This window comes from Phalacrocorax aristotelis, chromosome 4, assembly GCF_949628215.1.
Source record: "Phalacrocorax aristotelis chromosome 4, bGulAri2.1, whole genome shotgun sequence".
NCBI lineage: Eukaryota > Metazoa > Chordata > Aves > Suliformes > Phalacrocoracidae > Phalacrocorax > Phalacrocorax aristotelis.
In genome coordinates this window covers 60671391-60743479 of record NC_134279.1, presented here as the reverse complement: position 1 = coordinate 60743479, position 72089 = coordinate 60671391, and positions in this window count along the sequence as shown.

Here is a 72089-nt window from a genome sequence, read left to right as displayed (position 1 = left end):
CCTTACCCATCCATCCTCTAGAACAGAATCTGTATAGTAAGACACAAGGACACTCTTGGCACTACCAGGTCAGATCACAAGTATTCACAGATGGTACTAGCGAACCCCGACAGAAGCAAAACGCCAAAATGGCTTGACCTTGCCCATACAACTCACTGGAAATAATCCCTGGACTATGGATTGTCTTTTCTCTCCCCACCTCCCCAGTTATGCCTAAGGCAGGTTGAATAGTACATATCCAACATCCAATACAGGGCATAGGCAAAAAGCATTCTGTGAATTAATTTACAAATTTGGCAGTACTGATACTCATTCAGGCTATGTTCTTCCATCACTGAGTTTACAAGAATGCAAATATCCCGCCATTTAGCCACAACCAGAATAACTGTGTATGCTGACCAAGCAAATCTGAGTGTTTTGGGTTTTTTTCCCTGGGATATTAACTTTGTTATGGCAATAATCAAGGGATGATTAAAAAAAAGTGTGATGACATTTTACAGTGTGTACAGTAAGGAGAAGTAAGGAGATCTTAACAAAATATGAAACTAAAAGTTATTCTGTTGGGCTTGTATGCAAACAATATCAAAAGCACAGATACAAACCATAGAAGATTTTTGTTTCTTAGTGGAAACATATTAAAGTTGTGAGTGCTTCTTCCCTGCACTGGAAGTAGAGCATCTTAACACTTCTAATCAGAAAAGCACTTCACTTCTTATCAGGATATCTGAGTGTTTGATTAACTGTCTAGTTCAAATTGAATGGCTCTGGTAGCATTTTAAAGTTCTCTGTATCTTTAAGTGATGGAATGAAACAAACTAAGAAACAAATATAAGTGTTTCCTCCCATCTGCCTCATAGCAGGTGATTTATTTTCTCTTGAGGAGACTGTATGGCTTATTTGGTATAGTTAATGGTTTAGCATTCCCAAAACAACCCTCTTAAATCTCAGCAGCTATTTCTTGGCTGTAGAGGATGTAGCTATGTGCTCAAAATAATATTGAACCAAACTTAAGTAAAGAGTTAAAAATCTTTCCAGATCAGTCCAAAGTCTGTGCAATGCCAAATACAGGATACCATAAGGCTCAAAAACTTGATTTTTGAGCCTCTTTGAACTATTGTGTAAATAATACCAAGACACATTTAGAGACTGTACATATTTCCATGTATATGAGTTGCAAACATAAATATCCTAGCTTCATCACAGCAAATGGTACCACTTATTTTTGATATCTGCATACATACACACACACAAAAGCCATGCTCTGTTACATATACTTTTATCTGCTTTCTGTGATCTGCATAGCTGTCAAGAGAAACTATACTGTCTGAATTTTTTTCATAATGTTGTATATATGCTTTCTGCACATTTTTGCAACATACATCCTAACCAACTTATAAAAACCCCCATGTTTCCACATTGGTTAATCTGTCTTTTTTCTGGCAAAACTTAAAGTTGTTTGAGCTATATTTTTTTTCTTTTGTATTAACCCACTGCGCTTATTCTTCTTGAATAGAATCATTAGAAAAAGTAGAGAAATTATCATATGCACACCCCCAAACTCCACTGAGAATTGTTTAACCTTCAACATTCTAGATCTTCAATTGTGTCAAGGGAAATTCTAGAATATTAATAATTTCTTCTTGAAGTTGAATGTGCTTCAAATGTTTTATCTTTGCTGTGTTAAGAAAGTTGTCTGAAATCACCAGTTTTCACTTCAAGATCCATATTTGAAAAATACCTTTACTTTCACAAAAGTGAATTCAAGGGGACATAAGATGTTCACAATACATACACTACCTTTGTCAGTTTCATTAGTTCTGAGGCTGTATTTGCCAAAACTAGGATATCTGAAGTAGACTCAAAATGCAAATGACAGGTTGTGAAGAGAAGTGAAAAAGGAAGGAAAATAGATTGGAACTTGTTTTATAGCATCAGTTCAAATGCTCTGATATCTCCTTGACTGATAGAGAAAAAATGTTCATGGAATGAAAACAGGTTACAGAATCTCTTCCAGAAGACAGTACAAATTTGAAAGTACAGCTTTAAATGTGGTTCTGTGAATTCTAAAATTTTTAATTTTGTTCCTCCACTGACTGTCTTCCCTAAAACTCCTAAACTTAAAATGTTAAATATGTCAGAAAAGAAAGAAAAGACTTGTTGTGTTGAGTGGCTCACCCTGATCCTTATGTGTCTGTTCTATGAACTACCAGTCAAATGGTATGCCATGTTAAAAACCAAAACCATCTGATTGCTGTTGTTGCAGTGGATAATTATGGTATTTTTGGAAGACTAACCACTCTGGTAAATCCTGTATAACAAGCCATGGAGCTGTGATGGAATAGGTAAGATATAAAATATTTAATTGAAAATTGTAGCTTTCAAAACAACCACTTACATGCAGAATTGTCTCCATAGTAACAATTTACTCATTTAGATGAAACTTTAGCTCCTTAAATTCATAAAATTAAGTCTATATTAATACACTATTTAACTATATTATTTATGTATTTATGCATATATTTACATAAATATTACTTTTTAATCCATGGAAGGACCAGCATATTTTAAATAGGTTAGAATTTGTTTTTAAAAAGTCTCCTGAATGACAGGATATTTTACAAAGAAATTTAGTGATTATTGAATTAAATGATTAAAACTTATCTTGCTATTTTTTGCAAATAATCCTCACTCATGATTCCTGACCACAATAATACTACTATAACTAATGAAATTAAAACATTAATGCTCTATTAAACAGCCTTAGAAATTATGTCCAGCTTCTAGAACATAACACGCAACTATTATATTTTCACGTTTGCAAAAACACTTGTTGATTGACATTTTGAACTGGATAATGTTAAATATAATCCTGTCAGCTGAAAAACAGTGATTCTTTTGATGTATGTGTTATAATGTATATATATTTTGCAATGTAACATTTTTTTCACAATTTGTGTCTTTTGAGGGGAAAGTCATTTATTTGGTATGTAAAATAATCTTTTTCCAGATATATTTTATTCTTAGTTTCATCAAACTTTACCTAAATTATAGATTTTGCACAGAAAATATTAATATTTAAAATTATGTAAATGGAGAGAAATGGAAAAGTAAATCTTGAAAATGTGTCAAGTTGTCATGATGCTACTGTAACCCTATAAATTAAAATGTATATTCCTCAACAATATACATTACTTGTTGTATGGATGTATCCTGGATGCAGTGTGACTCAGAGCTCTAAAGAATAAACTGCTTCATGGGGATCTACTGAATGCATGGTTCCTCAAATGATAAAAGTACTGATGGAGATTCTACAGGACACCTCCTGTTCTGTTTCTTGATAATCTTTTTCAATGATCCCAAATCCTGTGTAGTGCTTGCAGTAGCCATCAAGAATGCAACTAAATACAAATAATAAATTGCATACTATATAAATCTTGGACTTCTACATATCTAAAAACTATTTTCAATTATTCCTACTAAATATCAAGGCATGACAAAATGTGACGCAATATGATAGAACTGATTTCAATACTTGAAATAACACATATTCAAAATTTGGCCCTCTGTGTCTGATGGCTTATTTTCTAGAAACCAAGCATCTGTTCCAATTTAGCTTCTAAGATTAGAAAAACAAAACAAAACACCCTTTTACAGTAATTGGGCAGATTAGAGAGAACAGAATTTGAAATCACAATACAGAAATTGATTAGGATTGTAATGATGTTAATTCCAATTAAAAGAACACTGACAAGACAAACACTCATTTGAAATCAATATCATGGTAATGAGCTGTCTATCATTGCTGATTTATTTCCACAAGCAGTGACTTTTCAGACTGAGCTTACCTGTCGAGAGAACTGCTCAGAATAAACGATGATGCAGATAGATAGATAGATAGATAATTGAAAGAATTTTGGAGGACAATTATAGTCGATCACAGGAATGGCACGACTGAAGACAACAAAATATCTGTTTTCTTTGTAGTTGTGACTTTACAGCTATGCAAAATACAATGTTTCAATTTCAAAATAATAATGAAAATTAAAAATAAAATTGAATAGTTCTTCCCCCAAGTAAGGTAATCTTCTATACTAGTTAATATTAGGTACCCAGTGATTATCATGTTGAATTTATTAAAAAGTTTGAAAATTTAAGAATATATTTCTTTTGCTTTCCTAAAGGATGTCCCATATTTATATATAAAAGCAGCCGTCATACTGCTGTGCTTTGTAGCTAGGACAGTGTTGCTAACACACCAGTGTTTTAGCTACTGCTGAGCAGTGTCTGCACAGCATCAAGGCTGTCCCTCCAGTGCTCCGTGCAGATCCTCCTCCAAAGGCTAGTAGTCTGGGAGTGGGCAAGAGCTTAGGAGAAGACATAGCCATAGTTGACTGAAACTGACCAAAGGGATATTCCATACCATATGATGTTATGCTCAGCAATAATAGCTAAGAGAAAGGAGAAGGAAGAGGGTACTTGTTATTAAGCTATTTGTCTCCTGAAGTAACCGCTATACGTACTGAGGCCCTACTTCCCAGAAAGTGGCTGGACACCACCTACTGATGGGAAGTAGAGAATAAATCTTTTTGTTTTCTTTTGCTTCTCTGTGTGGCCTTTACTTTTCTATATTTAACTGCCTTTATCTCAACCCATGAGTTTTCAATCTTATTTTCTACTCCTGTCCTGTTGAGGAGGGGGAGGGGGAGAGCAGCTTAGTGGGCACCTGGATGCCAGCCAAGGTCAACCCACCACAGTCCTATTACTAATGTATGTATTTCAATAATTTTAGATACAAAATGGAAAATTTATATATGAGTCTAGAAAGAAAACATGAGTAGACTATCAGCAGCATCCTGTACTATGTCCAGGTAAGAATGAATATACTATTGTAAAAGATAAGTGCCGTATACTACTAACATACAGTAACTATGTATGCTGTAAAATATTTTATGCCACAAAGTTAACCTCCTACATTTCAGCCATTTTTCATACAAAGTATTTCACAGTTCCTTGTGCAATAATTCTTAATTATTGCTGACAACTGGTGCATTAAATATGACTATGTTTTCTGGACCTTAAAAGTCCATTTCTGTTGCTAGGTACATACAGTAACAGTTCATCGCACATTTACAGTTAGTAGTTTGTAAGTTTCAAATTCTCAAAGGGTATGATTTTTAATTTTGAGAACTAGATCATGCATAATAAATAAATACACCTCCCATTCTCTCTTGAATTCACTTTCTTTGCAAAATAAGCAAATGCTTATCCATAACTTAATTTGGTTTGAAGTGATTGTGTTCAAATGCCATTGCAGCCTAATTAGCAGAAACATGCCAAGATGTATGTCAGGAAATGTAGTAGGGGGCTGGAATTTTTTATTCAGGTATTGTGGTACACTGCCAACAGACATTTAGAAGCAGCATCATTGATATTTGGTGTCATACCAAGATTAAATGTAGGACAAAGTAGCATATCAGCCCTTTGAACAACAGGATTCTTAAATTTAGATTTTAGGGCAAGAGTAAATTGCCTCTCTGCCCAATATATTTGTCTACATAGCTCTTTCCAGAATCAATCTGCAGTGAATTTCACATACAAAGTCTGTATTACTGCTGGGGGTCTTTTCCTGTCATTCTAATGGAATGTTGAAGCAGCTAAATATCGGAAAGTGTGAAAGACAGACATTTGAAACAATCCTGTTCCTCATTGGACAGGTAACACAAATCTAATACCAAGATTTTCTCATGATTTAAGGAGGACAAATCTAGGGTTTACTCATGCTTCGGGAATTGACAGCTACTTTCATAGCTAGATTGATAAATGTTTTATGATTTGTAAGAGTATGAAGCATGATTTTAATATTATACATATTAATATTTATTCCTTTTATATATGCAAATTACAGGCCCACAAAGCATCTTTGTGATGATATAGCCTGACCTCCTGCAAAAATCACAAGTTTCTTAGAAGTTAATGAATTTATAATTCCTAATTCTTATTAAATCAACGAGATTTTGTAAAGAAAAAAAAATTCATCCCTGAACCTTCCAGCTTTTACAATAAAATTACACATTTTGGGTTATTTCTTTCACTCATTAACTAACTTCAATGCTTAAAAAGTATCTCATAGAATCATAGAATATCTCAGATTGGAAGGGACCCATAAGAATCATCAAGTCCAACTCCATGCTCGTCACAGGACAAATATCTTGTACAAAGTCAGAATTTCTCCAATACCAAGCACTACCAAGCTTTCTTGTATACTGTTGAATTCCTGTTTGTCCACATGAATATGCAGGTGGATAGCTATGCTCTGTGTAAGAATTTCTTAAATAAACTGTACAGGTGGAGCTCATTATGTTTCTTAATGAAAGGTAAGACCTTAATTCATTCAGTTTGTTATAGTTCTCAACCCTCTGCTCTTCAACTGTTGACTGAATAACAGGAGGAAGTGTCATGGGAGCTAACAGACTGGTGTAAATAATGCAATTACTCTATTGCAACTTTTGTGTATTGGTTTCTGTTCACTCACAGTAACTACCTGTAGTTTCATCTTTAGTATTTTATCCACTGTATAGAAGAAAATCTCCTAGTTCATCAAAACATAAAACCATTTTCCAAGTATGGCCTGTACTCTTACTCACTAGTATCTAAGGAATGTAAAACAGAAATTTGCCATGTATTAGAAGTTACCATGTGTTCATCTGCCTATGATAACTCCATTGAACAGTATTGACACATATTTATAAATGTAAAGTTTATACTTTCAAAGATAGAAGAACATACTATTTCAAATTACTTTTTAATTACACAGAGAGTACCACACTGGAAAAGCATGCATACAAACTGCCAGTGAGAACCTGACAATGTGGCAATGTATTATCTTGCAATGATATGTTTATGTGTACAAGTCCTGATTTTACTCTTATTGCAAGGCATATTATTAACTTGCAGACATGTATCAACGACCAGATGAACCTGCACCTGTATCTTGTCTTCTCAGTATGTTATCCCCCTAAACTTTTTGTCATCTTTGTATCTTAATAGTAATTATACATATTGATTCTGAATAATCAGTAAAAGACATTCAACTGTTCAGACTGAAGTAATTTCTAGGAAATACCACTATTAGTAGTACACATCTATTCAGAATCATACTTTGAAGCTTGTTTATTATTTTTTTAAAGCACTGGATATGTGTCATAAATCAGACCTACTAAAGGAATCATCTGCACTGCAGCACCTAAGGTCTGAGGTCTGCTTTGTTTTAGCTGAGAGTGATGAAGCTTCTTCCTTTGCTGTTCCTCTTTTTAGAGGTAAAATTTAATTCTTGTCTTCATCAAGGTTCAACTTAACAAAGCTAATTTTTTTTCAGTCAAAGAGCAGCTTGGCTCTTTATGTCATGGAAAGATTCTTGCAAGGGTACCATAACATCTCAAATAAAAAAGCTAGCTTTTTTCTGGATTTTCTTCTTGAATTTGTTTGCTTAAGCCCTCCCACAGAGCACCTTCCTTACGTATTAAGAGTTTCCTGGCCTCACCTTGACTTAATATTGTCATAGGATCATGTTCAAAACATTGTTGACACCACTATCTTGCAAAATTTATCTAAACCACACATTATAATTCAGAAAATGAAGTACTTATCTAGTTATTGGTTTTAGGCCAATTTTTGAATTATTTATATCACTTTATGCATATAATTACCCAGCATGTCCCATTCCCCACATATGAGCAGAATATCTCAAATATAAGTAGCATGTAGAAAGTGCTTATAAACAGTCAAGACAGAAAAAATAACTATTAAGAAAGTGTGAGGAAGCAGTGTTCTTTCATAGAAAGAATAGCATTTTTTCATTACATAAAGAAAATGCTAGTACTTTTGTGATCATGCAAATACTGTAGCTCAAATGCTGTAACTTTTGCTACCAAAAAGAGCCTAAGCACACTAACCTTAACAAAATTCCATGAATACATCTAATTATGGCCAGATTTCCAGATTGGGAATAGGAAGAAAAACATTTTTGCCAAACAGGCAAAGTACCTCTTTAAAGAATTCTGAAGTCCCAGCTGATTAGATAGAATTTGATTTTAAAAACTTAACTACGAAATATACACTTTATTGTTCCGATAAAGTTGTAAAATTTACTCTTAATTTTCTTACCCTTTTTTTTCCCCGAATATAAAAATCTTCCAAGTTTTAATGAGGTTTAATCTGGGCTGTATAATATCTTTTTGGTGCTTAGTTGAGTAGTAGGTAAAGAAATTTGCACTCTAACAAAATAATAAATATCCAAGTTGTCTTAATTACTTTTAAGTTTTCAGAATTTGTCCAATAAAGAAGAAGAAAACTAATATAAATTATCAATTTATGAAAACAGAAACTAATTAGAGGCAGATAGTAAAATTTAATGTGCAGTTAAACACCAGGGGAAAATTAGAGATTGACAATTTTGTTCTCATTTAATTTTAATGTAAACCTACTCTTACTTGACAATTTTGATAATTTTTTCTAATTAAAAGTATTGTTACTTTATTACACCACTCTTATTAAGAGTGAGCAATGTGTATATTAATCATCTTGGATTTTATTACTAATGCATAATTTTTCTTATGGAGAACTGTTATTCTGTTTTTCATTGACTTTGCTAATGCTTGTTGGCATCTTAGTTCAGTCCTAGGGCTGTCTTGAGAGGTTGATTATATATTGATACATGATTTGAAACAAGATCTATTTATCAGGCAAAGCACTTTGCTTCACAAATAGAATCCGAATACTTGTTGATTTTTTTTCCTTTTCATGTGGAAAATAAACTTTCCAATTCTTACTTCTTTTTAGTGGTTAATCCATTGCCACTTAGCAACACTAACTTGCTAACAATATGGACATAACTAGGAATATCGAATGTTCGGTCTGCTCAGGCAGTTTTCAAAATCTTACTAAATATTTGTAGGTAATTGTTGCAAAATCTGGTCTAAAATATTGAAAAATACTCTAAACAAAACCCAGCACAATAATGTGGAAATCTCTATATAAACTTTTATGACGTACCATTTTTTTTCAGAATTACATTTTATGGCATTTAATAAGTTTGATAAATCATCAAAATATACCAACTTTATTAAGAATCAAGTACCAACAGCCGAAACAGTTTGTAATGCTGTGAAGCTACTTCAGATTTTTGGCCATGACATAAAATACCTTCTAAAGGAGGAGTGGAGTATAAGGAATCTGGCTAAGAAATTCAGCTACATATTTTATCTGATGAAATTATGGAATGCTGAGTACATTCCAGTTTGAGTTCTCTAGATACATTTATCTAGCAAATTACCAGGATCTTCAGTTGCCAAGGGACTGTCTTAATTTCACTTCTTTAGAGCATAAGGTGGTGATGTGGCCCAGTACAATCCATATTGCTGTGGCTTTATTTAAAATCCTCTTCTCTGGAACCTACCAGGATTCATTTATATATAATGAAACCTGGTGATTTACCATGGTTCCCAATTAATGTATAGGAATTACTCCAATGTTTTTTTCAAGAATCACAGAATCACAGAATCGCAGGTTGGAAGGGACGTCAGGGATCATCTAGTCCAACCTTTCTAGGAAGAGCACAGGCTAGACAAGGTGGCCCAGCTCCCTGTCCAGCTGAATCTTAAAAGTGTCCAACGTGGCTGAGTCAACCACTTCCCTGGGGAGATTATTCCAAGGGTTGACTGTCCTCAGTGTGAAAAATTTTCGTCTCCTGTCCAACCGGAATCTCCCCAAGATCAACTTGTGTCCATTCCCCCTTGTCCTCCCCATGTGACTTCTTGTAAAAAGGGAGTCTCCATCTTCTTTGTAGCTACCCCTTAACTACTGGTACATGGTGATGAGATCCCCTCTAAGCCTCCTTTTCTCAAGGCTGAACAAACCCAGATCTCCCAGCCTGTCCTTGTATGACAGGCTTCCCAATCCTTTGATCATCTTGATGGCCCTTCTCTGGACCCCTTCCAGCCTGTCCACATCCTTTTTGTAGAGCGGGGACCAGAACTGTACACAGTACTCCAGGTGTGGCCTGACAAGCACTGAGTAGAGTGGGATAATGACTTCTTTCTCTCTGCTGGTGATGCCCTTTTTGATGGGACCCAGCATCCTGTTGGCCGCCTTGGCCGCAGCAACACACTGTTCACTCATGTTGAGCTTCCTGTCCACCAGGACCCCCAGGTCCCTTTCCACAGAGCTGCTCTCCAGCCAGGTGCATCCCAGTCTGCGTTGCACTCCCGGATTATGTTTTCCCAGGTGCATGACCTTACACTTGTCCTTGTTGAACTTCATAAGGTTCTTGCTGGCCCACTCTTCCAGCCTATCCAGATCTCCCTGCAGAGCAGCTCTCCTTTCTGGAGTGTCTACTTCCCCACTCAACTTGGTGTCATCAGCAAACATCATCAGGCTACACTTGATCCTGTTATCCAGATCACTTATAAAGATGTTGAATAACATTGGGCCCAATATTGATCCCTGGGGGACTCCACTAGTGACAGATTGCCAGTTTAAGAAAGAGCTATTTACCACCACCCTTTGTGTGCGGCCTGTCAGCCAGTTCCCCACCCACTGCACAGACCATTTGTCTAGGCCATAATGCATTAATTTCTCCAGGAGGAGACTATGGGGGACCATATCAAAGGCCTTGGAGAAGTCCAGGTAAACAATGTCCACTGCCCGCCCCACGTCAACCAGGCAAGTCACTTTGCCATAGAAGGTTGCCAGGTTTTTCAAGCACGATCTGCCCTTAGTGAAGCCATGTTGGCTTTTCCCAATCACGTGCTTCAATTGACTTGTGATGGTCCCCAGGAGGATTCGTTCCATAATTTTCCCAGGTATTGAACCAAGGCTGATGGGCCTATAGTTACCCAGATCCTCCCTCGAGCCTTTCTTGTAGATAGGGGTAACATTTGCCTTCCTCCAGTCCTCTGGGACATCCCCCGTCCTCTGCGACTTGTCAAAGATTATGGAGAGTGGCCTCACGATGACATCAGCCAGCTCTCTCAACACCCTCAAATGGATGTCGACAGGGCCCATTGATTTGTAGGGGTCAATAATTCATGTACCAACTCTTCCTTCGCTGATGGTGGGTCGGTGTTTGGATCAACCGGCAATTTTGTTCCCAAAGCCTGGGACCCAACGGTACTGGTAAAGACAGAGGTGAAGAAGGTGTTGAGGACCTCTCCCTTTTCTGCATCATTGGTGTTTGACTCTCCTTTTCTGTTTAACAGTGGGCCTATGTTTCCCTTCTTTTTCTGCTTGTGCTTGACATGTCTGAAGAACCCTTTCTTGTTATTTTTCATGTCTACAGCTTGTTTCAATTCGAGCTGGGCTTTTGCTTTTCTAACTGCGTCTCTGCACTCTCTGGCTATGCCCTTGTAGTTCTCAACGGGTAATCTTCCACTTCTCCATCTCTGGTATGCTTCCCTTTTGGATTTGAGTAGACCCAGGATGTCATGGTTGAGCCATGGGGGCCTCTTGCTCCGCTTACTTCCCTTTCCTTTGTAGGGGATAAATTGGCTTTGTGCTTCCAATAGAGAGTTCTTGAAGAACTCTCAGCACTCACTAGCTCCTTTGTCTTTCATGGATGCATCCCATGGAATCCCTCCCAAATGAGCCCTGAGTGCACTGAAGTTTGCTTTTCTAAAATCCAGAACCCTTGTCTTAGAGCTGACCTTCAGCACACTCAGCAGGATCCCGAACTCCACTATATTGTGGTCACTGCAGCCAAGGCTATCACTAACCGAGATATTACAAAGCAGGCTTTCTCGGTTTGTGAACAGCAAGTCCAGCAGCGCCTCCTTCCTGGTTGGCACATCTAAAGCTGGTATTTGTAATAAAAAGCACATCAACTGTGGACACAAAAATAGCTCTTCTGTACCTGCAGTAAATTCAGTAGTTCTCTATTTGCCATAGAGGAAGGGAAGTGTCATAGGGAAGGCTATGCTATATACTCTTTTTTCTCCAACTACCTCTAGGATCTGAAGAAAGCAGGCTAAAAGTAATAACTAGCTCTGGGCTTTTTGAACCAAATATTATACATTTGTCATAGAATGCTGAGAATTTTTCCTGTGAGTGACCACTGCATTATAAGGTTATCATCTGTGGAGCCTGAGGTCTTTCCAGTCTTCTGCTTCTGTATACTCATCTGAAACTAGGAACAATTCTCTTTAGATTGTGGGCAGTCAAGTTCTGCACATAATTATTTTTTCCTGTTATTTATTACAGTGTTGTCCTGGTCTTGGTTATTGCCCAAAAAAGCAAACATAATACATTTTTTAAAATGCTGAACAAGTATAGACACTGCAAGAATGCATTTTTTTGCTTCATATTGATGTTGCTTGGCTCAGTTTGGCTTACCTGGGGGAGGTGTGGGGTGGGAGATGGGAGGGTGTTCAAATTCCAGAGGCAAAATCCTAAAAAGGGAGTTTTAAAAGTGTTTATTTGTCAAATAAATAGAAAGAAGAGTATAACCTCAACTCCTAGGACTTTTTGAGATGGCAAAGAAATATAAGGATGTATTTATTCCTCAGAGTACAATGCCATATAGAGATCCCAGGCTAGTACCAGAATGACTAGTACAGATGTTTTAGCGTGGTGCTCAACCTGAGTTAATTAGCCTTGCTAAGAGCTAGTGCTAATTATCCCAAACTCAGAACCATGCTGTTACGCTTTTACGATCCAAGATGGTGCCTCTGAATAACACCTTTTGCCATATTATAGGTGTTATTTGGAAGGTCTAAAATGGTTCTGTACAGACATGTCCAATATGTCTTTACTGTCTAAATAAAATATCTGCAGTGGTGCTGTAGTTACTTCTGTGAATAGAGTTATTAAAATGCTGTCCCAAATTGTCACTGAAAATACTGCAGGTTTCAGCAGATTTGGCCTGGCTGAACAATGGACATAAGGAAATCCAAGCTCAACACATACATTGCACCTCTATCAGCCAAGAAATCTGGTAGTCTGTACTCAGGAACTCAATAACAGAACTGTCATTCAAATTTCCTTTATTCAAGAAAAGTAGCAGGCAGAAAGTGGCACAACACTGGAATGTTGACAATGAGGTAAACCCATGTGGGATTTAACTGTGCAGCAAATAAAATCTCTAGTTTTACACTCTACCTTTTTAAGAAAAATCCAAAATTCACTCCAATACTTTATATTATATGTTTATTCTTTGCTACAAAGTTATCTCTTGCACTTATATTTGCATAGTTACAGAAATCCCTTATGTAGTATCTTGATTGAAGGTTTGGCCAATACATTCTTTCTCTGCCTAGGAGTAGCCTGACTTGAAAGCCATTTTGAACTCAGAGTATAAACAAGGTTATCTACAAGACTAGTTCAATCCCCTTAAACAACAGATCCCCTTTTGTTTCATTACCCTATCAGCATTATTTAGCATTATTAAGATAAGGATAAGACCTCTGTAATGACTGTCAGCCTCCTTTTTTTTTTGCCATTTGTAATACCTATCTTACATATAAAGCCTGTATCATTGTGTTCCCTTCCCCATCACATTGCAAATGCTAGTTCCTGGATACTGGAAAACATACATAACAATTATCATGCCTGATGCACTTAACGCTTTTTCCCCAAATTCCTAAGGTAACCTAGTTTGTAGGTATTACTCCCTTTGCTTTATTAATTTCCTCTGTGAAAGGCTCACTGGTTCAAATGAGTAGAGCACCAGCTGTTTTAACAACAAAATCATCAAAGTTACTCTTTAGGCAACTGAACAACAAAATACTGATATAATTGTGTATAAAGATTTTTTAAAAAGTATTTTGTACTGGTTTTGGCTAGGATAGAGCTAATTTTCTTCATAGTAGCTTGTATGATGTTACAGTTTTAATTTGTGATGAAAATGGTGTTGATAACACACTGATGTTTTAGCTATTGCTGAAGAGTTCTTGCACAGTGTCAACGTCTTCTCTGTTTCTCACACTGCCCTGCAGCAAGTAGACTAGGGGTGGGCTAGAATTTGGGCAGGAACACAGGTGGGACAGCTGGCCTCAACTGACCAAAGGGATATGCTATACCATATCATGTTGCCTCAGCAGTAAAAATAGTGGTGGCATGGATTTTGCTGGGGTTGCCGTTGCTTGGGGACTAGCTGGGCATTGGTTGGCTGGTGGTGAGTAATCGTGGGGTTTTGCATTACCTGTTTTTCTTGGGTTTATCTTCCTTTTATGTTTTTGTTTGTTTATTTTTAAACTTATTAAACTGTCTTTAACTCAGCCCGCAAGTTTTGTCTCTTTTACTCTTCTAATTCTTTCCTCCATCCCACTGCGGGGACAGAGTAAACAAGTGTTGTGTTTAGCTGCTCGCTAGGCTTAAACCATGGCATGTATAAGAATGTGTGTTTAAACGTACGTATAATATATGTATGGATACATATGCATATAAGTACACATATATATAGATATCAGGTATGATAGGTATGTGTTAATATTTATATATTAATATCTCCAGTGTTTCTGGAAGAGATAATATACTGGTAGTGAATTTGGTTCCCTCCATTACCATTACTGGACAAACAAGCTCTGTTAAGTGAAGAAGTTTGGCTGCATCAGACTTGAGTGATAGCCTATAAGCTTAGCTCTCATTTGTTCTATGTTATTATTAAGGCTGAAAGATGTGTCTTGCTCAGTATACCTATTGACGTGCTCAAACTTAGTGACTCTCTGATTGCACTGAATATTGTTGTCATGCCTAAATCTTAAATAGCCCTGCTTTCAGAGTATTACAAAGCAGCAGGCTCGTAAAGAAAGTTATGCAGGATAGGGACTAGGAAAAGAGAAAAAAAAAAAATGTCATGACTCCTATAAGACCAGAAGTGCAGAATTTCTGTGTTTTAGCCTCATGACCATTTCCAACTCAATTTCACAGTGTACTGGGAACTACTAATAACAACGGAACAGTTTGCTTGAAAACTCTCTTGATTTGCAAACAGAAGAAAGAGTAACCGCCTACAATGCAAATGCAGTTAATAGTTGTTTGTATCTGTTCTTGGTGCTGGGAAAGCAATTATACGTTTATGAGTAATTTGTCTTTTTTTCCCAAGAAGCAAGCATTTCCGTGTTGTTTCCTCCTGCATATGACAGCATAATTATACTATTATAACTTAATTTATTTAAAGTGATATTCCTTATTGCTTGGAGAGATTTTGTAGCTCATAGTCTTTTGAATGACTATCAGTTTGCAGCTTTGCAGGAATGCTGGAACACAGATGTTATAGAAAGTAGGAAGTCTGAACAAAAATGTATTTTATGTATCATGAAAGCAAATACAGTATTTTTCAAGTTACACTTAAACAAAAGGATGGGAAACATTTCTTGCAAATAAGCTAGGATGCCTTGGTTTGTGCACTTATAAGGTTTGTTATTTCATTGCAGGAATATGCTTGCGAGCATACTATTTACAGGTAGAAACTGTCCATTCATTTCTGACAAAATAGAAATTTTGTAGGTGTAAATTTCTGGACCTACCATGAAAACATGAGTCTTTAAAGTGTAGGTGCTGGCACAGGCCAAAGAAAAGTACAACAAAATTAGGGTTTTCAATTTCAAAATAGATGTATACTGGGTGAAATTAATACCAGTGGGATTTACTGTTTGGATGACAAAAGAAATTAAATACTATTCTTCCCAGTGGCTATATAGAAAAAGGACAGTACTTCTGAACATGTACACACAAAATCTCTGCATATCAAAGCATTTCCTTTATAGGATAACAGGAAAATTGAGATAGTAGAGTACCTTAGGAGGTCTCTTATCTATCATACTGCTCAAAATAGGCCCAGCTACGAGGTCAAACCAGTTTGCTCAGGACTTGATTCAGTCAGGTCTTGAAAATCCCCAAGGATGTACACTGTACAATTTCTCTGTGCAGCCTATTCTACCACCTGACCATCTTCATGGGGAATAAGTTTTTCTTTGGATCCTCTCTTGTTTCAGCTTATGTCCATTGTCTCTCATCCTCCCACAATGTACCACTGGGAAGAGCCTGGCTCTGTCTTCTCAATGGCATTTCACTTCTCATGGGTGTTGGTGGGCTGCTGGTAGGACCCTCAAAGCTTTCACTTTTCTGGCCTGAACAAGTCCAGCTCCCTCAGCTGCTCTGTATAAAACAAGCGCTCTATCTGCTGGCCAGCTTGATGGCCCTCAGGAACTTGCTCCACTTTATAATTTTTTTTTCTTGAACTGGGGGCTTAAAACTAGACCCATACTCAGCTTCCTGTCTATTAACACCTCCTGCCACCCAGAGAGAGAGCTTCTAAGAAGTAAAAAGAAATGTAGACCTTTTGGCCTATTGTGGGGACACCTGCACAGCCTACCTTTTGTGAATGGCCCTGATAAAAATACCTGTGAAAACAAACATGAGAGTGCAAATTATGAGAATGTATATAAACTACACAGAACTGCTTGGGGAACATTTGCTTAAAACTGATCGTGTTGGTCAGATTAAACAGTAATTGGGAATTATAAAGAGACTTTGAAACAAAGAAGCTTGAAAAAAAGAATAAAAGAAGCATGAAAATTAGTAATAGGGAAGAAAACCTGGAGCCGTCAAAACTTGGTTTGTCAGTGCACTAGTATCATGACTTCTGCCCAGGCCAGAGAGAGTAACCTTCCCATCAGGTTCTCTGAATAACTTGCATCCATTACCTCTTTGGTCGGAAACTCACAAGAGTTAGTTTTACCTAAAAGACCCTTGATAATCCATTCCAACATATTGACTTGTGAGTTACTGAGTTCCACAGCAGCTGAAGATTTGCTCTTCCTTAGGGAAAGTGACAATTTCTGAAAACACAAACAGTATATTTAAGAAAAGTAAGGGGATATTTTGCTGCATATATTTAAAAGATTTTGAAAACAATAAAAAGGCTAAAAATTTTACATGCCAAAGTTGTATAGGGTGTCTGAAAGAAAAAAAGATTGATATGGGATAGCTGCTTCTTACTGCAAATAGTTAAATATTTGGATATTTAATTCATTTAGCTGTTGTACCTAAACTGATTTACTAACTGCTTTGGTAAGTCCTAACAGGTCTCAACTTTATGTTTTCATTTGTTTGTTTGTTTTAAACTTTATTTCTAGAAACAAATAATGGTAAAGTATGTTTTACTTTGGGGCAATAGGATATATGGATTGCATTTGAATTTCTATTCCTTTTTTACCTGAGAGTGTAAATGACTAGAACATAACCAAAATAAAAGCTCTACAACAGAGACAATATTGCAAAAAGACCTAGAGGAAACAATAGAGGCTATGGAAACAATAAGTGATTATTTTACTTTCGTTAAGGATTGTATATGCTGAAACACAACAAGGAGAACAAATGAGAAATCACTGAACAGACAGAGAATTAAAAATAAACTACAAAACAAAGAACACATGGAAAACAAACAATTTTGAGGACTGAGAGGCCTACAAAAAAGGTGCAATTAATCCAATAAGTTTCTTTAATACAATTTCTTTGAAATGGCTTTAATTTTCTTATAGCTGCTTTTATACAACTCTGTCTCCTCCTTTATCTCAGCACAGAAGTCATAGTAGGTAAATCATGACATATGTTAGAGAAAAGGGGAAACATATATAGGAGAAATGTATTCTATTAGAGCAAGAGTTTCTCTTGCTGGAGCATGAGGAGGTTTACATTCTTTGTAAGGAAGTGCTCAGCTTCTGGCCCTTATTTTAACAACAATGAACCTCCCTCCTGTGCATTCAATTGTAAAAGATCCATTGCTTAACCTCAGTAATGGTTTGATCATTAATTTAAATTTTAACAGTTTGATTTTAGAGAACAAGTCTTACGAAGAGCAGCTGAGGGAGCTGGGGTTGTTTAGCCTGGAGAAGAGGAGCCTGAGGGGAGACCTTATCGCTATCTACAACTACCTGAAAGGAGGTTATAATGAGGTGAGGGTCCATCTCTTCTCCCTAGTAACAGGTGATAGGATGAGAGGAAATGGCCTCAAGCTGCGCTAGGGGAAGTTTAGCTTGGATATTAGGAAAAAATTCTTCACCGAAAGGGTTGTCAGGCATTGGAACAGGCTGCCCAGGGAGCTGGTTGAGTCTCCATCCCTGGAGGTATTTAAAAGAAGGGTAGATGTCATGCCTGAGGGTAAGGTTTAGTGGTGGACTTGGCAGTGACAGGTTAGTGGTTGGACTCGATGACCTTAAGGGTCTTTTCCAACCTTAACAATTCTATGATTCTATCGTTTCATCATATGAACATGTTATGCTAGCTCACTATTGACAGATATCTGAAACTATAAGCTTTCATACTTGGATGGCTCTGATGCCACATGACTAATTAATGATTTAGTATAGCTTCTATCTACCATCTGCTTTGAGGAACAGAACATAGTCGTTGCCTGTAATCACCTAGTACAAGTGTGACATCATGTCATTAAAATCTTCACAAGTGGAATATGGTATTTCTCTTTTGCAGAATAGATTTTTCTTCCTCCTTTATATGACCTTCAAATTTAAATATACGTTCAACAAAATGAATGCATGCATCAATCTGTAGCTCCACAGTGTTTTGATAATTATTTCCCAAATAATCAAGGAAAGCTTAGGTAAAACTAGAAAAAGAGAATAAGCATATTGTGGCATTTCCTCAGAAAACTCTTCACTCTCCAGTGGTTAACAGTTCAGGGATTTCTTAAGCCACTGGCATTATCTTTTATTTAAAAGTCTTCAATGGATTTAACACTTTGAATGGTTTTAATACAAAGTATGGAGATTAGGCTTTTGGAAAAGAAGGCTGAAATTAAGACTACATATTTTGTCTTTTTATTGTCAGAATTCTGAAAATCATGTCAATGATTAAAATTATCTTAGACTGAATTTGTCCTCTTAACAACCTAAAACAAAATAACTTAAATAGGTAAATTTTTTCTCTTTCATGCAGAAGATTTGGTCATAGGAGACTGCTTTTCTGAATAGACAGGCAGCCTAGCTTCTTCTTTGCCTTGACAATATTCTGACAAGAAATCAAAGAATTGATATTTAAATTAAAATGTATGCATAAATAAATATGAATTAATAGTTTTGTTGACTTATGGAATTTAAGAATATCGTTCAAGGCAAAGATAGTGAGATTTTAATGTTGTGTGACCATTTCATAGCATTCCAATCCATATCAATAACATTTTTAATTTGTCTGTGAAATCAGGATATTTGCTGCCAACTATATACTGCCAGTCAAGTGGGAATAAATAGAAACAAGTCCATGAAAATTTTGAAGAAACTATTATAACAACTGTAACAATTGTAGCCACTGTAGCAATAAGATCAGATGGTGTCTTCAGAAAACAGGGAAATTGGCTAGAACCAGCAGAATCAATGAAGGTTTTGTCATTGTTGCCAATATTATTTTCGTGCTTTCTATCTTAATTCTGTACCAGATATATCTATATTAAAGATACACGCATTCTCTCAATACAGAAAACATTACAGTGTCTGGATTTATGTCTCTGGAGAAAGTAATTTGCTTGGACAGGCAATTAACTATACCTATAAAAAAATGAATAGAGCATTACAAACACAGCAAAAAAACACTTTCAAGCATATCAGTCAAACTTCTCTCCTGTTCACACTCTGATGGCATTGAAATAATTTTTACTTCAATTAAGTTACTCTTTTTCATTTGCTTACCAAAACAATATGATGAATAATGCTGAGAGATCAAAAGATCCTACCATCTACTTTTGATTTATGACTTGGTATCAAGCTCATAATAAGCATTACCTCATGTTTATACAATATCAGTTCACTGCACCCAAGTCTTATCTCATGGGAGAAATTCTTGTAAACAAATTTGTTAGTAGCTTTAAAAATAGATATATAACAAAAATAGAGAAAGACCGCAAAAAGAATTGGTACTGAAAATTTTGTTGAGCACTCATTATATCACAGTTATTTCAACTGCTGTTTCATAATCTGTACATATTACAATTATTTGGTATTTCAATAGAGAGCAGACAAATCAAAATATAGTACTACAAAACACCTATCACTGTTAAATCAACAAAGTTTTACCTTCTCAAAATGTTCTTAAAAAGCAGAAGAATTGGTAAGTGGTAATGTTGTAAGGACAGTTTTTTCCATTTTCTCAAACCAAATAAAATACAAGCTAAAATACATTATAGAAGTTATTCAAACACAATTCAGACAGTGACATGCAAAGGGTAGCAAGAATGAATTACTTTTTCAGGCTATGTAGTGTGTTTTGAAGGTAATAAAAAGTATACTGTAATTCATTAACTATAGTTCCTGATACTGGTCACTGCATGGATTTTTTTTCTCAATGGATAGATTTCCCAAGATGTTTTTTCTTTTTAAAATTGTATTTAAGTTTAATAAGTACTTCAAGAAAATATAATATACATCCTGCCCTTCCTCCAATGACAACCTTTGAGAGTGTCAGTTACAGAATAATCTACTGCTTATAATAGACAATAGTAATTTGTGTGACTACAGTTATCCAGATTTAGAAATCCATGTGTGCACTCTATAACTATGCAGTTGTAATGGAGACTAGCGCTTAACTTAAACTGGAATGCATGAAGGATTGGTTGTTCTTGTTTTTTCTTTCTTAACACCATTCAACTTCATGTACACAGGTAATGCTGGGCCCCAAAATACATCAGTGAGTAATCTGTCATTTTTGTAACTAGTACATTTAGAACGTAAGACCTTGGTGAGGAACATTCTAGCATTGTTTAGGTTATAGCTAATCAAAATTTTCTTGGCACCTGTGTCTATAAGAATGCTGTCAGCCCAGGAAAAGTTAGGACACTGTACTGGGAGCCTTGCAGAAGACATTGTATTCATGGAGTTAGTGATCTTGAGCAAGCCTTATCTGCTCTGTTGGGCTTTGTACTTTGAGCTTGGGAGGCCTCTATATTAGGAGAGGCTTGCATGAATAGCCGCTACATGGGAACCCGTTGAAAGTGCCCTGTGCCAGCCTGTGCTGTGCACTGGTGGACGTTATGACAGATTAATGTTCCAGCCTGTCAGGAGAAGCTATATGATTCTGTTTGTTACACAAAATAAAGGGCACCATGGAATGCAAGGAAGGAGGAACCTCTCCATGGATGGGATCTGTGCAGCGTGTCATGGGAAAAATCTGTCTCAGGTCAATCTGATGCTGTAAAATAGAGGAGTTCCCAGCATCTGAAGGGACCTAAGATTTACTCATTATCTGTATTCTTCTTCTTGTTCTGTCCTATTAAAAGAGAGATTCTACTAAGCTATTTGTTGTCAAGCTTTTCTTATTGAGATCCAGGAGGAGCCCTGCGTCATCTCTCCCTTTCTCACCTCACCCTCTCCACCAGAGCAGAAAGACTTTTCCTAGCTGTGCTACAGAGATCTTCAAGGAATGGCAAGCTGAAGACAGAAGTCAGAGTGGTTTAGATGTAATAAAGTTCAGTTACTGAGGGATTCCTTTCTCCCATGGTGGTACAATTATCTCTATCTTTTTAACTCCACCCCACCCCATAGTAATTAGAAAGTTTTAATTGCTAGGGTAGTCTCAACAGCTGGTGATGTGCAGCCAGCACAGAGTACTGAGCGTTGACAGCCTAAATGTCAACACTTAAATTTCACTAATCTCAAATACAAAAAGAAGGGAAAGAAGGTTTATGTAATGAAACAGGTATTATCAACCATGTCTACTTTGATTTTGTGTTGGGGTATTTGAGGAGCTTTACTATTTTCGTCCGCAATCTCATTAAACCAAATGGCTAGAAGCAATGTCAGTGAAGACACATTCACATACATGCTAACTATATGCACATATATGTGTGTGTAAAGGCAGATTTATCTGTGTATTTAGGATGTTCATTTTTGGAGGAAATCTTGTATTCTAGTATGAAATGGCTTGCAGATCCAGCACTCTGTGGTATATCTGATTTTCACTGAAATGGAATCTCGGAATAAACCAGATCACCACAGTACGTGATGACATATGCATAACCAATGGTGAAGTTGCCCTATTTTGCATGTCAGGAGGAATATCTTGTGTGCCTATTCCTAGTTTAACATATTCCACTCATGATATTACACTAGCCTCCTATGTATGTCCATGCACAGCTGATAATGATAATTACAGTTCTTCAAACACTTCCTTAGTGTATAACCTAAAAAAATTATCATGCATGTAAAGAACCTCCGGTAAGGTGAACTGTAAGAAAAAAAAACCTTACTCAAACACTGCTGTTAAATTTGTTCTTTCCTTAGCCAAAGTTCATTCTCTGTGTGTCATTAATAAACTTGTTAATAAAATGTTGTGGAAAGGATCCTCTCTTATTTCCTTCTGCAGAACAGTGTTTATTACACATACCTGCAAAGCTAAATAATGAGCAATGTAACTAAGGCTGCACCATGAGAATCTTCTGCTAGACAAAATGTATTGGGTTTGTGGCAGCTTTCAGCTCTATGTGAAAAAGAAAGGCACAGACTTTGATCTTTGTATATTCTCCTTCCACTGGATAAGAGGCTTCATTTTAACACCACGAAATTACTGATGGCTTCAACAACAGAACTTAGTGTGTGATAGAATTAATAATGTCACTGCATAAGAGTACTTCACAGAAAATACGAAGCCATTTACTACAGGTAAATTGAATGCAAACCATCAGTTTTCAGCCAGGCCTCAGAATGATGCTTTGCCTACACTAGGAAATTATCCATTGCAGTGTGGAAGAGCAGCCACTCATAAGATGAAGGAAATGAGGGAGCAGCTGTGTGCAATTTAATATGGAAATGTGTTTGACCTCGTTTGGATGACGCAATATGTGGGAGTACTTTAGCTCTTTAGATTCTGCCTGATGTCTTAAAGAGACAGAACTAGCAGGGGATAGTCTAAAGAGCTTCTCTCAAACGTTTTACCAAGAGGCGTTTTACTTAGTCAGGTTTTGTCATGAGAATCATCCTTCAAAAATACTTTACTTACATTTACAGGTATTCTGTTTGAGAGGTTTTCTTTTTGGAGGACTTCCCTTGAAAAGGGGTTTTAGCAATTTTCTAATCACTAATCACTATTACTATTTTCTTTATTTCTTTAAGTAGAAATACTCATTTATGGCATGTTTATCTTAAATAAAAAAAAGATCTAGAATCCATTTAGTTGGTATTAAGACACAAAGCAAACATTTCAATGTAAAATGGTTGTAGCCTTGAAATCAGATTTCCCTTTGGAAACAGGATTTTACACAAGCAGCTTAACTAGTTCTCTAAGAAATACATTTTGATGCATAGCTCTAGGAACAAGTGATTTATAAAATTGTTTTTAATGTAATTTGTTATATTATATCCTATCAATAATTCTGTTATGCTTTTTTTACATTCATTTTAATGTTATCAACTTGTTGTTTTCCTAATATAGGCACAGTGAAGGGACTATCTTGCATTGTTTGCAAGAGAAACTAATAAAAAAGTAAAAATATATTAAAATAAGTCACAGAGAAGATTATTTTTTTACTAGAAAATTAAATGGAAACTTGTGCAATGTGAGTTTAAAATCATTAAAATGTTCAAATTTTCAAGTATAAGGGTGAGTGTTCATATATGTAGTATTAAAAGGCAGAATATTGGCAGAAAATTATGTTCTAATGATTGCTTTACTATTCATTTCTAATAAAAATACAATGAAAGCTTCTGTGAACAAGAGGAAGTTGAAGAGTTCTATGAGACTCTTGGGCAGGACTGTGTTATGCTATGTGCACTACTCATTCTAAGATGCAGTAGTGGCAATAATCAAGCAATATAATAAATCAAGACAATTAAACTATGTTCCTTGTTTCTATGCAGACACCTTTCCTATTAACTTCAGTTAAAGTTTCACTCAAACCTTTGCCTGTATAGATCCAGTTTACACAGACAGACTGCTTTATATGTTGTTTCTGTTCTTACTCTTATTTATGGAGTTTCAGTTTATCTTTGTATCATTGGTAGATTTTAACAGCAACTATTATGGATTTATTTCAATTAATTTAACATTAATCCCATTGGACACATATTAAATACATTTTTATGCAATAACTACTTCCTTTATCTAACCTCTAGAACCTGCTGTTTAGAAAACCTGCCATATAACCAAATATCTTATAATACTATGCCACCTTTAAGCAGAAAATGTAGAACCAAACGCCTAGGAAAATCCATGTAAATTACACTTGGAGAGTAATCTTAACAATCAAATAAATATGATTTCTTGCCAAAACCTGGGGATTTTTTCTTTCTGTCTTCATAAACCATGCCAGTGGAAATTAATACTGATTTTAAATTTAAATAATCGAATTCAGAATAATTTCTCCCATCTTTTTTCATTGATTTTCTTTAATTATACTAAGCTTTTAAAACTATCTAGGTCATCCTATTTTATTTTTGTTAGCAAAAATTATACGTTTTGTTACCTTTTCAAATATTCTTTAGTATTTCATAATTTATCTGGATATAACGTTACCTGGAAAGACCTATCCTGAGCTTGTAAAATTCTTGGGCAGTGTTATACTCAAAATCTTTTATTTTATCAACCAAATGATAATATAATCTTAGCAATCAAATAATAATTTAATATATTATCAATCAAATAAAAATATTTTTAAAAACCCTTTTATTAGCCTAGTTATAATACTAACACTATTGTCCAAACTACCCAATCAATAAAGAAAAGCCCTTTTATAAAAGAGTTAAAACTAGTCTACAAAACTTTTTAGTATAGCCCTCTCTTTTCTGGCATTTTGCTCTCCCTTCCAAAGCCTTCCTGCGTCCTTCATTCTTCATGGAAGGAGGGAGAAAGGGCTTTCTCATAAGTCACCAGTATCCCTCATGTCTTTCTCTTCAGTCTGGAGGTTTGCTTGGGGTTTTTTTAATACATTTTCTAATGTATAAAATGCTTCCTTCTCACTGGTTCGCAGCTAAAGTTCAGAAGTTACACAAGATCCTCCCCCAGTTTCAGCTGACAGAAGGGCATCTGTTGCACAGTGACCTCCTCTTCTGATCAGACCTTTACTACAGGAGGGGTTCACACTGTTTTGGCTGAAGCGGATGAGGTAGGTGAGGTAAAATGGTTGACAGGGCTCTGAGGGCACCACCAGGCCTGACTGTCCCTGTGCACCACCCTAGGGCCTCCCCCACCCTGCCCACAGCTCAGGACCCCAATTCAGCCCTTCCCTCACCACACATGGTCATCAGTCCCTGTCCCAGCAACACCACAGCCCTGCCCAGACTGGCCATGAGCCCTGCCAAGCCAGGCCCCACCTGTGGGCCTAGTCCCAGTCTAGCCTAAGCCCATCCCCAAGGCAATGCCTAGCCACCTCAGGGCTGTGTCTGACTCTGGTTCACCTCACCAGGCCTGATCCTGGGGGTGCCTCCTCTGGCTATCCCCCAGCCTGTCTGAAATACCAAAATGTGAAAACAGTGTGGTGTTTGTCCAAAGCACCTTGCTTTATGTTCAGAAAGAAATCATTATAGAAAGTGAAAGTGTAACAAATGAATGGAAAATGTACTTAAGGCGTCAAAATTTGCTGATTCAGTGTTCATGGAGGTAAATATGGAATAAGCCTCTGGGGTGACTATTACCATTCAGTTCCTACAGCAGCAATAATTCAGTTCCATTTATGGGAACCATTGGTTCTTGGGGTTCAAGAAGCGTTTTAAAAGATATTAATTTATCCTGGTTTATCATGCGCTTTTGCTCTGAAGTACCCAGAAAGTAGTACACATTAAAAAGCAGTACTGTCAAGCTTGCAGTGGGTAGTGCAGAAAATAAGTTATCTTTCCATCTACAGCTTGGGGGTTCATCACTAGCGTATTTTCTCACACAGTTCAAAAGATATTTCATCAATGCAATACAATAAAACCATTTTCTTACACTGTCACAATTGTTATTGAAATGTCAAGTCTTTTTTGTAGGGAAGGTGATATAAGCTGATTAAATATATCTGGAAGATTTTGATGTTGAGTAACCATTTTTATACCCATCTCTAACATCCTCATAGTAGTCTGTGCATTTTTTCCCAGTGGATGGTGTCAGTTCTCAGCTTCTATACTGTTCTATACATTCAGTTACAGCTCAGAAAAATTTGTAGGCTGGAGCATCATGAAGATTGATGTAAAAAGCTTTTAACATTTTAAAATATTTTACATTATTGTTTAATATACTGTGAAAATAGTGTTTTAAAAAATCAATACATTTTACAAATCACTTAAGTGTTGACATCCAGACACAATGAACATAAAGTTTTTACTGATGTTTCTTTTAATAAATAGCTAACAACCTGGATCATAGCAGGATATATAATGATAATTTGGCCACTTCTGTCACTTCCATCATGTGACCAAATCACTGTCAAAGATAAATTACAGTTATGTAGATACAGCTTCTAGCATCTGAAATTATCCTGGAATGTTGGATTTATGTAGTGAAATGTACAGAAAATACTGCCTTATTTTAATGTCTTTCTCAAAAGAAAGGTGCTTAAAGTAGAGCTGATGCAGATTTTAAAATTTTGATACTGAAGATTCCCACCTGAACATTCATTTGAAAGCTTGAATTCTAAAGGCATTATTATTATCATTAGAAGTCCTAGAGCCATCAAGGTACTACTGAACATAGGTAAGGATTTCAATCCCATACCTCCTACCTCTTGAGAAGATGCTATAACTACTCATCCTAGAAGAAAGAAAACCAGAGTAAATAACTCTGGGGACAGGAACTGAGATTTAATTATCCTGCAGATATTTTTCTTGCTATAAAGCAGCCAAGAATCCTATTCGTACTGTCACAGTGCATCTTGCCTTATTTTCCCTACAATGGTACAAATTCATCTGATGATACTGGGCTGCCATTGACCCCATGCCTTTACATCACATAAATATAGCCCTGTAGCCCAGTAATACATTTCTGCCATAGCTAGTAAGAAGCCCCAGGCTTTGTACTGAGTTTGCAAGGTCTTAGGACGGAGACATGTTAGATTTGCTCAGTCTGAACTTGTCTTGACCTGCCTGGAGCTTTATTTTCACTTGGTTCATCTGCAACTGCATTTTTCCTAGGTTTGGCTAATTTGTTTTACTTTTACTTACTTTAGTATGGTAAAACCATCTATTTTTATATAGTTAGTAGCAACAAATAGTTGTTATGTGTAGAATAAGATGGTTTTGACTCTACAGTAATGATACAGTACAAGTACGTTACTCTACACTAATGATGCAAGTACAATGATGCAGCCCTGGTATGCCAGTAGGGACCTCTAGAAGTGGGGACAAAGGATACAGTGTGCAGGACTACAGGCATGGGATGGTAAGAGATGGGGCTCAAGCAGACCCCAGAGACACCATGGCTAAAAATAGCTCCCCAGACATCAGCTGAAGACAAAAGAGCTGGACAAAAATGTTTTACAGCTAACACAGAGCATAAAGTAATATGATCAAATGTATGTAAAACATACGGTACATGGTAAAATCAAATGTAATGCGCACTTGCAGATCAATGGAGAAATAACAAAGTGTAAATGCAGGTTAGCAAACATAAAAAAGACTCCAAGCATATCCCACTGTGAGGAAGAAGAATCCATCAGCATCATACTCCTTCTGGTGAGGTACTTGGTATACTGAGGACTCATGGTACCACCTTCCTCCCAACTCCCACAACACATGTACTGAAGCTATCACGTTAGGACTCCAAGCAGCTGTGAAAAGGTGAGCATAGTTCCAGGAAAAAGGATTAGATAGTAAGAAGCCTGTATATAAAAATTTGAACTATATTATTGGTTTTAAGATTTTCTTTCTGTTTAATAGCAGCCTTTTTTTTCTCTTTTCCCTTTTTTCCTTTCTGTTTTCCCTTTTTTCTTTTTTTTTTCAATAATTAGATGTTGACTAATAATTATTTTTTATTAGACTGTTACAATTTCCATCACATTAAAAATAAATTCTTGGCTTCGCAAAGGTGTGCTTTCTTTTTTGCCCATAATGATTTTTGTGTGTAACAGAGTAACATGAAATAAGAACACTTATAAGGCTGGTATTGTGATCTTAAACTGTAATGTAGGAATGTAAGATTTCTATTGTTAGATTAAATATCTTTTTTCAAAGTAAAAATAATGTCTGGGCTATTATTTTAGAAAAATCACAGTTCACTCAACCTATAACAAACTCAGATCACAAAGAAGCTGTATACTAACTAAGGTAAACCTAAAATTTAACATTATTCAGAAGAATAGGACTATTCGGCATTTTGCCATTTGACCATCCTCACAAAGGCAAAGCATCCCAGTCTCATAGTACTCAAAGATATATTCTGAGTTTTAGCATTCTACTAGGTCAGAGTAAATCCTTAGTGATTCTGAAGTATCAGGGTAATTTAATTTTCACTTATTTCCTGGTCTGAATATATAAATACTTTATGTGAAACTCACTTTCTCTATTTATTTTCATGTATATAAAATAGTATTTTGACAAGAACTGAGTTCAGAATATGTTTACCATGTTTCTTTTCCTGCTACCTCTATTTTTTATTGATACGCCTGATTTATACTTCCATCATTTTTGTCCACCGGGAACAATTATTGTACAATCATAAAAACGTTGGGTGATCAAATATTTATATGGAACAAATGTTAAGACCTTTTTGATCACTCCACAAGCAAAAATGCATTATATATTTAATTATAAAATGGATTTCAATAGTTTTTGGCTATAAACTGAAGTTCATAGAAAGTGAGAAATTCTCCGTCATTGACTGACATTTTAATAATGTTTTGGACCTGATGGAGTCACTACCTTCTTCTCACCAAGTTGCTATAAACCTAGTTTTGTGGGCTACCTGAGGAGTCACTCTTTAGTGCTGCATAATCATTACTTTGTTTTCTGTTCTACCTCCACATCTGGCTCTTCAGATGGAAATTACTGTTAAGGAGTTTCCATGACATGATGAACCCCAAATGAATATCTGCAGCTGAATATTCCCCCGGCAGATCAAGATAACATATTTTTCCCAGCCTTCCTTACAACCTATATTCCTGCAAGATATAATTTCTAGCTTGATTTTTTTATTTCACATCTTCCTTCAAAAATCCTCTAGAGGTTTGATCCCACAGCCAGCTGAAACAGTCATTGGTACCTCAAGAGCATAAACTGTCTCATCAAAATACCATTTGGTATTCTCACATATTTATGCTAAAAACATAGAACTGAAACAGATATGGGTTTGTGAGAATGTCAGGAGACACTATTCCACACTAAAAGCTACACAAAAGGCTAAGGAATGAAGAAATTAACTAAAAAATTCCTTACTACACAAATGCTGAGTTTTATAGTGTCAGTTTTATATAGTTTCTTAGTGTTCCAGAGGTGATTCCCAGAAAGTTTTACATATCTGTGCCACTGCAATATTTCACTAGTGTCTCTTTAGTAATGATTCAATCAATATGCATTTGCTTTTATAATCAATAAGCATTATATCTGGCAAAGATGATCTCTAATGAAGAGACAAAAAAACCAGTTATTTAAAAAACCCTAAGGAAAACTTCTGTAAGGAGTTCTTTTGATGCTTTTGTTCCCAACTATGAATGAGCTTTTTGAAAAAGAAAATTAGCAATGGATTTTTAATAAAAGCAAACCCTGAAAAAATAACTAATAATAATTAATTTTAGTGGCATTTTCTCATTTTTTATTTCTTTCTATCCATCTGGAAGGAAAGTGTTATTACTGCTTCTTTCTGGTATTTAAGGAAGACTATTTCCTTCCATAGAACGAGATTAAAATACCTGAGAAAAAGCTAGTCATTTCATGATGTTTTATGTGAGAGAAACACAGACACAAGTGTGAATATCATAAATTGTTTCAATGCCTTATAATTTTGAAGTAACTTGGGCTGCCCTAAAGCAAGACATAGATCTTAATAAAGAATAAGTCTTTATGACTGTTTCAATTATTGCTTTTGAGTAGAGGAAAATGAGAAATCATTATGTGCACTAGTAGAAGCTTTCTTTTAAGTGGCAGTTCAGTTTAATTCATGTCACCTTACTCATGACAGCAATAACAAATAACAAAACTGAGGACGAATTCCTAGGGATAATTAAGCAGTGTTGATCTCGGGAAAGTTGTCTTTTCAATGAAACACTGATTGCATTGTTCATAACAAAACTACCTCAGCATGACAGAACTAATTAGTGACCATCTGAACTTACTTAGCCAAACGAAAAAAGCCATTGAAAATGCCGTCATCACTGAATCTACCACTGAACAGCTGGTTATATTGATAAGCAATACAGCAAGTTAAAGCTACTTTGGAACACAATGGAACTTAATCTGCTTGCTAAGTAGTAATTAGAAAGCAATAAGAGAATATGAGATTACTGTTGAGAAACTGTTATTATGATGCAAACAGCTTTCAAAATACAGGTTGATCCCCTCCCCTCAAAAAAACCCCATTTTCAAATAAGAAAAGTGGATGAACATCTAAATTTCTCAAGAGTGGAACTCATAAAGCCTCTAGAATGTTTTCACTGATTAGTTGTTCTGTGATTTGAGGAGGTTTATGGAGTGCAAAATGCATGACAGAGTATATCTTGCTTACCCTTTGCAGTGAGAATTACTACTGAAATAGAGTGGAGTAAAGAATTCGGAAGTTATGCCAGTGGATTAGTCAGTCACATCATTACCCTTTCCTATGCATTGCCTAAAACGAAAAATTGGAAAAAAAAAAACCAATTGTAAATCCTCTCTTACTATTTTGAAAGGGATTGAAAATTTTTGAAAAATTTGAGAAAACAAACAGTTGAGTGATACTGACATATATTATTTGTATTTTTCTAATTTATCTTGTTAAAACACAAGAAAAATAGAAGTTTTATAAACATGTATTTTAGAGTAGAAGGGTTTCAATAGGTAGTCACTGTATGTGTATAACAAGCTTTCACTGAGGTGGGAGATGTGTGTACCATACAGAAGAAATAACGTAATGACTTTGTCAGAAACTTGAAAAAGCAAACAACATAAAAGGTTGTCAATCACTTATTTTAAGGTGGTATATAATATGTACATTAATTTTTCTAGGTTTTTTACTGGTGGCACATACTCAAACATACAGCTATGAAATTCTTTCCAGCAGGTCAGTCCTTCACTCTATCTTTTAAATATGAGGTATGTATTTATGTTTTATTAACAGAGACAGTGATTTATATTAGAACTCTATTCAAAAGATATTCGTCTGAAAAGGTGATGAAAAATATTATACATTATTTGAATATATTCTAACATGCTTGTTTTCCTAACATATCCTGCATAGTTTTGTTTGTAGGTCTAGGGACACAATTCAGGAAAACAGCATTCATTTAAGTCAATCCCTAACCAAAGAAAAATTTAATGTTAAAAACCTACTTAAATGCTACACAGAATGTTTCTTTCCAGTATAGTGGATGACTAATTCAATCCTCATCGTAAGGGGCTGTGTTGGAACTCAGTAGGTTATAGGTCAGATACCCTGTCTTTTTGTCACGCTTCACAAAATTGCTCCTTCTTCCATGTCTATGTTTAACTACTTCTTTTGCCCAAGACTGGCAAACTGTTGCCTGCTTCTGACTGATTTCCGCCTTTAGGAAGCACAGTAATTTATGAGGGGTATCATGGCTTTTACCCACCACAGTAAGAGAAGAAAACACCAGGAGCTGAACAAATCCTGTACAGTAGCTACTTGAGCGATGATAGCAGTATGAGTATTACCTTCGGTCTTTTTAACAAGAGTGTAAATGTCAAAAAAAATAACAAAAGAAGGATGTGTGAACAGCTGTTTGGCTACAGGTTTTGTTAGATCCAGAGAATGCTGTCACAATCTTTGGAAAATAATTTTGTTCATCTTACCATAGAGATAAGCTGTAACCTTGAACAGAACTCCTCAAAAATTTCCCTGAAATTTTTTGCAGTGAGAACAGTCAACCCTTGGAATAATCTCCCCAGGGAAGTGGTTGACTCCGCCACATTGGATAAGATTCAGCTGGACATGGTGCTGGGCCATCTTGTTTAGACTCTGCTCTTCACAGAAAGGTTGGACTAGATGATCCCTGAGGTCCCTTCCAACCTGGGATTCTGTGATTCTGTGAAAATCAACAGTTATTGTTTTCTGATTTTCCCATGACTGATGAGGATATCCACAGGTAGTTCTTCTCTAGACTAGTTCCTTTGAAGCCAGGTAAGCCTGCTCTCTAGATAAACAAATATTTCATGTGGACCAACTGCTCTATAGTTGTGATTAAACTTTCCCTTGTTATTTAACCAGTTTCCTTTTGCACCAGATAAACTATATTTTGAGTATATAGGTCTTCATTGCACTTCTGGCCTGACCTGTTCAGCCTTACATTCCTATAAGCCCTTCCTTCTGCTCTTTCTTCTCTGCACGGTTCTCTCTCCTCATTTTCCTCAGCATGCCCAACATTTATTTTATCTGCTACAACTCCATTTTGCAAAAAGACTGAACCCATAGAGCCACCTTCTCAGGTTCTATCAACCCTCGTAAGACAGGGAAACAGACAGATGCAGAAAGACTGTGTGGAAAGCTAAGGCACAATGTGTTTTCTCTTAGATTATCAGTCTAAAACTGTGGTGCCTGGGATTGGGGGAGACAAGACACTCATTACAGGTTAGTACAGGACAACAGGGCAATTATATCCATTTAATACAAAGTAATGGACTTCGACTTTCTCACTGACATTAACCAGACACATCTAGAGCAATAGGATAAATTCCCTAGCAAGTGATAGGGAGAGGGATAAGACAAGAAAGAAAATGTAAGAGCAATAATCTGGATCTCAAGGACTAAAGGCACACATAATTCTTATCAATCTCAGGAATCCATTTTCTGTAGAATCAAATCAGCAAAAGGAATCCTGCCAGGAATGGATAAATGAATGTATCAGCTGGGTTTCCTGCATATATATAATAATAAAAAAAAAATTTAAAAAACCCCAACCAAACAACAACTGAACAAACAAAGGAAAAAATATTTTGGTAATTTAATAATCTGTATGTGCATTTTAACATCATTAAATCTGAATCTCACAAAGAGGAAGTACTGTCTTATCAGAAATTGGCTGAAAAGGCTATTATTGATTTTTTTCTTTCTTTCTTTAAAATTAAAAAAGCTAGAGAATAATGTGATTTGAATTTTGAAATGTAAAGCTTCATAAGATTCCATAAGTTGAAATACAAACAATATTTTAAATATAGTACTTAGCTGGTATGAAATGCACAAGTCCCACTGAAGACAGTGATTTATACCAGAAAGCTACTGATATTGGCTGAAGAGATTATACATTATAAATGCTGTTTGAAAATGCAATATATAAATAAAATAACAAATATGATAGCATATTTTTTCAATAAAATAAAGACTACAAAGAGGGTTGTTTTACTCAATTACTATGTTTTTCAAGGATTTTAGAGAGTTAAAGAAGAATATGACACAATACGGTTTAAACAGAGATATTTTTAGTAGAAACAGCCATATTTGATGTTTATTCAGGTATTCTCACCCTATATCTACTTGACTTCCATATCTTTTTAGAACAATATAACTAGCTTGTTAACAGGCAAGGTGCCATTTTAGCAGATGGTTGAGAATGTAGAAACCAAAAGATCATGAATGAACAGCATATGTTTTTGCTGAGAGCATGAGTCCCAGTTGGAAACACCCAAACATCTGCCTCTCCTAAGGTTATCAACCTATGGTTGAGGGGATGTGCCATCACTAATTTATTTTTTCAACAGAGATGTTTATATGAAAATTCTTCAGTCAGTTGGTAAAAAAGTCAATGAATATTCTATTAGGGAGAAAATAAATTACAAATTAAACTTTTGCCTTATAAAATTTCTCTTATTTGCCTAATAAAATTTCTAAGTAAATAAAATGGAGCCACTGGCTCTAGATTTTTGCAGATTAGTGACTTGGAGATTTCACAGTAGTTTATAGGCACTTTGCCACAAACAACCGTAAGCTCAAGATATTGCTGTATTCTTCCTCCAAGGAGTTCTGACCAACTTATTTTCTGTCCATTTAAAAATGCTTTCAGCTATAATAAATAAGAAGCTTTCCTCAGTGGTGAAATGGCAAAACATACGGGAATGGGGAGAGATTATTGCCACAGGAAAGTTATTATCTTTAAGGCTAAGTATATTTGTAATGCACTGCAATAATTATTTCTAATATTTTTTCTCTAACAAAACAGTCTCTAATGCCGTTGACTCCACCAAGATTTTTTTTTCTATTTACATTAATACAATTAAATAATAGCAAAGGGTGAGTCTTTTCCAAATCAATACACATAATTATCACCATACTAAGTTGTTTTTTCATTAGAAAATTAATTTCAGTAGAACATACATGTTATCCTAATATTGTTTTGTTTCATATATTTCTTAGCTTAGAATTTTGATTTCTTATCTGGTAATTAATTATATTTTTAAGAAATAAATACATTTGCAAGCATTTTATTTAATGATATCTGTACAGTTATCTGCTTATTTTATATTATGTTCAATAAAGAAAACATATTATTCTATTGGGATTATGACTTCCTATACACTTCTATGAATTCTGTACATACCATGTATTAAAATATATTGATAATGGTTTATAAATGCAATAATGGTAAATGACATTATTAGTTACTTGACAGGACCAAACATAAAGCTACTCAAACCAGATTTTATCTTTTTTGAAGCTACATATTATAATATAGCATATACTGAGTAAGTAATGTTAAGGAAATTGTCTAAGGTATACTTATATTACTTTACAGTACAAACTAACAGTAAGCTCTGTCTATTTGACATCCTGGGTTTTGCTTATCGTCAGTCCATAATATTGCTTATTAAGAATGTATCAGGTTTAAAAGCAGACTGCAAAAGGACTATGGAGAATAAGCTAAAAAATACTGGATATTTATATGAAATCTATTAACACTGTATACACAACTATTACACTATACCTGTTTTAAAAAGTGTTTGTTTCAAACATATTTTCAAAGTTGGCAAAGTCTAAAAGCAGCATTTTGAACAGTAATGAATATGTAAAATCATTATGTTTGTTAGAACGCAGTCTAAAACGCTTTTGATTATACCTGTTATTTTATAGTCCTAGAGAATAAAGATTTAGAGAGAGAATAATAGTAGAACTGAAGGAGATAGACCTAAAACCAAATGGTGTTTTACAGAGCCAAAGGCAGTATTTTGAATGGCATCTTCAAATGAACAACAGCACAGGTGTAGCAGCCTTACGCTCGTGGGAAGGATTCCAGTGTAATCAGATATTCCATAAAAATTCCATTTTTAGCCAAATTACAGTTGTTCAATCCAACAACAAGAAAAGGTAGAGAATTTTATTGTTTGTAAACACACGTACACATATCACTATGTATATAGTAAATATAATTTATTTATATAATTGAAGCCCTTGCCTGAAATAATAAATTATTTCCCATGTTATTAAATTTTCTTGTTTTTTAATTTTGCTTGTAGATTTCATAGACAATTTATTACATGTAGTAATGGAAATAATGCTTTTATGAGTTTATTTTGGAAGTATTTGTCAGCTGTCTTGAAGTTTATGTGGATTTTTCCTTTCCCGTTTATGGTGAAAGGAATTGTACTTTACAAGAGGTAAAAATATATAACAGAATAGTTAATTACTAAAAGAAACAGTAATGAATAATCAATAGCTCAAAATATGTTTGTAAAAATGTTTTCTATAAATAGTTATGAAAATATACAAAAAAAACACGTTAATTGAAACATCTTATGTAAACTGAAATGATGGTGGATTTTGAAAAAACAAAGTTTGCTGTGCCTGTTTATATCAACCATAACAAAGCTTTCTCACTCATTTATAACAACAATATATTTTACAATTCAGAGACTTTTTCTTCTTCATTTTCTTAATTTTCTTTCTTCAGATTTCCTCATTCAGAAAGATAATAAAACGCACACTTAACATTAAAGGGATTCATCTCTTTTTTTCAACAGAAGTAATCATGTATGTAAAGATAGCTGTGAACATATATAATTTATTGAATCCATGTTATGTGCCAGCAATCTTCATGTAAATGTTCAGCGGAGAATACAAAATTCTCAATCCTAAGCACAGTATTACCCAGTTAACAGAGCTTTCTTATGACTGACAGGATTGGCTTGGAAAACATCAGAAATGCAATGCAGTTTTTATTGGTTAAATTCTTATACATTTTGTTATAATTTGTAATAAGTAACAGAAGTAGAAGGAAGAATCCAAATAAAACAAATAAGTAAGTAATGGATAACTTGAAAAGCATTATAAAGCCTTATTTCAGAACTATATTTGCTAACTTTATTTTGCCTTGATAGTCAGTCAATATCAAAGATGGAATGCTGGTTTTTACAGTTTGTTTTAATAACAAATGAATGGATCTCCAATATTTTTGAGAAGCTGAGTTTTATAATTATGATTAAACAAATAATTATCTGGAATAATGACCTCATTTTGAGAGGCTGGTCTTCAGTTGTATTAGGTCAATGTGTCTTTTGCATTTGTGCTGAAAACATACACTGCCTATTTCTGTAGTAAATAGAAGTCTTTACCTTTAGAAGTTCATGAGTAGCTGCTGCAGGTCAACAGATGTATGGAGAACTGCAATATATGTAGTCTGTTGCTCTGTAGAGGACCCAGTTGATTCTCACTTAGATCTAAAAAAGCATGCAAAAAAACCCAAAAAGGCAAAGCAGATTAGATCTCAGTTTTTCATGTAAGGGTCTACTAATTAATAATCCTAGATACACTTAAGTTTACAGGAGACCATCTTTCTGCAAAATTACTTTATTCTCTTTAGATAATTATATGTGATTACTCCACAAACAACAACATGATTAAAACCCAGCAGCTGAACATCGTAACCTTTAATTCAAACAGTCCTAACAGGTATTCATTAGTTTGAGATTTGAGTAACTCCAGACAACAGAGACCTGATCTCTTTCTCATGGTCTTTCTCAAGAACTGTATAGCAAATGGATCTAAATGTGATTAATACCATGATTAACTTCTTACACCTATTCCTGTGATTTGTGCCCAGCAGTAAATAGATAATGTATTTGCAAACTTAGCTTCATTCATTTCATGCTTGAAATAAATTTCTGTTCCATGAAAGTTATTGACAGAATGTTTTTATTTTCATCAGAACAAATACTTGAGCTGCTAATATTTTCTGCAAAATGAAATTCTGTAGACTTTATATGAGTGAATCTGAAAAATAAATTTTCTGATGTTAGAAAGAATGTCAGGTTGTCTCCCTGTTCTTGACTTTATGGACTCCGCACCTAGGTTCCAGTCAGGCAGAATTAAAAAATAGCACAAGAAGATCCATGAAAGTAAAATTATTTATTATCAGATCAATAACCTAAAGACTTGCAAGGCTGAGCTGTAGGGCTCTGAGAGGAAGGACCCATTTCAAGCTGCAACTCTTGACTTGTTGGTCTTCCTGCTACATACACAAAACCTTTATACAAAAGACAGAATCAGAATGTTGAAAGAATTCTCTTTCTTCTGTAACAACTGACTCTAAAGCTTTCACCATTGACTGAGGACAGGAAGTCATGTTTACTGAACAAAAAAGTCCAGGAAGTGCTTGCAGTGATATTTGAAACTAGCAGGTACAAGTATATCACAAGGTTTTAGATTTTTTTTTTTTTTCTCCAAAAAACACCCAAGTAGTTGTCCTCTTGGCCAACAGAAGACGAAGGAATTGATCCTTCAATCAAGTCCATATAGCAGGGTCTACAACTTAAGTACCTTACTGATTTACTGGAATTTTTATATAGACATAAATGTCTGTTTTTATGTGTACAGTGAACATCAGCAGTTTTAGGGAAATATAGTGACTACAGTCCATGGAGCAGAAGACAGTTTAGAAGTTTGTTTCATCTTTTCCTGCAGAAATGTATTTGTCCTCTCATCTCACCACCTCAGCTCACTGCGAAATCTTCAGCCTTGATCAGTCATTTTTAAATGGTTAGCTACGTTTCATAAATATATACTAATACCAGCTAATAAGATATCCCAAATGAACACATGGCAACTATGCATATTTCATTCAGAACATCAGACCAGCTCCAGATATGCAAATGAATATATTAGACAGTGAAGGATTCTTATATATCACAGAATCACAGAATGGTGGGGTTGGAAAGGACCTCTGGAGATCACCTCGTCCAACCCCACTGCTTGAGCAGGCACACCTAGAGCAGGGGGCACAGGAACACGTCCAGGTGGGTTTTGAATATTTACAGAGAAAGAGACTCCACAGCCTCCCTGGGCAGCCTGTGCCACTGCTCGGTCACCCTCACAGCAAAAAAGTTTTTCCTCATATTGAGGTGGAACTTCCTGTGTTCCAACTTGTGCCCATTGCCCCTTGGCCTGTCATTGGGCACCACTAAAAAAGTCAAGTCCCATCCTCTTGACATGCACCCTTTAGATATACATAAGCATTGATATGGTCACCCTGCCTCAGTCTTCTCTTCTCCAGGCTGAACAACCCTAGGTCGTATATCAGCCTTTCCTCGTAAGAGAAATGCTCCAGTCCCCTGATCATCTTGGTGGCTCTCCGCTGGACTCTCTGTAGTCGTTCCCTGTCCTTCTTAAACTGGGGAGCCCCAAACTGGACACAGTACTCCAAATGTGGTCTCACTAGGGCAGAGTAGAGGGGGAGGATTACCTCTCTTGATCTGCTGGCCACACTCCTCCTAATGCAGCCCAGAATATTGTTGGCCTTCTTGGCCACAAGGGCACATTGCTGGCTCAGGGTCAGCTTGTTGTCCACCAGCACTCCCAGGTCCTTCTTAACAGAGCCACTTTCCAGTAGTTCAGCCCCCAGCCTGTACTGGTGCATGGGGTTGTTCCTCCCCAGGTGCAGGACCTTGCACTTGTTCTTGTTGAATTTCATGAGGTTCCTCTTGGCCCAGCTCTCCAGCCTGTCCAGGTTATGCCAAAGTTATGTATTTTCTAATATGTGCTATAATATCTTACTCTGATATCCAAATGGAATGATGTGGTATGTGACCACAATTAACACCAACTTCAGTGGAGATATTAATGGGATAATTATTATTCAGCATAACGAAGAATCCCTAGATTCTGGGTTTGATATTGACGATCATATTGCTATATTAAAATTTAGCCAAATTTTATTTAGGTACTTAAACAAATAATTAAAAAAATATTTTTCTCTATAAGCTGTAACAGGAACATGTTATTCCAAAATTTTTAAAGATTCCTTTAAAAAATACTTTTTAAGTAATTTTCCACTTATATCCTTCCATTAACCATTCACAACAATAGCTGCTTAAACATTTTTACTTTTTTCAACTTATTTCTATTATACTGAGTACCTAGAATATAGCCAAGAAAAGAGAAAGAGCAAAAAACAGTAAATCAAGGATCTTTTTATTCATTGGCTCCACTTGTATTCTATCTTCCTGAATATGTCGGAGTGGGTATGGCTATGGCTGCACAGGAAATGTCAAATACTCTCAGTATAATCATGCCATATTATTAAGTGTTTTCTACCACCATGTCTTTTAAACAGTTCTTTATTTAAAACATACACAGTAGCCTTTTGTTAACTTTGTCCTTACAGTTTCAATCTTTCCTTACATTTTCTATTTTTCTTTCTTTTTTTTCAAAGATTATGTGAACATTCCCACCATAAAACATACACTCCTTTTTGAAATAGGTAGATTCTATGTGTATTTCTGATTGCTCAGGTACCAATATGACTAATGTAAATAAGATTTTTTTTGCAATCTTGTGCTGCTCCTCAAACATAGGTAAGTCCTTTCTCAATCTGAGCTTGAAGATAGGCATAATAATTATCAGACTTTATATCAGACTGTTATATAACATTATTGGAACTTCATAACAATTTATTTCCTCTGACATCATGCAATTAACTTCCAGACTTCATTTTCTTCCCTTTATCCATTATTTATCTGGAGTTATAACAATTATTGTTAGTACAGGTTATGGTTACACAATTTTTTCTCCTGTAGAAAAATAAATTTTCCTTTCTGAATTTGTTTTTTAAAAAAAGAATCTATTTTGGCAAAGAATAAATTACTGGCGTGTTTTCAGAGAACAGCGCCTGCTCAGAAATAAAGCCACTTCAGCTAATGATAAGATTTTTTAAAAATTTATTTAGTTATAATTTTTCATTCTGTTTAAGGTTTTCCCTAAGGATTCATTTAAGGACTTATTTCATACGGCAGATTCATTTGCAGATGGGAGGATAGGAAAAATTCTACCAATAAACACTTTGAGCTTACCATAATTCTTTTAAAATTGTATTGTTTGGCTTTATTTATTTTTTCTTAGGCTCTTTTCACTCTCTGAATAAAGTTATAGATTGTAAAATCTTTTAAGTTGTAAATTGCTGTTTGTTTATTAGTGGGAAAGCTACAGCAGAGTTTTGCAGTTCATCAAAAATTATTTTCTTTCTGTATAACTTACACATATTCATGTATTTCCTTTTTTTCTGTATAAAGCTTAGGTTATTGTCCTGGTTTCAGCTGGGATAGAGTTAATTTTATTTGTAACAGCTAGCATGGGCTATGTTTTGGATTTGTGCTAAAAATTGTGTTTATAATGTGGAGATGTTTTAGTTGTTGCTAAGTAGCAGTTACACTGGTCAAGGACTTTTTCAGCTCCCTGTGCTCTGCCGGGTGCACAAGAAGCTGGGAGGGGACACAGCCGGGACAGCTGACCCCAACTGGCCAATGGGATATTCCATACCATATGACGTCATGCTCAGTATATAAAGCTGGGGGAAGGGGAAGGGGAAGGGGAAGGGGAAGGGGAAGGGGAAGGGGAAGGGGAAGGGGAAGGGGAAGGGGAAGGGGAAGGGGAAGGGGAAGGGGAAGGGGAAGGGGAAGGGGAAGGGGAAGGGGAAGGGGAAGGGGAAGGGGAAGGGGAAGGGGAAGGGGAAGGGGAAGGTTTGGAGTGATGGTGTTTGTCTTCCCAAGTAACTGTTACACTTGATAGAGCCCTGCTTTCCTGGAGATGGCTGAACACCCGCCTGCCTGTGGGAAAGAATGAATTAATTCCTTGTTTTGCTTTGCTTCCATGCGCAGCTTTTGCTTTACCTATTAAACTGTCTTTATCTTAACCTGTGAGTTTTCTCACTTTTAATTTTCTGATTCTCTCCCCCACCCCACTAGGGATTGGGGCAGTGAATGAGCTGCTGTATGGGTCTTAGTTGCAGACTGGAGCTAAACCATGAGAGGTTTGAAGCTTGAAATCAATCCTGTCATAATAAATAGATTTTAAAAAAATTTAAAAAGGATTAAGAGACCTTCAAAATAATATGCTTAATCCAGAGCTTTGCATCCTGGAACTGTTGACTGGAAATTGGTAGATTTCCATGTCTGATGTTAAAACCGAGATAGATAGAAATGTTTGGTAGATGCTCATCTGTGGTATGAGGGATGGGGTATTTCACATTTTTTTGTGTAAGCTTGGCCATTTCATTTTTGAAATATGAAACTGCACTGCCAAAATATCTATTCTCTGTGGGACAGACATTGAAGACCTATAGCTTGTTCAAGCTTTCCTTAAAATTAGAGAAAAATACTACAATGGGCCAAGATGTTGGCAAGTTTTTCCATAAGTTTCATGAGATCATGGATGCATGAGGACTGTGAAATTAGGGTAACAGAGGATCATGGATTCATGAGGATACGTTGCTTTGAAATGAGGGTAGTTGATACAGAACCTATTCTCATAAACAAAAGCCATCTTACTCTTCTGGCCTCCACCTTGGTAAGTTATTAATGTAGTATTTTGATTTGCAAATGTAATTAAGGAAAGACATACTTGTGTCAAGAAGATCCTTTCTGTCCTCATTTCGGCAGGGATGTTCTCTAGGAAGGGTATGCTTGGTATAGATTTTAGATCAGAGGTATGTTAAATTTTAAAATTATGGATATGTTAGCAAAAATCTAATTTATGTATTTGTCACCAAAACATTTCTATATATTTTCTCTATTTCGGACTGCATCCATTAATAGTCTAACACTTTATTTGGTACGGATGAAATTAATTGTCAATAGAGGATTCATTGCTTTAAGGGGGGAAGAAAGGCAGAATTGTAAGTACTCTTGTTTAATTCTAAAGCAGTTTTAAATTTTAAAAAGACTCCTGAGAAGCTTCCTTTGTGGTGCGCTGTATACTAACTTTAAGTTTCTCTAGTTATGTGAGAGATTATATTAAGCTCCATGAAGTAAGAGAGGTCCTCTGTTGCTAGTGTGATGCTGTAAAATTATAATTTCAGGTATATTGTGTTTTATAATTTAAATGCAATTTTAATGCATGGTGAGAAGAAGCCCCCTAGTCTGTACCTCTTTTATGTTCATTTATTTGTTATTTTGGTTTTTGCAGTCTCCTCTCCCCACCTCCATATAGTCTTGATATCCTTAAACAAAGAGACGGTATCCAGCCTCAGTGAGGATATGCAGGAGCCCCTAAAATAGAAATAACGATTTAACGAACAAGAGTAAATTCTGTGGTTTTTAGCTACGTAACAGTTTCCTCTGTCTGTAGATATGTCCCTCAATATTTATCATGTTCTGGAAATACTGGTTTCTAAACAAGAAGTAATGTCGAGAACCTTGTTTAAATACTAATTTGCTCCTTTTCCCCTCATATTTAATGACATCTATTACACAAATTCTTATAGGGGAACTAAGTATAATTATTCCTATTAGCAAATGTTGTGACTGTGTCAATGAGGGAAGAAAAAGCACTAGTGGAATAATTAGAAGTGAAAGGAAGATATTTTCCCTGTTAATTACAGAGAAAAAGAAGTATATAAAACCTCTTTAATGTATTCAAGATTAAATTAGAAAATTCCTTAAGTTACATGTTTTGCTTTCTCAGTAAGCATGATATGAGAAATTAATTATTCTGAATAGCATTCAAATGGTTGATATTTGTTCTAAAGCATGTAAACAAAACAGGACAGAACTTTACATTATTCCAAAATCTGCATAAATATTGAGAAATCTTGTCATGGAACATTTTAGATTTAAAATTATTTGCAGAAAGCCATATTCAGAAAAGAAAATATGAAAGTGGTTGAATTAGCTTCAAAATGGATGAATGGGTTAAGGAATTAGGTGGCTGGGTTGGTTTTATGATGGTCAATATCAAATAGGAAAATTTAACACTCTTTCAATAAGTATCAGAGCAAGAGAAAGTAAGAAATTAATATTCAGTTCTGAAAAAAAAAGCCTCCATTTTCTTCTTCTATTACCCTGGTGCCTGCAATATAAACGTACTTTGGTACAGGTCATAGGATCATTTCAGAAACTGCAAGCATCATAGTATATATGGACAATAACTGTAAGCATATTCATATTTTAAAATAGAAAAAGATATTGTAAAAGATTGACCTTGATATTGCATTGGAATGCAGTTATGGGATGCACAATAGAAAAAAATATTTTAAGTGAAATTTCACAAAAATATTTCATGTTTTCTTCTACCATATTTATATTCTTACATTCATTTTTTTTTACCCTAAGTTTCATTTCTTCTCATTTCTGCAACATTGGATCCTTTTTTCTCATTCCGGCCATAAAATATCATTAGCCAGATATACAAAATCTGCAGTTCTTAATTTAAATTTTGTATTTGAATTCAGTTCATCTGCTGTGTTATAATAGACAGATATGTCTTCGTTATTATGAGATATTTATTAGTAAGCAATGCATTTTTTTCCCGCTGGAAAACTAACTTCATTTCTTAAAACCAATGAATCAAATGTCTTTATTTTTTGCCTATGCAGAGGTAGTACTTTGTACACATGTTGCTTATATTTGGAGTTTTGTCTATTGTAGCGTCTCAGAAAGGCTTTAACAGCTCCTGAAAAATAAAACTTTGTCTTCAAATGTTTGCTGAAGTACAAAATAAGTCTTCCTATATAATCATTCAGTCAAGGAGTACTAATAAATAGCTTCAAAGAAAACTTACAATGTGCAGTCCACGTTAGCATGTGATCCAAATCCACAAAATGCAGTGAACGTCTTGCTGTTTATCTTAATATAATTCTTTATTAACTTTACCTAAATTTAGCTACATACAAGTTATGTGTGAAAATCAGGTATACATTTGTCTTCACTAATGTTCTACAATTCTCTATGGTCAGCAAAGGGATGGCATTGCGCTAAAAGAAACCAATTTGTCATAAATCCTTCCCATCTGATCATTACACCTAGACTGTCATATTGTGAGTTACTTTTGCAGACACGACTGACTACAAAGATAGCCTGGCTTAGTAAGCTTAGACTAGAAATCTAGCTTCTATATAGCAAAAATTAAGGTTTACACATTAACCACATAATTACATTAAAGTACTGACAAAGATTGCTTCCTGTTACATTGCGTGGTGCTGTAAAATCACAGAAGTTTTAAACAGTTAAGCAGATGCAGTAAAACAATGCAGACTACAATCTCATTTTGTTATTTGAACAGAACACGCTCTTTGTTCCCTTTGGTTATGATTTTTTTGGAATTTTCTGAGAGTGTTTTAAATTATTAAAAAAAGGACAAATAATAATATAGTCTTAGAATCTGAATACGGATTCATTCATGCAAAAAGCAGTAACATTTTCGGATTTGCTTTACCGATATTTGCATTTTTGCAAGTACCCCTTAAACTTACTCTAGCTCTTTCTTATTTCCTATGTAAAGTTACTATTAGGGCAATTGTTTACAGTTCTTATTAAATGAATGGTTCTCTGGAGAATGAAATAACCAGGATCCCACTAGATTAGATGCTCAAAGCTATGTAGGTATCTGTCACAAAGAAAATTTCCTTCTGGAACTACTTCTAACAGTTTAATTGCAATATAACAGAAGACCCAACTCTTACTATGAATAAAAACACAGGCTATCTAAGTGTCAGGGTGTCAGCAGCCAGTGGAGGCTGCAGCAGTGGCCTCCGTGAGAAGAAGCCAGGGACTGCCCTGTGTTGGACACAGCCCGTTCCAGCCATCTCTGCAATGGACTCACCACAGGACACAGCTGAGCCCATCAGTCAAATGTGTGGTGCTTCTGGGAAAGCACGTTTAACAAAGGACAAAACGCTGCACAGGCAGTGAGGAGTGGGGAATAAAGTATGAGAAACAATCCAGCAGACACCAAGGTCAGATAAGTAGGAGGAGGAAGAGGTGCTCCAGGTGCTGGAGCAGAGATTCCTCTGCAGACTGTGGAGAGGACCATGGCGGAGCAAATATCCGCGCTGCAGCCCATGGAGGACCCAAAACCAGAGCAGGTGGATATTCCCTGAAAGAACTGCTGCCTGTGGAGAGCCCACACAGGAACAAGTTTGTCCTGAAGTACTGCATTCTGTGGGAAGGACCCATGTTAGAGCAAAGGTGAAGGAAAGGAGTGGCAGAGGAGTACTGTTATGGGCTGACTGCAACCCTTCACTCCCCAACCCCCTGTACTAATTGGGGTGGGAGGTAGAGGAGTTGGGAATGAAGGATTGAAGTTGAGACTGGAGAAAAGGGGGTGGTGGGGGAAGGTGTCTTGATTTTTTGTCTTTGTTTCTCACTATTCAACTTTATTTTTAATTGGCAATAAATTAAATTAATTTTCCCCAAGTCTGTTTTGCCTGTGGCAGTAATTGGTAAGTGATCAACCTGTCTTTATCTTGACCCATGAGCTTTTCCATCTTATTTTCTCGCCCTGTCCTCTTGAGGAGGTGGAGTGAGAGAGTGTCTGGGTGAGCTGGATGGGCAGCCAGCTAAGGTTAACCCACAACAGGCCACTATAAATATTTTGGCCTTCTCAAAAAGTCATATATGTCACTATTTTTGTATTAGTTCTAATATATATCTTTTTAAATTGTATTAAACAGTTCCACAGATGAATTCTCATTTTCTGTTTGAAATCTAGTAAACTACTCTAAGAAACTATAAAGCATTTTAGAACTGTATACTCCAAGCCATAGACTTTGATATTTTGTTATTGCTTTCTAAAATGATTGGTGAGCCCACTTGTTCAATGTAAAACTAGGTGTTTTGTAACTATGTATGTTATGCAACTATGATATTGAAGACAGGATTCAGAAGCAGTGTTTCTTTTTCTCTTTATTGACAAAAAATTAATTTTCTCTGGTTCACTTCTCTGTGTGACCTTCCTTAGGCTTTTTGTATGATATGGATCCAGGAAGCTACTGGACTTTGTAAATATTAATGAATACCTCAAAATTTTGGCCTCCTAAGAAACAATAGTAATATGCAATGTTGCTGCTAACAAGTGTATTACTGTGAGCACTAAGAATATGATTTAATTTCTTTATCTGTAAAATTAAAGGAAATAAAATTGTGATCCCCATAAGTAAAGGATTTTAAATACTGTATTATTCTGTTCAAAATATAAGAACTCCCATGATACAAGTATAGATTAAAGCATCATAAATTGTAGGTCAGACTGTAATCCCATTTATGTGACAGTAAAGCTGGAATAAGAAACTGAAAATCAATAAAGTTACTTTTCAGTGTCCATTATCATACACATTATGTAAGCTTAAATACTTAAGCGAGGCTTAAATTTCAGTGATGCTAGTAAGACATATTTAATCATTATCATTATAAACACAGCACATAGATACTATCTTCAAAACTGTGAATAACTAAAAATAGAGGTTCTCTTAGTGTTCTCTTTAATGTTCATTTATTAAAATCCCATGTTTTTAAAATATTTCCATGCATAAAATTAGAATTAATTTTGCAGCCTCTTAGTTAATATCTGGCAGTCACCAGAAAGTACGCAGGTGTTATCTATGTTGCAGCCTTAGTTGAGCTCTGATGAGAGATTACATAGCATAGAATTGTGTGTATGTGTATATATTGAGTCGTGCCTGACAAGTTATGTGGTAAAAAGCAGTCTTTCAAAAAGCCTGAGGTTTTTTTGTTACTACTAGTGTTGCTAGATGTACTACTTCCCTAACTAAAAAAAGGTGGATAAGCTTAAGGCTTATATTTGTTCTGCAGTATCTCTATCAGAGATCATGTATAACAAATGGAAATCTCCATCTAACACAGTATCAGACTAAATTTGTGAATTTGTAGCTAAAAGTTGGATTTCATTAATTATATAGTCACTGCAGAACTTTAAAAAAGAAATTTCTGGAAAACATATGGCAGTATTTCACCACTATCATGTTTTCCAACAATGATTGTCAGACCTGTTTAAGTTCATCTGCCATGCACATGTAGAAACTGTTTAAAGTCCATTATCTAGAAGTCCTAGACAGACTAAAAACTGTTGAGGAAATAGTGGTATATCCAAAGGCTGTGATCAGCAAAAGGACAGTTAAAAAGAATCTTAACATCTATTACTAGGATGAAATAGATGAATATACGTAGAGAAAGTTTGTACTAGTATTTAAAGAAGTCTCAATTGCCCCCTGGAAATACTTATATTTAAAGAAAACATTTTACATCCCCCAGATATATTGGTGAATAGTATTTTGCAATCACACTGAAATGATAAATTCATTTGTTTTTTATGTTCCCAGCACTATAAGCAGAAATTATATAGAATGTTCTTCAGCATTAATCTACAAATATAATGCATTTAAATTTTTTTCCTTATGTTTCCCTTTTTCTCTACCTTGGTTTTCCGACCAGTTCAAAAGCTGATACTTTTGGCAGGGTGGTTTCTGACATCTGTTTTATTCTAATCAGAGACAACAGATTTTGTAACAGTTTTATAATATTACTTTTGTAAATGTTTTGCAAACTAAAAAGTACATTGTAAAACATTTAATGCAGGAACTAATAAAGCATGATATATGTCTTAAGAATTAAGGGTGATGGCAGTGGTTCATGTTTAATTATATTTTCCAAGAAAAGGAGTAGGCTGGAGAGTGACCAGCAAACTTGACAACAGTGACCAGAGAAATATTAGCTGCAGGCTTATCTTTCTTCTAGTGCATCACCCTTTCCTTAACTTCTTTACAAAATAATGATGAGAATGGTCAAATAATGAGATTTATCTCATGTTCTTGGAGCTTCTTGATTTCTTTTTTATACAAGAGGATTGTCTAATTTTAATCTAAAAGGAGACAATATTTACAGTCACCTTAGTCTAACAAGAAGTTTGCATTTAAAAACAAGATTCTGGCCTTTCAAAATGGAGGAACACAAAGTTTCAAGGGATTTTATCATTTCACTTACTTTTAGTTTTCTTCCCAAGGTGGAAAATAGACACTAAATTTTACTTTGTGCATACAGCATTTAGAATATTTTTACTTTTGCAATCCCCCTAGACATGTCTCTAGAAAACTCCTGTATTTAGATACCTCTCTGCTTCTAGAATACCACATTACATATGAAGCTCACATACTCCTTGTGTGTGACAATTCCCAGCAGCTTCTCATGGTGTTTTGTTATCTTAAGAGTAGTGGTTTTGTCTCAGTTAGCTGTGTAGCACTACGGTGGTTCTGGCACTAGGAAAGACAGTGAGACTATTAACTTTTTTACCTCATTCTGACTGAAAATAAAAGCTAAAGTTTTAAGAAATATTTATGAATGAAAGTTTATAATACAATTTCTTGTATTGTTCAAGCACAATCATTTTGAATGCTTAAACACTGACAATATTTCTCATATCATAATAACTTTTTTAGAAAACTGATATCTGATTTGGCAGTAGATAGGCTGTAGTGACTTCAAAGACCTTTGAATCAGATCCTGGCAAGAAGAAAGATAGGTACTTTTGCTAGTAGTAGACCATCAGAGGCAAACGTTCATTCTGTAGTCTAACTCAGCAAAGCTCCTAAAACATCGTACCCCTGCAAAGCAATAAAGTGATTCCTTTTCTCTTATTACATCATATAATAGCTTGGTGTTGTTCTTCAACTAGTTATGTAATTTATAATTTGAAAGATATATATGAACATGAGTCATCTCCATGTTTATGAGCTGTATGTACCGTGTATCTTGAGCAGCAAGGTGCCGCAACGATGTTTGACCAAGCAATGACAAGATGATCCCTGAGGTCCCTTCCAACCTGGGATTCTGTGATTCTGTGAATGCTTTATTTCAACGTGAAGCTACCTCATGTATTCTAGTGTGTGTATGCTGCTCAGTTCTGTGAGGATGATACTTGCCCTGGGTGAGTTTGTACTATTGAACATAATACAATAAACTGTTGATTGAGGCTAATTGCTCTTACATATTACCATAGCTACATAAGGTTTAGAATATAAGATTCCTGCTGAACGTAATATCTTTTTTATAGTGTTTATTCACTGTGAATATTACTAGAGTCTAATAAACAATGATAATGTATATCCTAGATTACAGCGTTATTTTGAAGAACTGGGTTTATTGCTAAATGGAACAAAACTTTACCAGGACTTTGAAAATCATATACTCTCCTCTCTCCATGGTATTTTCTTCCAACGCATTAATAGTATAGGTAAGTTTAAGCTCTGAAAGATGGCTGAAACCAATTGCATTCTTTGCTGGGCCTCTGACTTACTGTCATGCATAGGAGTTTCTTAGACTTTAATTTCCAGATATTAAGGTTTCTACCTATAAGCAGTCTGTATGTTTGTTGTAGACTCTGCAGTATATCTATTCTGATAGATAACTGTGACAAAATAAATTCAATTAACTTCTAAAATCTCCATGTCAAAAGTAACATATGACTCTGTACACTTTTTGAGACAGAAGGTAAAACCTGTGGGATGGGGAGGTGATTATCCTGAGTTTAGTTTAGGGTGTTGAGAAAGAGGCTGATGGGGGGGGGAAAAAAAGTGTAGATAATATTTAATACACAGCGTTTCTCAATACCTGTAATAGTTAATACACAGTATTTCTAACTACCTGAGTTCAGCAAAAAGAGCTAATGAAATATCCATGGAGCATATGTGTGATCTTTGAAGTGCTGTTTACTGATCCACCCACTCTGTTAAGGCCCTGCTGTCTGGAACATATTGGAAAATTTTTTTTTTTGCCTAAACTGGCAGACACAGATTATGACAAGTGCCATTGAGGGCCTTCAGCCTGGGGGTATAGCAGTAAACAGACCCAAGGAATGCAGATCTAATAGTGGCAAATGTTTTATATTACCAGCCTACTCACACACCACTCTCTCATTTTTCACTCATACTTTCAACAAAATTATACGATCTTGATAGATACTTTATATACATGCTTTATATACATGAAAATGCCTATATACAACCTATATTTGCATGGTACACACACAGAGACATGTATATATTTGTATATATATATTTAATATATTTAATACAAATAGATTTAATATAAATAATAAATATATTTATATATTTGTATATATTTATATATATATTTAAAATATATTTAAATGTAGCAATTTTTTCCTAGTCAATTGATCGTTCTAATCTCCACCAACGGTATGCCAGAGTAATTCCACTGATACCAGTAGTCACTTCTGATTTATGTAATACCGCTAACAGGGAAACCTGTGGTTATACATTGAAACAAGATTTAAGTGTATGAAAGATTTCAGCACCTCACATTACTGGTTTTAGCCTCATAATAATAAGATAACAGTTTAAATTTCAAAATACACTGACAATGCTAAATATTTTTTTGTATTCTTAAGACTGAAAAAATTTAGGTATCCTTCTTAGGTATCCTTCCCCACAGTCCTAATCCCAGGATTGTTCACCTTCTTGTACAGCTCAGTCTTTACATTTTTGTATGTAAAATCCATGGTCATTAACTGTGCAGGCATGATTTATAACAGCTGAGGACCTCTTCACATATTTTTTTGAATCTAGGTTTTTCCCTTTTCTCTGAAGTGAGAGCAACAAACACATCAAAATATAAAGGCTGTAATTGTTTCAGGAAGCCACTGGCCAAAACAAACATTTATCATTTCCAACATTTTTGCTTCTCTGATACCTTAAATGTTTTGTTTAATCAAAGCTCCACGTGAAACTTCCTTTATTTTATGAGGTAAGTAATTTGTGTTGTGAAATCAAACTTCTGATTTGAAATTTTTAGCAAAAAGTAGCTAATATTTAAATTGGCAATATCCAGAGTTCTTCACTGTTTCTCTCAGCTAAGTGTTCAGCAATCATATTGTATTATAAATGTAAACCTTTTGTCTTCCAAAACTGGATATGAACAAGCTCTTTATTTCATTGTAATCACCTTACTACACTTGAACATAACATTAGCTCTGACCTTGAAGACATAAGAAAAAATACCTTTATACATCTTTTCTTGCAGACATTGGACTGCCTCAAGTAAAGCATTACTGGCAAAGTAATAACAAGGAGGTACCTATGGGTATTTACTGCAACAGTCTAAGGGAGATTAAAATCTGCAATAGTAATGTCAACAAAAGGAAGTAAAGAAAAAAAAAAGAGCCACAATGATTTTGTAAGTATGAATTTTATCTTTATTACATATTTGCTAAATGCAAAATTATCTGCTGCCTTTCAGCAAACATCTGACCTCAAAAATACTTTTTTTCCTGTTTTACAAACAGTGTTGTACTCACTAACATAGGACTGGAAAATACAACCTGTTAGCTGCAGATTGTAAATGTATTAATGTATTAATAATCACCTCTATCTTTTAAGCAGCATTCACTCTGTTCTGGAGAGATATCTTCAGAAGGCAACAGTCTCAGTGAGGAGGTATAGTAACAGGCATGTCAGAGGAACACACTTTGTAGTTGTCCAGTGTTTTGTGAATTAGGAGCTTGAATATAGGTGTCAACGTTAACTGTTTCCTTTTTCCTTCTGAAAAACACTCCCATCTCTATAAGTTTCCCCTGACTTCCTTTCCTCAGCCTCAGTGGATAAAATGTAGTTACCTGTGGTTTGAAATTGAATTGGCTGAACAAGCTCAGACATTTTATTAAGCTCTTAGAAGTGCTTTAATACTAATTTATTCTAGTTAAAAAGAAAAACAAAAACATTTCTTGATATACCATGGAAAGAGGAGAGAACCTTTATTTAGTTAGTTTTCTTCTTTAGCCTGCCTGGTAAATGTGTAAGAACGTATGTCTGGAAATAGCACTAACTGTCTAAAGATGGTTGTCATGTAGTAGATGTTATAAAAAAGAAAACACCTGAAATTCTACTGCTCCCCAGGACTTGAAATTTCCTCCTCAGCCTGAAAGAGACAATAAAAATTATGTTAAGATCACCAAATCTTTTCCAGCCTTTGACAATGCAACTGGGTACAAAGAATTGGTCTTGTTACTCTTTCCAAAGGCATCCAATGAGTTAAACAGTGCCTACCAATATCATAGGCTGCCTACTGTGTTACATCTTCCAGAGAACTGAATAACTGAATACTGACAGATTTGTCCTTAATTATCAGATAGCATGGAATGTGAAAACTAGTAGAGGTTATAGTACTACTGACCCCTAAACAGTGATAAACAAGTGAAAAATACCATTTAAAAAATTGTAATGCCCTGAGTATTGCTATCTTTTTATCATTAGAATGTAACCTTTAACATTTACTTCTCAATAATTAATAAGTGATATTTCAGGAAACAATGAAAATGTAGTCCATTCTTTGCCATCCATCCACTCATTGGGTTTTACTAAAAATGTATCAGTGAGTTGTGTATATATGGGAGGAGAGAGAGAGTTCAATATCCTTCTGATGTTGATGACTACTAATTAAAGAAATCTGAGTAAACACTCAGATATCCACAGGGACACAAGCAAATGACTGAACATTAGTTTAGGCAGAGGTTTGAGTATGTATTTTATTTATGAACTAATGCATTAATTCATGAGAATCTGGAGGTGGTATGGGGATTAGGGCTTTTTACTCTATAATCTTTCCTTGGGAAATGTATAGTTTAGTAATCTTAGCCAGCTGGTGATTAAAACACTAAGTCTGAAGCCAGATTGGTTTGCTTTTTTTGCTTACATGTACCTCTGAGTCAAATGTGCGGTACTCACATCAGTCTGTCATAATAGATTCGTTTCTGAGGATTTAGACAACCCTTTGAAAATGTTCTAGACTAGAATTTACCCCAAGTAAATCCTTTTTTTCAAAGAGAGGTCAGTCATTTATCTAACATTCATTTGAGTAAAAACTGAAAATATAGACAAGCGACAAGTTCTGAAATATGTGGAAGTATAACTAGTCGAAGAGAGGAAAAGAAGAAATAAAAAAGTATATTTTTTTGTAAATATGAACCCAATAATGTCATAGATTTTTAGAAGGCTTTTTCTTTTTTCATATGAGATTAATGTACAATACCTTTATATATTTGCCTAGTTGGCTTTCTCCTTTAAATAAAGAGCAAACTAAGGGACAAGAGACTGCAGTTCTGTACTGGTAAGGTAGAAAGGCTACCCTACCATTATAGGAGGCATCATTCATGGTGCTTCCAAGGTTATGCTATAGATTTTGACACTTAAAAGTAACGAAAAAAAATATATCAGGTTATTATTTTCAACTCAAATGGAAGGCACTGGGTCCTATTTAATTTTCTCTTTTTTTTTGTTTGTGTGAGTGTCTCTCAAATCAAATAGTTGGTAACTCTTTCTAGATTGATTCCAAAACTAGAATTAACTGAAAGAAAACAGTTGCTGAAGAGAATTCTTTAGTCAAGAAAAAAGAGAATAATACCACTAAAAATGTGTATATAAGTGGTATATGATATTTTGTATAATGTTTTTTATACTTTTTTTTTTTTTAATGTAATCCTTTCTCTTTAATGTAATCTTTCCTGGCAAGGTCTGGTCTCATGCTTTCCATACCTCTGTGTCTAGTAGCCAAGTATGGGGAGAAAAGTGCTACCCATGTCAAAGTTAGGGATGTCTAGACAACATTTATCCATGAAAACTGGTGGAGCAGGTTAACATCATTGTGAGGCTTCTCTCCATGATCTTTGAAAATTATATAATATCCTGGTATTCAAACAGTTACACAGGATCGTGTTTTGGGGAAACCTTACTGTAGTTGTTCACTAAATACTTGAAAGTATTTACACCAAACAGTTTTAGTGTCAGCAAAATAGCTAATTTATATCTTAAAAGAATTCCATGACTTCTTCTAGAAGAAAACGTTATTTGTTTAAAATGAACTTAACTATACAGTATTCATGTAAGAGGACAATTTCAATGACAAAAGTGCAAAATATGAGGGGTTCTCTATTCATGCATAAACACATGTATTACCATAGTAAAAACAGGTTTCTTGCCTTATTGAGGAGCTTTAGTAGTAATCCAATAAAATAAAAGCATATTCTATCCTCAAAGCTACAAAAAGACTGAAGAAGATAAGCGTTGAACGAGCCACAATTGTTTATGTGTGTTTCTTCATTACATTTGCCTTACTATGGGAGGGTCTGTAAATCTGTCTTTCTTCTAAGTTTTTAACAGTAGTTTTCTTTCTTTGCACAACTTCTTTGTTGATAAAGGCAACTTGTTCATTAGGATAGAAATCTGATAAATCTTAATAAAGTCATATCTATCTATATTTAAACAAAATGGAAAAAATATTTAAAATATTAATTTTCATTTGCGGAAATGAAACTAATTATAAAGTGCTGTCTGGTTGATATTCAAGTATGATCTCCTCCAAGCTTAAGAAAGGTCCTTACCAAAAAGTAGGAAATCAAGCAAAGATGCCAGGAGGTTTGCATGGATGAGCAAAGAGCACCTCACTGAATTCAGACATACAAAGTCTGTGTACAAGAGGTGGACACAGGGGCAGGTGACCCAGGAGGAGTAGGGAGATGCTGCCCAATTATACAGGAGTGAGGTTAGGAAAGCCAAAGCTAACCTGGAATAGAATTTGGTGAGAAATGTGAAAAGCAACAAGAAAGGATTCTACAAATACATAAAATGTAAAAGGGAAATGAGGGAAAACATGGGCCTGCTGCTGAATGGGGCAGGAAAATGGCTGACAAATAACAGAAAAAGACAAGGTACTCAATGCTTTCCTGGCCTCAGTCTTTCCTGGCAAGATCTGCCTTCAGGAATCCCGGGCCCCTGAGGCCAGAGTGAAAGTCTGGAGCAGGAAGACCTTGGTGAAACCATTGTGAAGACCACCGTGAGGTGTTTCTGGTTTATCTTTGAAAGATCATGGTGACTGGAAGAGGTTTCCTAAGCCTGGAAGAGAGCAAACACCACTCCTAACAGCAAGGAGGAAGAATAAGAGAACTACGGACTGGTCAGGCTCACCTCAGTCCCTGGAAAAGTTATGGAGTAGGTAGCCCTGGAAAACATTTCCAAACATATGAAGGACAAGAAGGTGATTGGGAGTAGGCAGCATTGATTTACAAAGGGGCAATCCTGATCTGCCAATCTGATTGACTTGTACAATGAGGTGACTAGTGGATGAAAGGAGAGTTGTGGATGTTGTTTGACTTTAGTAAAGACTTTGATAGTGTCTCCCATAAAGTCACTGTAGGCAAGCTGAGAAAGTACAGTTCATATAAGTGGACAGTGAGGTGGTCTGAAAATTCACTGTTTGGCAGGGCCTAGAGGGTTGTGAACAGTGGCACAAAGTCCAGCTGGAGGTAAATCACTAGTGGTGTACTCCAAGGGTCAGTACTGGGTCCAATACCATTCATCTCTTTACTAATGACCTGGACATTGCAATAGAGGGTGCCTTCAGCCAGTTTGCAGAGAGCGCAAAACTGAGATGAGTGGGTAGAGGAGGAATTTATCATCAGTGCACTCCACGAACCTCCTGGCTTGTTTATGTTCTGCTGTGTTGTCCCTTCAGAAGATATCGGGGTGGTTGAAGTCCTCAATGAGGACCAGGGCCTGCAAACTTGAGGTTGTTCCTATATGTCTGTAGAGAGTCTGATCTACTTGTTCTTCCTGGTCAGGTGACCTGTAGCAGACACCCACTATAATGTCACTCTTTAATCCTAACACATAAACTCTTGTCTGGCTCCTCTTCATCCCCGGGAAAAGCTCCATGCCCTCTAGGTGCTTTCTTACATAAAAGGCAACTCAACTACCCCTCCTCACCTTCCCATCCTGTCTTCCTAAAGAGCCTGTATTCGTCCAATGCAACACCCCAGTCATGGGAGCCATCCCACCCTGTGTCCATGATCTTAATAAGATCGTAGCTCTGCAATGGCACACAGATCTCTAACTCATCATGTTCATTCCTCATACTGCGTGCACTATGAGGCATTATGGGGCACTTCAAGAGGCACTCCGTCAAGGTGAGTTCCCGGAGAGGGTTTGGGGGATTTTTCTGTAATGGTGCCTTGAATGTACTTCCTTGCTTACATGCAAGTGTGGAGGTGACCTCGCTTAAGCCCCATTTTGTCGATTTTGTGATCCTTTCCCATCATGTGATCCCATGCCCTTTGTTCAGCAATTCTGTCACTCCCTCTCAGGACTGCTGGTTACTCTCTCCCTCCCTCATCTTAGTTTAAAACCCTCCTTATGAGGTCAGCCATCTTACTGGCAAAAACAGCTTTGCTCTGAGGTGGATTCCAAGAAGATGATGATCTGCAAACATAGTCGCATGGTTATAGAATCCAAAACCCACCATGTCTGAGACTGTTACAGCAGCGCAACTTCAAGTGAGACCCCTTTACTTTATATTCTTCTGCATGTTCTTCTGCACAAACTGCTGCATTGTCGACTGCCTGTAGGCACTGTGCTCTGTGCCTGGCTCTTATATAGGTCTCTTCCAAGCACTGGCTAAAGGGTGCTTGACTCTCCCTAATCAGGAGGCAACCATGTCAAGGGCATCTGATCATGCTTTTTAGAAGCTGCTAGAGCTTCCTTGGACCCAGACACTTGTGGCTCCCCTTAACTCATCCTCTGTAGAGAATTCTTTTGGGGTCCTGATGGGCAACAAGTTTATCATGAGTCAGCAGTGCACCCTTGCAGCAAGAAAGGCCAACAGTTTCCTGGGTACATTAAGCAGTGTTGCCAGCAGGTCAAGGGAGGTGATCCTTCCCCTCTCGTCAGCACTGGTGAGGCCACACCTGAAGTGTGGTACCCAGCGCTGGGGTCCCCAGTATAAGAAAGATATAAACTTAATGGACTGAGTCCAGTAAAGGGCACTGAGGATGATGAAGGGATTGGAGAGTCCCTCAAATGGGAAAAGGATGATAGGGCTGGGATGGTTCAGCCTGGAGATGAGAAGGCTCAAGGGTGATCTCATCAGTGTGTATAAATACCTCATGGGAGGGAACGAAGAAAAGGGAGCCAGACTCTTCTCAGTAGCAGCCACATGGCCATGTCCACACAGGACAAAAGGCAATGGGCACAAATTAAAAATCAGGCAATTCCATCTGTGCATAAGAAAACACTTTTTTACTCTGAAGGTGGTCAGACACTGGAACAGGTTTCCCAGAGAGTTTGTGTAGTCTCCAACTGTAAAGATATTCAAAACCTAAGAGGACACAGTCCCAGACAACCTGCTGTAGCTGCCTCTGCTTGGGCAGGAGAGCTGGCCTGGATGAACTCAAGATCTCTCTTCCAGTCTTAATGATTCTGTGACTGTGACTTAAATGTAAAGAAACTGATTTCTGATTTCTTAAAGCATTACACAAATAATCCATGAGAGATATATTAGCTAGATATTTTAGATATTTTTAAAAAACTATGTATTAATTATAATAGATAAAATGCTCTGCCATCAACGTGTATAATCAGCCACTGAAGTCAGTAGTAAACCTGTATTTTCTTTGGCTATGTCTTATATTTCTTAGTAATAATAATAATAATAATAATAATAATAATAGATGCTTATGTAGTATATAGATCCTTCATGTGACCAGTATCAGAATATGAGTACAAATTGCTGTTGACCCTTGAAAGAAAAACAGATCAAAATTACTTTCTCCATGTTTAGCTTTATAACCCAGGGATGAGCATTGCCATTAGGGCTCCACTTCTTCAGCATCAGCCAAAGGACCACAGGGTTTACTGAAGGGAATTTGAACTATTATTTACAATGTAATTCTAGTGATTTCTTATGACCCTGCAAATAGGTCAAAAAATTTCTTAGATCCTCCCAAGACTCTATACAACTGGCAAGATATGTTAGGAAGTAAATAAAGGATAATCACATAAAAAGTTGTTAGAAGAGAGTGCTTGTTAACAGAGTCACTTTACTATTGTGTCTTTTCTCCTTCACATAACTTCTGAAATATAAAGAAACCACAAAAATAGACAGTCCCAGAGAAGTATTGATCCCAGAGAAGACCTCCAAAAGCTTTTGCACATTTTCATACTGTTTTTGCTTGCCTGTCAATGAATCACAGAATGACTCATAGAATCATAGAATGGTTTGAGTTGGAAGGGACCTTAAAGATCATCTAGTTACAATCCCCCTGCCAGGGGCAGGGATACCTTCCACTAGATCAGGCTGCTTAAAGCCCCATCCAACCTGGCCTTGAACACTTCCAGGGAGGGGGCAACAACAGCCTGTTCCAGCATCTCACCATCCTCTCTCACAGTAAAGAATTTCTTCCTAAGATCTCATAAATCTACCCTCTTTCAGTTTAAAACCATTGCCCCTTGTCCCATCACTACACTCCCTCACAAAAAGTCCCTCTCCATCTTTCCTGTAGGATCCCTTTAAGTACTGGAAGGCTGCTATAAGGTCTCCACAGAGCCTTCTCTTCTCCAGGCTAAACAACCTCAACTCTCTCAGCCTGTCCTCATACAGGAGGTGTTCCAGCCCCTCATCATCTTCATGGCCCTCCTCTGGACCCGCTCTAACAGGTCCATATCTTTTTTACACTGGGGACTCCAGAACTGGATGCAGTACGCCAGGTGGGGTCTCACAAGAGTGGAGTAGAGGAGCAGGATCACTGCCCTCAACCTGCTGGCCTCACTTCTACTGAAAAAACCCAGGATACAATTGGCTTTCTGGACTGTTAGTACACATTGCTGGCTCGTATTCAGTTTTTAATCTACCAATACCCCCAAGTCCTTCTCTGCAGGGCTGCTCTCAACCCACTTATTGCCCAGCTTGTATCCATGCTTGGGATTGCCCCAACCCAGGTGCAGGACCTTAGACATGGCCTTGTTGACCTTCATGATGTTCACATGAGCCCACGTCTCTAGCCTGTCAAGGTACTTCTGGATGGCAACCCTTCTGCCTTCCTGCTAGAGTATCAACTACACCACTCAGCTTGGTGTCACCCACAAACTTTCTGAGGGTGCACTCACTACAACTGTCCATGTGCCTGCAAAGATGTTAAATAATACTGGTCCCAGTATGGACCCCTGAGGGACCCCACTTGTCACTAGTCTCTACCCAGATATCGGGCTGCTGACTGCAACTTTTTGAGTGCAACCATCCAGCCAATTCCTTATCTACCGAGTGGTCCACCCATCAAATCCAGAAATGTTACAAGCTGAACAACAGCCCTACTTTCAGACTTTGCAAAGAGAAAGGAAGCTTGCTTCCAACCCTGAGGTGACAGACTCAACCAACTAACAAGACAAAGGAGACTGGACTCTTGTCTCTGCTCAGGGCAGAAGGAGGAATCTTCCCCTTGCCCCTGAAGTGCCCCTACATAACAGGTACGATACCCTGGGGCTGGAGAATGAAGAGAGAGTGAGCAAGACCCAGGAAAGACCAAGCATGCAGAGTCGGTCCAACTACCCACCTGCATTACAACCAATGCCACCAGAAAAGTACATAGGGTGTTAGTAACTGGAGTCTCCTTGCTGAGAGGCACCCATTTGTCACCCAGACTATCTCTAGAGAAGTTTGCTGCCTGCTGGGAGCTTGCATACGTGATGTTATGGAGAGCCTGCCGAGCCTGGTAAAGCCTGCAGAATATCACCCATTCCTACCATTCCAAGTAGGGTCAAATGATGATGCAACGAGGTGACTCAGAAATATCAAAAGACACCTTTTGTCCCTTGTAATGTCTTGTTTATCCAAAGAAGGCACACGTAGGATGTACAGCATCAGTCACATGGTAATTAGTGGACATCCAGCATTCAACAGTAGGTGTTTAACTATTGTAGATCAGTGCATGCCAGATGTCACCCTTCAGAGTAAGGGTAACACATCTTATAGCCTGCGTGAAGTTCTGCATAGACTCTTCTGAATGAACTGTCTACACCTTTAGACAATTTGGCATAGAGCATGTCTTAGCTGCATTAAGTGATGATGGTGTCCCAACAGTTGGTTAAGATAGCTCTGTGTATTGATTAAAGGTGATATATATAGTCCACTTACACATACATTGCCTGATCTGCCAGGGGTTATGGCCTCTCTTAGCTGCTTCACTAACCCTTTATTAACATCACTATCAAACCCATTGAAATCAATGGTCTCCTTGTGACAAAGTAACAGTTTAGTCCTCAGGGAGAAGTGAATTAATTTTATAAGAACATCTCCAGGTTATTACTGAAGCTGGAAGAGAATAATTTGCAACACTTCAAATATTCATGTTTAACACTTGGATAAAACTAAGATATTTCAAACTTTTTTCTGTATAATGAAGGGAGCTACACCAGAAGATGATGGATAACCTGACAGTAATGGTGGCATCTCTGTAGGGTTCAGATTGAAATACCTGTTTTGCCTAAATTTGACTAGGGTTTGAATTCAAATCTTGTCAACTGTCATGACTGACCTGATCACTCACCTATTGTTGAGTGGTTACTGCATTATAACAAGAGATTCCTAGACTGAAAAACTTTGTTTCCCAGCTGTGTTTTAATTAAAAAGGTGTACATTTCACTGAATCCATATTTGACAAGGAAAACAATAATTTGGAGAAAAGATTCCCAATCACCTGTTAATAAATAATGTTACCTATATTTACCACATTCTACTGTTTAGAGGTAAACTTCACATATTAACTTTATTTTAGTGTAACTGAAATATGTGGGTTTTGTACATGAGTTCCTTATGAAAAGGAATAACCTAAGATGCAGAGGACATTTCAATTTACAGAAAATTTTTCATTGATAAATCTATGTATCATTAAGGTCCATAGACATCTCAGCTCTGTCATTGCAGCACTTCTCCCAGTTATAGGTACTGAAATATTAGCTTTTTGTTTTTGTTTTTTTTTTAATTTTCTCTGCAATCTGTTTTCTCAGATATTACCCATCAGAGACTATGTTCAGGATACTTCCCAACTGCTTCAGTCAGGAATCATCATTAGACATATATCCTTGTGTTGATGCCTAGCAAGGGGGATATTGTCACTGACACATGTGTTGCAAGCATTTAATTATAATTAAATAAGCACCAGACCAAGCCACATTCAGCTGCATTATAATGTGATTAAAGGCTTGCTCTAAGAAATAGTCAGGATCTGCTCTGCTAGTTTTACTTTCTAATCCTCTGAGAAAGGATTAACATTAAAAATAGTCTCATTATTTCTCTGCTTCTTCATTTCAAGGTGCAAATAATATTTGAAGATTAGAAAGCTTACTTTGTCTTCTGCCATTGATGTTGCACAAGCTAGCATAGTCTTTTCACATAATAATTTTATTATTATAATGCATTTTTAATGTAGTCATATTTACTGCTGCTGTTTGTACTTATATTGTGAATTTTTTGGGGTTTTGTTTTGGGTTTTGTTGGGGTTTTTTTGCCATTAGGTGCAGGTCTGTTTTGCTTTCTGATCCATGCAATAAAATTGATTGAATCTTCCATTGCTGTCCTTTCCTTTAGCTTATTTGTTTTCATTATCTTAACCAGATAATTTCAGATCTTTTCCATGTACATTCATATGCCCTTTGCAGAAGTTTTATTGTCATTAATAAAAAGAGTAACTAATTTGCCTTTGAGAAAAGAAAGATACTATCAGAATTATTTATTTGGAGGAAGAAAAAAATTCGTCCAGAGATTACTTTATTCTTAGTACTTTTAACATCTTGTTACTAACCATTATTTTATTCAAATCAAGTGTGATAGTTTTATATCTTGAATATCCTAAATGCTTTGCTAATTGGGCAATTTAATTGATTAATTAAGTAATACTTTGCCAATTATTTCCCAAAAACTTTGGGAAATAACTAATCTAAAATTGATTTTCAGTTTAATAAGGAGATTTTAAGTTTGAAAATGAGTAAAGTTTGGGAGTAAAAATTATTTTATTATCTGTATTGCCAAGGCAGAAGTTTAATACCTCCATCTAAAATTCACAGGATAGAATGGGTGTTCCAAGAGACTTTACTTCAAAGACTATGCCATGTTATAATAGAAACAAGAAATAAAACTTTGGGCTTATTCTTGAGCATCTGTGATGAGGGAGATATATGCACAATTCCTTCAGATAAGCAGGGGAGGTTCAAGGTTTACAAATTTATAGACTTTATTCCATAGGCACTTAGCCAAATTTAAAATAACAAGATGAGAACTTACCTTGGAAAAGGAAAATTTGTTGCCATATTCACTCTAGGGCTAGGTCCAGTGCCCCAAGTTCTTGATGAAGATAAAAGGGTTTTGTGTCTAAAAGTTTCATTGAGATAAATGTTATGTTCCTGTCGTCAACCTTTAATACAATTTTTTAAATATTGGTCTTGTATTTGCGAAGTCTTTATACACATGTTCTTTTCAAACAGCATTTAGCATACCCTTGAGTAACAAAATATTCATATTTAATACAAATTCTAAGTACTTTTGGAGAATCCTTATGGGAAACAGACTGACTTAAAATATACTTTAATTTTAAACTATAATTTCTATACCGGGCTATTCTGGAAGAACCATGTGATGTAAAGCTTCAGAACAGGACTAGCTTCTGCATATGATTAGAGAGACCAAAATTATCTTTCCCTTGGCACATCTGCAAAAGACAGCACTTAAAAAATAAACTCTCTCTGCAGGCTATTGAAATTAAGCACAGTGATCTCATACAAAGCACAGTGCAGCTGGTACCATGGGATGAAGACAGTTGAATCTTTTCTAATGGAAAAATGAAGTCAGACCAAGCTTGCCTCCTTTCTTTCACAAAATATAATTATGTAAACTACAAAGCTCCATTATAGACAATGTTTATAATTCTAAACTGTTTTTCCCTTAATTTTAAATAAAGCCTGTTAACGGTTGATGTCGAGCCAACATATTTCCTACAGATGCCACAAACAATGAACAATCAAAAATCTGTTTCTGTTGTTTCTTTCATAATTATTTCAAATTGTGGCAACCCATAATAAAAATCAATGTAATGAACAAACACCATTGCATGTTGATAAACATCATAGTCTTTCAATTTAAAAAAAAAACAACCTATGGCATACTAACTAGTAGAGAAATGAATTTCTCTACAGTGATGCACAGAATTTGATTTTATGAATTTTCAAATTTTGATCATTTTATGGTACAGAATGTTTTCCAGTTCTGTTGATTTATCTAACATGTCTAAGGAGTTTGTGAATCTCTGCTTTATGATTAGGCAATGTTACATATAATTAGAACAAACAGTGTTGCAATAATTCAAACAATGAATTGCCATATTCAGCAGAACGATGGGAAAATGCTTCTCTCTTATTCTGTGGCTTTTAAAATTTGCAGGCATGTAGACTGTGATTCTGCATTGGACTCTAATAAGGCAGTCTCTTGCATAAATTAAGCTTTTATCAATCTCTTTGTATTATTGCATGAGCCTGGAGGTCTCTACTACTGTGTCTGATAGTAAAGCTAAAGCTAATTTATGAACACCAGAAGGAATAAAAGAGTTCCTAAAGTCAAGAAGAAACCGTAAATTTCCTGTTTTAAGAGAGTTTCCTCCTGTTGAGATAAGTTGAAACAGATGACTCATATGGAATCTGCTTTTTGGTTTCTCATACATCTTTGTCAAAAGGAAAGATATGAACTTAAGAACTGGAATGTTTCATTTAATCTTTGAGACGCTACTGGGGCATAACAAGTCTCTAACTGTTAGCTGTCTTGGGTTGGAGGGGACAGAAGTTTTCCTTTTTCCCTTTGGACAACACTTTGGATAAAAAAAAAAAAAGAAAGTCTGGCAAACTGCTGTTGATGTAAAACAGTAAACCTTCTTCCATGTCTACAGGATCCTTGAAATTTGCTGTCAGTTATAGTACTGCTCATGCAGCATCCTTCTTAATGCCAATATAGCACAAGACAGAAGGGGAAAGGAGGTATCTTTTCGGCAACACAAGACTCTATAAATCACAGTGGTTTTTGGTTTGGAGGTATTGTGGGTTAACACTACACAGGTGCTCTCTGATACACACCCCAGTGGGATGGGGAAAAGAATCAGCAGGGTAAAAGTGAGAAAACTCACAGGTTGAGATAAAGACAGTTTAATGGGTAAAGCAAAGGCTGCACATGCAGGCAAAGCAAAACAAGGAACTAATGCACAACTTCCCATGGGCTGTCAGGTGTTTGGCCATCCCCAGGAAAGCAGGACTCCATCGTGCATAACAGTTATTGGGGAAGACAAAACACTACTTCCTTGAACGCCCACCACCCCCGACCCCTCCCTTCCTTCTTCTTCCTCCAGCTTTATATGTTGAGCATGATATCATGTGGTATGGAATACCCCTTTGGTCAGTTGGGATCCCCTCCCAACTTCTTGTACGCCCCCAGCCTACTCGCTGGCAGGACACTGTAAGAAACTAAGGCCTTGATTTTGTGTGAGAACGGCTTAGCAATACTTAAACCATTGGTGTGTTGCTAACACTGTTTTCATCACAGACCCAAATATAGAGCCATACAAGCTGCTGTGATCAAAATTAACCCTGTCCCAGTCAAAACCAGTATAGGGGGTTGGGGACTTTGTTGTTGTTGTTGCTGCAGTTTGGGGGAGGGTTTTTTGGTTTTTTACCCAGATGCCTTGTGCTCTTTAGAATTATCACAATAATTTAAGGCTATAACTTTCGGCAGCTACTCAGCATCTGCTCAGCCCCATCCACCTGAAAAAGGTGCAGTTCTAGTATTTCTATTACCATTTTCCTTTCACAACAGACAGTCCCCTTTTTCTACACCTTTACTGAATAACTATGCAGAAAAGTGAACTGTAAAGCAAACATGGAACAGTCATTGCACCTTCAGACGTTTGTGGGGATTCTACTATTCCAGTCAGAAACTGCCCAAAGTGCAGAAAAACATTTATTTAATTATTTTTGGGCTCCAGTTTCTATAACGTTCCTGCAGGATGCCTGTGGGCAACATTCTGATCCTAAGGCTGAAATTGATTTCCTATGCGATCATTGAAAAATCATAAAAAACAGTGCAAAATTTTGTCTGATCTTTGCTCCCAGATAAAATCAGTTATGCCTACATAATTCTTAGCAGATATTTGAGTAATGCATTCAAAAACCTATTTATAGACAATTTGTTTCACCATTGGACTGTTTCTACCTTCAGAAATGTTTCTGCTATTGCCTCGGCTGAAATTTATAATTTCTATTTCTTTTCATGTCTTTAATGGATAACATTTTCTTTTTCTGTCTTTCTAAAATCATCTGGGTTTAGAATTGAACCACTATAGGTCATTCAAAGTTTTCTCTTAGAAAACATGACAACTTCTAGGCCTCCGATCTGAACTGTCAGTGCGCCATCTTTCTTAGACCATAGTGCCCAAAACAGGGCACAATAGGCAAGCTAAACAGTTATTAACATAATGGAAGAAGGATTTATTTCTTCACATTTTCTTTTTCATTATTATCCTGTAATAATAAAATCTGGAATTAATACTACTTTTTTATTTTACTTTTAAGGTTTCATTTATACTGTAAGGGGATGATAAATCCAGCAGCCTGACAGACATGAGGCTGCTGCAGGTCGCTGTCCCCAGATTCAACCAATAGCAATGCTGAACATGTAGTCCCTATAGGCACACACGTACAGATCTAGCCAGTGGCCATGCAGAGCACTCACATGAACACAAACAGCAGCAATGGCATCATCCTGTTCACTTTTTCTGGCTGAGCAGGATGGAGGTCTGTTAGTGGAAATATATGTATATATGTACAATGTGGATCCCTGCAGTAGCTGGGCTCAGACACCCAGTCTGTCAAGTAGCTGCCCCTGGATCCCAGGCCCCCGAGTTGGTGTCACCTGTATATACAAGCTCCCAAGACTGCAGCCACACTCCAGTTGCTGGTATTAAGACTCCCTTACTCACTCACTCCCACACACACACCTAAACACAGAGGTGACTGGCAGTTAGCCAGGTCCCTCCTGATCCCCAGTAGCCAGTCCCCTTTCTTGATACACACATATACACAGGTCTTTTGCCCAGAGCCCCCAGAGCAATGGTCTCTCCATCAGTTTGCTGGGACCCCTTTGGTCCCTCCATAACCACCTTGTCCCACCCTTAGATACACCACCACCCCACTGAGCTCCCAGGCCACTTTGTCTACTGAGCAGCTAATTATGCTTGACCTTCACTAGCAAACACTTACTCTTACACCTGCACCTGCTCTAGATGCTGGCACTACAGATACATTGACTCCTATGATCCGAGGTCACAGTTGCTGGCATTCGAATTTCACTCACTCCAGTCCCCCCAGCGGCTGGCACGCAGGCACAAGGGCTCTACAGCCCACAGTCCCAGTCCAGTTGCTGTCATTTGGACCCTATGCACTCACAAGGATGCAGAATAGGGAGTCCCTTAACCAGAAAAATACCTAGAAATGCAATTTAGTAAGAAGTTATGTAGCTGACTAGTTCAACATTCTTTTTTTGTTAAAATTTTACTTAGTTGACTGCTACCATTAAATTTTCAGACAAAAAAACCAAAGCCTGTTCTCAACAACAAAAAAGTGAGGTCTTGATCTTATAAAAAATGTGTAGTATAAGACATATACAATTCTAGGTATCAAACACAAATTTATGATCTGTTTTCAACTCATTTGAAGCCTCAGTTTGGAGATACCCAGTGTCACATGGCTTTGCTTTTTTTGACTTCTGGGTTTGGGTTTTTTTTACCTTCCTGGAATTTCTTTTCTATGGTGACTGTAGAGATGAGTATTAATTTTTCTGAACTCTTTGTCTATGAACGAGTGTATGATCATGTTCTTTTCAAGCACACTTACTGGGGAGGAACATATTTTATGCAATAGTGAATTGGGTAGGCAACTATCACTGGAACCAAGAGATGAGCATGCAGCCAATACATTTTCATAACATATTTCCAAGAAATCCCTCTGACTGCCAAACTATAACTTATATAGGGAAGTGATGTATCTGTCCTCCTTGATGTGGAACAAAATACAATTACAAGAAAGTAGAGAGAATGACCTTAGTGGTCATGTTTTCTGAGAAGTGTCCTAGTCTCTGTGGGGAATATTTCACTACTTTACATTAAAAATCAATGGCAGGTGTTTGTCATGTTTTTAAAAATATTTCATTGGGGGAATTCCCCAGCCTACCTAGCTAAACGTTCCTTATAGTTAGAATTGTTAACATGAACTTTATTTTTTTGCAAATTAAACAATTTTCTCACATGCTACCTGCACACTGGTCATAAAGAACAATTGATCAAGAAGTCTTTTATAACTGTTTACATTTTCAAAATCTGTCACCCTGCTTTTTCTTTCCTCAAATCCATTTGTCCTTTAGCTTTTCACCATGCATCACATTTTCTAACTTCTTTTCCACTGCTTTCTCTCTAAATTCATCCTTTAAAAAAGTTTTATGTTGCAGAATGTCAACAGTACAGAACTTAACAGTGTATTTACCTCCTATGTCTCATATCTGATGCTTCTATTGACACATCATAAAACATGACTTGCCTTTTTACCAAAACATTTCCGTTTATGATCCCCTATATTTCATATGTCTTGTTCTGCTTTTTTTCATTTTAATTGAAAATTATTGAAACCTTGGAGTAATTTAATCTGGGCCACATTTGGAGACAACATCAAAAACCTTCATAAAGTAAAAGATCACATATTTATTTCTTCCTCCTTACCTAGTAGGTCTTTCATTGTATCAGAAAGGATTTGGTTTAATGTGGTTTGTTTCGGTTAATTTTATGTAAAAATTTATGGATATTAAATTTTCATTTAAAAATGTAAATAATTTCATAATATATCCCTGATATCTTTGCACATAAATTCATTTTAAAAATATATCAAAATCTGGATCTAGATCTGCAAGAAAGCTGTTTCACAAATAGAACAGTTTAGATAGAGATGTCTCTATTTATCCTTATTTCTCTATTTAAATAAATTTAACAATATGTCTTAATAAATGTCAGCTCTTCTTGGGGGTATTGTTCTTGCCAGGAGTAAAATAAGTTGTAGGATCTGTTCTGATATGTACGTTATGCTCTTCATTGATTACTTTCAATATATTAGAATAGCCATTGGGGATGGGGTGGGGGGTGGAGAGAAAAGAGAAAAAAAGGAGAACATGCTGACAAAGTAATTAGTAAAGTAATTAGAAAAGCAATTATAGATTTCCTGAAGTTCATTGTTCCTTTATCCATAAACTTTGACATTAGACTGATGTTAGACCTGTAGACTGAAGAGGACCATCTAATTTGTTGAGAAAATATATAAGGGATATAAGTAAGCAGAAGTACATATTAATATATATATATTCATTTAAATGTGCTTGACAATTCACCAGTCTGCATATTTATCTATAACATTCTTAAGTTGGTGGATAATTCAACAGAATTTAATACCACTTAGATAAGAAACCTCTCTGTTTTCTAGTTCTCCTTCATTCTTTGAGCAATCATCAACCTATGACTCCCACCAAAAGGAGATTCAGGCAATATTTTCCCAAAGAACTCAAACAGGTTCAGAATTTTTAGTGCTTCACTGTTGTACTTTGAGCTGTAACTTCTCTTAATTTCTCTGAACCTAGTTCTAAAATCTTCATTCTTTATTTTAATCCAGACAGAAATTTCAATTTTACTTTTTTTTAATTATTATTAATATTATTTTTTCTCTATATCTAGTTTCCCCTATAACCACCAACTTCATTTTAACCCTTCTTATCAGAAAGTCTCTGTCTGACATCTCTGCAAACCAAAGCCATTCTGCATGTTGTTGTCTTATATCTCATGTATCATTTTCAAAAATAGGGAGACCAGAAAGCAGATATGCTAAGTCTTATTAGACATTTCATTATCATGATATGACATTACAAAGCATTAAGAGATACTTTCTATGTTCTCACTTAATCCTTGTGTGATTTTACATATCAAAGATATTTGATTTTTTTTTATTGCTCTTCCGTTCTTATATTCCTTGGTGAGAATGTCATATTACAGTATTAACATTTATACTGTCATCTGTTACAATTACTTATATAATAACATGATGTGCAGGTAGAAGGCAGACATGCTCACTCAGCCTGACCTAGAATATATTTTGGCATGTCTTCCAAGCAGAAGATTCTTCTCGGATTTGCAGACAGATGTTTTTCTTACTGAATTATCTCAGTTACAGCTCAATGAACAAAGAATCAAGATAAAAAGTAGCTTCAGCAGAGTACTATACCAACAAGCTATAAGGCTTCTGGACCAAATAGTTTGGCCAACTTGGAACTGCAAAGTAGGAGCACAACTCTTCCATCATCACTTTTGTACTGTACATTAGTGATATTTAGGAAAATTTTTAGGAAGAAATATTAGCAAATTGTGAAATATTCTGCCTATATTCTCCTCTTGATTTTTCATGAGATCTCAGATTGGCTTTTGTTTTTTATTTTGTACAGGTTTGGAGGCGTCGTATTGTTGCATCAAAGATACTCAGGGCCTGAGATATCTTTTTATACTGTTGCAGATAAGGAAGCTAAAATGAAAAAATAGTGCTTATCCTCAAACTGGGCATGATATTTGTTAAGTTTCTAATTCATTTTCCAAATAGAAGGAATGATAATTTGACAACTGAAATGCATTAATATAGTGTGTTTATTCTGAGTTTCCTAGGCAAGCATCATAAAGTTCATTATAGTTTATATTTTTGCCAATCTACTTGCCAATCTACTAACTGTAGAGAGAGTAGAAAACATTGGTGCTAACTAATGGGGAAGAAGGGTGTCATGCTTGATTTACATTTTAGGCTTCTCTAGATATCTTGGGGTATTGAACTTATACTGCATAACCTTGCCTGGTTTTGACTGTTTTTATTCAAGGCACAACTTTCAAAGTGCAACTAATGGCAATTAATAAACATCTGTCCCACTAAGAAATGTTTGTTAATTTTTATGTGAGTTAGGGAGTTTTTGTGGTGGGTTTTTTCCTCCCAATTTTAGGTTTAAATTGATGTTATTAATGCTGCTGTGAAGATTAAAGCTAAAATAAAATGCTCACCTCACCAGCAAGCTCAAATGAATACCTGCTTGAAAACTAAGTTGTGTTTGAGATAACTTTTCATGTTTATTGTATCATGAAAAATACGGCTGAAAATATCTTCTGCCTGGAGACTAGACGACAGTATGAAAAATAACATCTTAAATGCCTTGAAGTGATACTGAAATTGAGTTCTTAGAAGAGTGAATATGACCAGAAAACATATCATTGAGGAGGATTTTCCCATAGCTGCTAAATCAAGAACTATGCTACATCTTTTACCCTTCCAGTTATCAGGAAAGTAAGAATGATGATGAACCGTTCACTATCAAAGTACTCTAAATCACATATCATAAGATACATGAATCAAAACTTAAAAGTGTAAAATGCAATATTAAGGCCATACATTTTATACTATATGCTTATTTGTACAGTAAAATATACTAAGCACATTTTATTATTTCTTTTGGCTGCACAGAAATATGTTACCTATGAATTAATTCTCTATGACTATTGTAATGCATTGTGGATAGTGTTTGCTATGATCCCAGTAAAAACAACATCCAGATTCTGAAAGATATTAAGATACCATTTATTGGAGTTAACACTCGAAGGAAAAATAGAAATAGCATAGATAATCTTATGTTGCTTCAGATGCTGGGAACCCTGAGCTGGGCAGCATCAGTTGATGAGACATCTCTGATCAGAGCAAGGCATGCTGCCCAGACACTCTCTGTTCACCAACATTTTGGTCCTTAGAGCTCTTATAGGACTTCCTTAATAGAAAACAATTCTATTAATCATTTCTACTATCAAGCCAAAGAATGTTCACATGAGAAAATGCTTTTTTGCTTTGAAATAAACATAGATACACAAGTGGCATAATCACTGGATAATTGTGGATCACTAAATCCCCATGAACAATGATCATCTGAGTAGGATCACTACAACTGTTAGGGAAAGAAACATTTTAAAAGATCTAATGAATCTTATGATTCATCCTCCACATAATTTCCCCAAAAAAACTCCCAACCCTTGAAAACACAATTGTTTTTCAAAATGTGTCTCTTCTATACTGTCTTTAGATCTGTATGGTGTTTAGTCACATTAATTTCTTAATTTCTTTCTTGATACCTATGGACTTTGTTTCGTATATAGTTCATATTGTAACAGCAAATGACAGTTTGACTTCTTAGGAACCAAGGTGAGATATGAAGGTAGTTGAAGATTTTATTTCTGTATTTTCTGATGTTTACTTCTATTTTTGTTAAACTTTAAGCTGTCATAGATGTATTTTAATATTTGTTAGATGGAAATAATGGCAGTGTCAAGGGCTCAGTTTATAGCACAATCGCTGTAAAGCAGCTAAAATGAAATGTGTAATTAAGCTAAGATGGTATTGAAAAACTCATAAAAAATAAAACCATGGGGTTTGCCTATAGTAGTCTCCAGATCTGTCAAAGATTCTGAAATACAAGTTCCAGAGTCTTCATTTGGATAATACCTTGAACCAGTAGCTATAATATGGGTTTAGCACAATTTATTTTAGAAATACTAGATGTGTTACTATAGGGTTAAAAAGATATCAGGGAAAAGGGAAAAGGATTCTAAAAATTGTAGGGTAAAGATTCAATGAAATCCCATGGCAACCTCAGTATTTCCAGAAATTAGCAACGCAATGAGTTTCAGAGCCATGAAATAGAAGGTTAGGTTCTGTATCTGGTAAATGAAATGAGATAGATGCTTCAGAAAGGATGCAGAGCAATTAATCCATTGACAAGCAAATCAGAAAGGTTTTT